General features: G+C 39.3%; 1 protein-coding gene across 1 annotated transcript; it reads left to right on the top strand.

Annotated features, from left to right (window-relative positions):
- The first annotated feature begins 1,954 nt into the window (after window positions 1-1,954).
- Window positions 1,955-56,309, top strand: LOC139478692 (uncharacterized). Its single transcript, XM_071261272.1, has 26 exons — window positions 1,955-2,283; window positions 39,044-39,181; window positions 39,619-39,822; window positions 42,165-42,368; window positions 43,465-43,596; window positions 43,930-44,076; window positions 44,310-44,453; window positions 44,746-44,883; window positions 46,318-46,444; window positions 46,601-46,674; window positions 47,040-47,428; window positions 48,104-48,191; window positions 48,322-48,398; window positions 48,883-48,919; window positions 49,514-49,614; window positions 50,160-50,285; window positions 50,447-50,592; window positions 50,890-51,025; window positions 51,110-51,256; window positions 51,442-51,463; window positions 51,613-51,647; window positions 51,932-52,051; window positions 52,264-52,380; window positions 53,594-53,730; window positions 54,319-54,451; window positions 54,828-56,309. The coding sequence occupies exons 1-26, from the start codon at window positions 2,223-2,225 to the stop codon at window positions 54,897-54,899; spliced, it is 3,252 nt and encodes a 1,083-aa protein (XP_071117373.1). The 5' UTR covers window positions 1,955-2,222; the 3' UTR covers window positions 54,900-56,309.
- The last annotated feature ends 10,646 nt before the right edge of the window (window positions 56,310-66,955 follow it).

Genomic DNA, 66,955 nt, shown 5'->3' on the forward strand with positions numbered 1-66,955 from the left:
CATATTTATCAGCGTCAAGTGCGTTTATTGCCACTGAATCTTTGTAAATAATTGTTTGACATTATTGTGTTCTTTCAAGTCACTGTTAGGTATGCCACATGTATATTCAGATTAACAAAATGTATAATGTTTGATTTGTTTTCTATTTATTTAGGAGTATATCGTTTTCGAAATTTTATTCACACATATCGTGCAGGTATCAAAATAATCAATCGCCTTTTTCAGTCTTGAATTGGCGGATCCGACACTTTAAACATTCAAAAGTAGGCCAGCCTTAGGATAGGAAAGCTAAACCAAAGAGGCAAACATACACCCCTCATGAAGGGTGACTAAACATTTTTAGATAACAATGGTATTTCAGAAGAGACACTTTATTTTGTATGTATTGTGACCGTGACCCAAACGTAAGTTTTACATCAGGATTCAGTGTAATAGCGTTGTATTTTCCTGGATAAAGGCTGATTTTTAAATGTAATTTTCACTACTATTTTACCGTTTACGCCAAAAGGAATGTGTTTCGGTGGATAGTCGAGATTGATATAGTCTCTGGCGTTGGCGTTGCACATACAGATTGTTACCATTGCAGTAAGTATCAGATGCAAGAAGCAAAGGTCGCTTAATACTGTCAGTGACAAAAATTCTAGCTGAACGTTCTGCACGGGACCCCCTAGCAACACCAGCAGGATCTGAACAGGATATATTCATTAGCACTCCCAACATAGGATTTACGATGCATTTTTCCGAGTATGCAAATTCTAAACATCTTAAAAGCTGGAGCTAACCTCAGTGTTTGCTTGGATTTATATCCTGCGTTTGCACTTTTAAACATGTCAAATAGGATACTGAAGTAGATTCACCAGCGAAAACGCTGACACTTCTTTCAACAATGCAGATGGTAATGTGTATCTGTTATGAATCATTAAGACATTATTGCACATATCATTTAGCAGCTGAACACACACACACACAAAAGCAGACATGTATACTGAACAAAACCACTCACACTTTTTAGAGCTATCTCAAACATTGAAATATATTGAAAAAGTTTTAAAAGGAAGTATCATGCGTTGTTCAAGGGCTTGTTTCGTGGTCACAGGAAACATTTTCAAGTACAGTAAATAGACATATAGAAACCCATTCATGCCGTAAAAGGCGACTATGCTTGTCGATAGAGGCTAGAGGTTGATTGTGTGTATCGATGCTTATGATATAACTGGATCGTTTGGTTCAGACTCAGTCTGGTTTATTTACAGGCCGCCGTGAAATAACTGGAATATATTGCTGATCGCGGCGTTAAACAACAAATGTTGCTTGAATACTGCTAAAAGCGGCGTAAAACCATGCTCACTCACTATTGCCTCTGATGTTCTATCTTTGAAAGTGTCGCTTAAATAAGGCACGTACTGTTCTCACGACACTGCAGACAACAAGACATTATAACATAAAAAGTGCTGCCCTTGTGCAGGGAGAATTGTGTGAAAGGTTCGCAAAAATGGGGCTACTTACTACTGAAATGTAACGTAGTAATGAATATTTTAATCTGTAATAATTACGTGGGTGCTATTTTTTATGAAGGTATAAATGCATAGTTTTGTCTCTCGTGGTATATAAGACAAGTACAATTAAAAGGCAAAATAGATGTAATATTCCAAATAGATATGTGGTATTCCCAACAGATATGTAGTATTCCGCTACGAGATATTCTGGATGCCTCACTGATACATCGTCAGGGCTGACCGCACATGACATAGATAGAAGCTATCCTGTTACCTCTGTTGTGAAGTCAACCTCAAAGTGGGTCCATGAGTCACATGTATGCGTAGGAGGATCAGGTAGGGAGTGCGAGCTGTTGACACTACCCAACTGTCCCACAATGTACCCTCAGATTGATCAAAACTGCAGCTGTGTGTCTACCCACGTCCATCCCTGCATAGAACACACGTCTGATGAAGTCTCGCCGCCTAGCCGTCGGACAAGGATGTATATGCATTTGAGGCAATGAGACAGGGATTACGAACCTGAAAGCTGAACACTTTGTTTGTTGTAAGTTAGGATGTACATGCATGTGTCCTGTAAACCTTGGAATCGCCCCCTTATGAATCCAAATATAAATACAAATTGAGCTATATTACTGCGAGTGTATATACACCATACAGTAGATGTGCAGTGAGCGTAACGTTTAACACAGTTTGTCAGGGTATTTCACTTCCTCGTTGCTCAACATGGCGGGTGTCAGGATACTCGCTGTGGTGGTGCTTATGGGATGGATACAACTGACATGGGGTAAGTAGATCAGATTGGTTTAATACGATGTATGTATTTCTCTAGTTTGTGTACATCACCCCCTTGGGACTATAAAAGGTTAGCTATTGTCTATTTGTCTAAACTGTGATTTCGAAAACAGTCTAAGGAAACATGTTTTGGAAGTGATTCATATTGGTGACCCGGTCTACCCTTGAATATGCTGTGTTGATACTATGCAAAGAATCATATAGCACCCCGTGAGGAAGATTGACATTGTTATGTAGTCCCATAATGTACCTCTTCCCTTGTCAGCTGAATATGCTTATATGCCATGTGTTACTGTATAAATATGCACTTTTTTTTTATCTATTCAAATTTAAATCTTTATTAGCAACTAAATGTTTATAATAATGATAATAATAAACATATTGCATTGCTGTTTCCAATATGTGCTACGTTGACCTTCAAAATAATGTAAACAGATCACAACATGTTTCACGTGTCGGTGCACGTGAAACATCTATGCCTGGGTCCCCACAGAATGTGTTTCCAGATCTGGTTGAATGGGACAGAATCAAATAACAGTCCTGTTATCTGTACCCTTAGTCCTGTCTTCCATGACCCGAGGTTCAGTCATCCGTATCATTCATACCCAAGTGTCCCATTATCCCTACCCCAGAACACTATCATCCCCACAACACGGTCCTATCATCCCTACCCTAGGGCCCTATCATCCCGACCCCACGGGCTTATCATCCATACCCCACGTGCTTATTGTCCCTACCCCCGGGTCTTGTCATCAGTACCCCAGGGTCCGTTCATCCCTACACAAGGTTCCTATCATCCCTGTCCCAGGGATTTTTTATCTGTAGCAGTGGGTCATGTTATCATCACCTTGTGGTCATATCATCTCTTCCCAAGGGTCTTACCATCCCTACCACAAGGTACTTTTATCCTTACCCCAGCGTCATGTCATCCCTACCACAGGGACCAATTATCGCTACCCTATAATCTTAACCCCCGGGTCTTTTCATCCCTACGCCATGGTCCTGTCATCTCTATCCCAGGTTTATATCACCCCTACCTCAGGCGGCCTTCTCCCGGAACTGTCTTTGCGCTAAGACTGGCGTAAAGGGTTCGTAGCGAAAGAAATCTTAGCTAAGTCTATTTTCAATGCCGTCTTAGCGCTAAGTTCTCTTAAGTTTTCGAAAAAAGAATTAAGACATGGTCGGGCCTGGTACAGTGGCGGCCAAAAGACGGCATGTTGAAGAAAACGATTCGACAGTATTTGTCAACTGCATCATTTCTGACCACAAATTAAATTCGAGTGTTTTCTACTTGCACTTTAAAAGCACGAACAGCAGATGGCATATGCCACTTACAATGCATTACAGATGATAGCTTAACAATCATTCCATACAAAATGTTACTTGAAACAACACACCGTTTTCGTTTATTTCGGTTGTGACACTTTGCAAGTTGTCGAGGTAACCGTGATCTGTTCATGTCAAGGGAAGTTAATTTATATGAGGAATGAGAGTGGTTACCCCTTGGCAACGAGTACAAGGTATGATATACATACACACACACACAAATGTACATGTAGCATTTAATTGAATGTGCACCTTGTCTGTTTACAACGAAATCTATGAACACACAATGTCATTTAGAAAGCGGTCAAATGTAACAAATGTTATATTTGGGATAACACCTTCTTAGTAGGAGAAGCTGTACTTTACTAAGTGTTATCCCGAATATGACATTTGTTACATTTGACCACTTTCTAAATGGCATTATGTGTTCATAGATTTCGGCTATTGGAGCAATACCAATTACACTTGTCAGAGGGGTACACAAAGTATGTGATCTAGACTACCAGTTGTCGGACTTTCATTTTGTGGAAGCCTCATTGGCAGAATGGGTCAGATCGCCGATATTTTGTGTTTAAGATTAGATGCCTCACGAAGTGAGAAAGTGTTATCCCACTTTTATTACAATTGACCACTTTCTAAATGGCATTGTGTGTTCCTATTTTCTATTAAGCAGGCAACCACGCCACAGAAGTTGGTTATCATCGAATAATAATCATTGCCCTAACGATAAATAATTTGGTAATATTTCGTGTGCGAATAAAACAGGTTTCGTTGTTTTCATGTAATTTTGTGACATGAACATGTAGTAGGGAGTAAGGGCAGTCGATTTAACGTCTCACAACAAAGACATAATGTGTGTCAGTCATACTTGCTGCACTTATCTATGCATGTGTTTCATAGCAGTTCTGTCGAATGGGAGCATATATATATGGCCAAGTATGACTGAACTCTTGGGACATGTATCATTAAGTTGCATATAGTATTAATGTGAATCAAAATGGAGATTCGTCCTTAGCATATCTACTACAAGGCAATTCTTAACTGTTAAGTCAGACCTCGCCTACGTTTCAAAGCTCTACAGGCAGTTTGGGGACTGTAGATCCTCCTGTCACTGTTGAATCTCACCTCTCCGTATCTCTTCCTAGGTTCCTGTCCACAAGGAATCTTTCGAGACTCCTGTAGCTACTCCTGTCACAGAAAATCTCACACCTCTATGTATCTCCATAGGTTCCTGCCCACCAGGTCATTTTGGAGACTCCTGAAGCTACTCATGCCACAGAAGATCTCTCACCTCTATATCTCTCGCTAGGTTCATGTCCACAAAGACTGTTTTGAGACTCCTGAAGCTGTCACAGAAGATCTCTCACCTCTATGTCTCTCCCTAGGTTCCTGCCCACCAGGTCAGTTTGGAGACTCCTGTAGCTACTCCTGTCACTGTGGGACATTCTGTGACGTGACAACAGGTGTCTGTTCTGGAGCGTGTGATAAAGGTTGGACGAAGGAAGGAGGGCTTTGTCAGAAACGTCAGTACCAAATACATTTTACATGTTTTATGTTGATGCTTTTAATACTTTGCTCTGTGGGTGCAACATGCCTCAGCATGTAACTCATATATAGCCAACATATATATTTATATTTATAAGTAGGATTAGTTGAAAACATGAATGTGCAATGTTATTCAATGTTGATTTTCATTACCAATACCACTAGTGCTTTCGCCCGCCACCTTACATGTAAACGTGTACATGGACAATCACTTAATCATCACCCCATATCGTGTATTTCACGCAGGATATACAAGTAATGAAAGTAGTTTTTAGTAATATGTTAAATGTGTACTTTTTCATGAATGCTTTATTCCATAATGATTCCTACCAAGCAAGGATCATCTTCAGCATAGTATATTCAGCGACCATTGTGAAGTTTATGACATGATTCTTGCTCTTCAATGTACGTAGAAAACATTGCACTGAACAAGACGGCATCCACAACATCTGGAGGTTTTGGCATCTGGTTCCCGTCAAATGCTGTGGACGGAGACAGTAACATAGGTGGTGGTGAATTAACATGTTTCCACGCTGGTGGATCTCCGTCAGACTGGACAGTGGATCTGGGCCGGGATTACCAGCTGTATGACATCAGGATCTTCAGCAGACGTGATTGTAGGTATCCATGTACCCTGATCTATAGTTGATGACATCATCAGATTAAGAAAATACTTACTTCTTAGTTGACATGTACCAAAGAATGTTAACCTAAAACTTCTTGCCTGAATTATTGTTAGCATTTTATCACATTCCATTCAAACTCACTATTTACGTACATAATTAACATCAATAACTTAGTTGTAGTATGGACATAATTTACTGATAATAAAACACTCCACGTCAATGAATAACCTCAGATATAAGTCCCTCTCAAAGTTTGATAGTGTCAACAAATGACGAACAGACACTCAGCCAAATGCATGCATCAAAAGGTAGCAATACCCTGTTTTAGAAAACAAACATATTGTAGCCATATGTCTGCGATTACCTGAATATAACAATTTATGTTTTACCCAGGATTTATACTATCGAACGTTTGTGTTTCATAGGCTATATTTAGCTTTATAGGCTATATTAGGATTTGTATCACTGAATTACCTTTGGGTGATGAATATATTCTGAGATAACAGTACGGGTCGAAGATAGTTGGTTTACCGACTGTCATGGTACAGTAAACTACGTTTATAACGAACACGCTTACAACGAACTGACGGATATAACGAACTATTTCTTGGTCCCGTCCATTTGTTGTATGTATGCTGTACATATGTTTATGACGAACTACGGTTATAACGAATCAACATAAGTGGTCCCTTTGAGGGACCATAGTTAACTGTAGTTGGAGCTTGTCAACATCTCATGTAAACCTTCTTCCTGCCTTTCAAATTGCTGAAGAACCAAACATGCCATGTTCCGGATATGTAGGCTTCTGGGACTGATGGAAGCCATTTTTATTGAATACAGTGAAATCGTTTCACATGCAGTTATATATTTAGAATGGTACATCTTCAGACATGACAAACTTAGGGAAAAGCTCAACTCTTTGATCAATGGAGCATTTGTTACAAAACGTTGTGACCATAGTTATATCTCTATCATCAAAGGTTCAGAAGGAACTGTTCCAAATTATAGCAACTGTCATCTGAAGTTGACTGAGAAAACAATTTGTGAAATGCGGGACTTTCCTTATTGATAACATCTAAGGGATATTTAAGTATAAAGCTTGTAGGCAAGAACTAGGCATCCCCTTGGGCACTAATTATGCTCCCCTTCTGGCTGAACTGTTTCTTTATGCATATGAATAGGAATAAAAAAAACAAGGGAATTTGGCCAAGAAGTTATACTTAAGCTTCCAGTATATCGTTGATCTGATATCGTTCAATAATGGTCAAATGGGAAAGTGTATTCAACTGTTTCACATTTAGATCTATGCGTAATAATTCAGTGACAAAAAGAAAGCTATCCACATGACAGTATGACAAATGGCTTTATCTTTCCAACAGTCAACTCTCCCTTTATGTCGAGTAATATTCCATCAGCCTCAGCCTTTAGTTGTCAATATTACACAATGTTTGAGGTAGGCGAGCTCCTGGTATCATCACTATTTGATAGTGATTCATAAACACAAGCTTATAATATAGTCGGAATCGAATTATCGACTCTGCTTGTAGACCATATTTTATGATTACGAAGATGTTTTGTCGCTTTTATTCAACAAGCGTGTGAACACGTTATTTCTTCATGCAACAAGAGGGATTTTGCAGCTATTCACTGCAAACACAAGTTAGATAAAATACAATGAATGACAAAAATGTCTTAAACAAGAACAGTTTTCATCAATGTGCCAACTGTTGAATCTGTTCAAATCAGTGTAACATTCTTATACAAATTACCTCGACAGTATTATTCCAGCAACCTTAACAGACATTTGTTCCCGCAGCCAACTACAAAAAACTTGTACAGATTTGTTAAGTATCTCAGAATATATTCATCACACAAAGCTTATTCAGTGGTACAAATCCTAAAATAGCCTTATAAATCTAAAATTGACACATAAGTACGCTATTATGAATTAATAATGTCGTTTTCACGCTGAAAGGTACCAAGTTGTCAACTCGTCGGTATCACGCCAGATGACATCAAAAGTAAAGACAAAAATATCGAACTTTTTATTGAGTGTTGTTTATAAACACAATAAAGATTATGACCCGGTGCATGATGTAAGTTCGATTTAGTTAACAAATTAAATTAAAACGGCCAAAAATCTGTCTAAATCATGCTTCCTGAGCTCGTGTGCTCTGTCAAGTGAGAAAATGGTAGTTGCTACCTACCGGTTTGACATGGACAGCGCTTACCGCGTGTTTGAGTTACATATGGAAAGACAGTGGGCATTCGGCACAATTGAGATAATTCCGTTACTTTTACTTTACTCACTGACGGTAATAGCCGTTTTGTTTTTTAAGATGTGAGTGAGTGAGTTGGATTTAACGCCGCTTTTTACAGTATTCCAGTTATATCGCGGTGTGTCAGCTTAATGTGGGAGGAAAGCCCGAAGTGATGCAGGTCTCAGACGTTTACCACTTCGGTGAAACCCACGAGCACGGGTATGGTGCTGAGAAACCTAGAAACATAATCGGGATTCGAACCCTCGATCCTAGGTTTGTGGCGTGCCCAAGGGACGCAACTCTGCACAGCCAATCGCGGCGCCTTAGACGACTGGGCCACCCGTGCCCCTTTTAAGATGTGACAAGCTGTAATGAGATTTATACTATATACATAACTCCGAAATGTAATTTTGACACAAACAAAAGACAAAGGAACCAAAATACATGCCGAAAATCTTTAAGTAGTACTTTCTACAACTAGCTACTATATGGCCTTGTCCTCGATAACTAATAAAACATCATAGTTGCAGTTGCTGTGAACGTTATTCTAGTTCACTGCTGACATTATTGAGACGGAAGGTCGTGAAAGTTGATATGGCTTCAAAAATAGTAGCATTGTCGAGGACATGTAACGTACATGTATGAAAATGTGTAAATTGCCAGAAACACTGATTCAGACTGTAGTGGTGACAAGGAAGATTGGACCAAAGGCAGATCGACGGCCGCTGTTGACTAACACTTCGTATGTCACTTGAGGTATTTGAAGGTCACTTGCCTTGTAGAATGTTACTTGACAAACATTCCATTTGTATCAGTACGGACCCCTCATCAGATCTCAGGATATCATGGACACAGTGCTCTGTGTATCGTTGAGATAACTGCCTGCTGAGTGTTCTCTTTTATTGTATTTTTGTGTTTGCCGACGGGGGTGGTTCATTCGACAAGGTACAGCACTATTTGTGGTCGAATACATGAATGGCTTTAATCTCGCCTCCAAACATGACAGTATGTAAGATTGCTATACCATAAATATATATCTCTTATCTTATCTTATCATCTTAGATAATTCTGCATATTTTTAGGGCATTGAGTTATGGTATATTCTTGGTTTTCACTTCTCAATGCGGTTGTTTTTTTACCGTATTTTATATGTTTAGCAAACACACTGACATTAATTTTACTGATGAATAGGCCTTAAACAATCCATGTTTGCCGTAAAAGGCGACTATGCTTGTCGTAAGAGGCGACTAACGGGATCGGATGGTCAGGCTCCCTGACTTGGTTGATACATGTCATCGTATCATAATTGTATGGGCCGATGCTCACTGGATTGTCTGGTCCAGACTCGATTATTACAGACCACCGTCATATAGCTGGAATATTGACAAACAAACAAAAGATAGCCAAACATGATAAAAACGAATTACTGTATATATATATATATATATATATATATATATATATATATATATATATATATATATATATATATATATATATATCTATATATCTATATATATATATATATATATATATATATATATATATATATATCGTGTGAAATATACGCGGGATATCGTGCTTTTCACCAATAATATTATGATGTATTAGCTTTATGTGATGTTGTAATTATTGCTAGCGTGTGTAAGGCCATATGTTTATGTGAACATATAGCTGAGATATATCAGCTATTAGCTACATTTTCAAACAATATCATAGTCCAGTGTAGTTTGAGACTCTGCTTTTTGTGTTATTACGTCAGTCTACTGGAGAAACGCGAACTCTGATATCTACCTGAACAATGACACTTCAAACATCTGCTCCACACTACCGAGTTCGACTTCTATGCCCAACCCTACTGACGTGACGTGTAACGGTACCGGCAGACAGGTGACTATCATGAAGCAGGGGACGGGAGGAACCTTAGGCTACGATAGCGCACTGAACATCTGTGAGGTGGAGATATATGGTAAATCTTTGATTGCATTTATGCATTCTTGTGCCACTGATACCCATGTTTCACTGCCCTTTTATAGCAAATGTCCTTTAAATTTGTAAGTTTGGTTTTAGAGTTTAATCGTAGAATATTAGAAGCTGTATGAAACATATCTGAGGCAGTGTGACACTGTTTTAACAAATACAGTTCAGCTTTATTAACCAGTTTAGTGATGTTCAACCTCAAGGCGCTGAGAGCTATAAATATAGCCGATCAAGTCAGCTAGATACAACAAAGCTGTTCTTATTTCCAGGAGTTCAGCTGTTGCGATCCTCTGATAATTCTCCTTTCTATGTATGCATACCTTATGGGTTTCTATATCCTTAATATAAATATTTATTTTATTCAAAGGACTACACTACCGTAGTATGCACTAATCACCTAAACTAAATCTCACCTTTCCTTTGCTCTTCCTGTCTGTGACACTTCGGTGGTGCTATTCCCTGGCAGCGTCACATCGAAAGACGTTAAATGACGGTTGCTTCCCTGAATGATATTAAGGAGATAAAACAAGGACTGACCGGCTTGGAGTTATTCTAATATGTTAGAGAGGGGTATGCGGGGGAGTGGGGGTAGACTAGTGGTTAAAGCGTTCGCTTGTCACGCCGAAGACCCGGGTTCGATTCCACACATGGGTACAATTTGATGAGCCCATTTCTGGTGTCCCCCGCCGTGATATTGCTGGAATATTGCTAAAAGCGGCGTAACACCAAACTCACTCACTCCCTGAGTGGGGTATGCAAGTTAAACTGTAGTATTGTGTCTCAGTTGGTTAATACTATAAAACCGACATTATAAGTGCAGACTTGTACAAGCAGCGACACACAACCATATTTTTATGTCCATCGCCATGCGAGTAGAATAATATTGTATTCGTATATTGTATATTGTTGTACACAAATTCACTTCCACTCCCCGCTCTCTCCCAATCTCTCAATACACTCAAATGCAGTAATCCTGTCTTCCCAATACAACAGCCTGCAGTCCAGGAATCTACGGGGTGAACTGTGATACGTTCTGTCACTGCCTGAATTCAACCTGTGATCGCTTGACTGGATTCTGTCCTGGAGACTGTAGACCAGGGTGGCAGGGACAGAGATGTGACACAGGTGAGGAGATATTACTGTAAGGTCTGGTGTGACCGAGTGAGCTGTCCTCAACACTGTAGTTAGCGACCCTTTTGTACAGAGCGACATGAGTGCCGCTATAGGAAGTCAAGATTGAAGAATTGAAATCACTACATGCGTATGTTGTGGAGGTCTTACTGTCACGTGGTGTTAGTGATACTAGGGCCCTTTTAAGTGGTGCATTTATATTATATATTGACTTGTTTTATACATTTCTTGAACCGACTATCCAGCACCATTTACAGCCCAAATGCTTCACAACACTCATTTATACGCAATGTAAATACTCTACTTGTTGTTATTATTTCATAGCTTGCAACAACACTAACTATGGTACCAGCTGCAACAAAACATGTGCTTGGCGGAATTGTTTAGCTACCAACTCGTCATGTGACCGTCGCACTGGAGCATGTGACACAGGATGTCTTCCTGGGTGGATAGATGAGGACTGCACACAAGGTAAAGAATGTTTAACATTTATTGGTAAAAAGACACATTAATTACAAAAGTCACTTGGGAGGTCGAGCAAGAAGATCATGATAAGTTATTGATATGACGACTGGGCTACTGTGGTCCCTAAGATTGGAAAACGCCTGTCAAACCACAAGGTTACCACAAAGGCAATCAGTTTACATCTACCCTGCTATTAAATGCTTGTCAGTGATGACCTCTTCCTTTCTTGTTACAGAATGTGCCATTGGAAAATATGGTGCAAATTGCAGTAGACTGTGCTCTGACAGACACTGTGCAGGAAAATCATCCTGTGTTCACGTGACAGGAAAATGCGATTTTGGGTGTGAAGCTGGCTGGATGGGTGCTGACTGTAAATATGGTGAGTCATGGAAATGAATCGTAACTATAGTGAATAAGAAATCAATGTGGTTCAAAAATAATTTTCACTTTCCCATATTGAAGTGAATCGTAACTATACGAGTAAGTGAATAATAAATCAATGTGGATCAAATATAATTTTCACTTACACATATTGAAATGAATAGAAAGTGTAAGAGTAAGTGAATAAGAAATCAATGTGGTTCAAATATAATTTTCACTTTCACTACAATATGTGCATTACTCCTTATAGGAAGCATAAGAAGGTTGGTATCTCTGCCATCTAATTCCAGATTGTGATTCTAAACATTATGGACCAAACTGTCTCAGCGCCTGCTCCTCCAGACACTGTTTGGGGAATTCTTCCTGTAACGCAACAGGGGCCTGTGACAGTGAATGTGAGACAGGATGGACTCAAGCTGACTGTACAGGTAATGACATTATGTCACACTCATGAGGGTAAAGGAAGGTTGTAATAGCAAGGTCGTAGCCGGTGTGAAGGGACATTGGCTGATTACACATATTAATATTATGTCATTGGGTGGGATGACAGTAAGAAAGGACATCTTCCCGAGGCAAGTGAGTTAACTGACTATAAAAGTCCAGTTTCTATGTAAGACCCGTTTTATCACAACGTAGATCTTGATTATCGTTCAGATCGTCTTGACTGGGCCCCGCCATTTTGTTTGTAGCAAATGCAAGGGATACTAGAGGTGGAATCTGATTGGTCCATAGGAGATTCAAGGAAGGGACATAGCCCGTAGTAGCCACAGGTGGCGCAACGATCGAGCCCAGGAATTCCAGCCTAGTTTGGCAAGGGTGGAAACTTGACTTTTAAAGTCAGTTAACTCTCTTGCCTCGGGAAGTTGAAGAAAGGGGGTGGGGGGTGGTGTTGGGGTGGGGGTTGGGGTTGGGGTGGGGGTGGGGGGGGGGGGGGAGATGTTATGTAAAAGGGTGGAAACAAATCGTAACGATGAAAAACATAAGTTGGGTAATCTGTACAGACATTATGCCATATGCACGTAACAGAGGTATCTCTAAGGAAGAAGTTGGTATTTCACGGGGGTGAACCATACGTCAGTTTAAGCTTATATTTTGAAACATTTACAAATAAGACTTTTCCAATAACATCTATCTATCTATTCAAAAGAGACATTATCAATATGCTGGTTTATATGGTCTAAAGCATGTGAAACCCTTGCCTTACAAGCACGGAAGGCAATAAGGCCAGTTTTTATTTGCTTAGTAATAACAGATTTATAGATTTTACGACTGCTTGTAAAGTATTTTACAGTAAAATCGCTCCAGTATGGATGTATGGTTCGGAAATATGGGGTATTAAATATTATGATACAATTGAAAAGATACAAACATGCTATTTAAAACGTTTTCTTGGTATGGGTAAATTTGCATCAAACAAAGCTATTCTGGGTGAAACTGGATGTCATTGTATGTTTATAAATACGCAAATAAGGGTAATTAAGACCTGGATTAATCTTTTGCGAATGAATGCAATGTTCCAATGTTATGTTATGCTCAAAGTATTAGATGAGAATGGAAAAGTCAATTGGGCATCGTATTTGAGGGAAATGTTATGTAATAGCGGTTTTGCTTACGTGTGGTTATTACAAGATGTTAGTGATAAGAACATGTTTTTATCTGCATTTAGAAGACGCTAAAAAGATATATATTTCCAATCATGGTACCACAGTTTAGAGTCTTCTACTTTTTTAGTGCATTATGATAATGTAAAATCTCTTCTGCAACCCGAATCATACATAACAATACTCAGAGACAAACGATTAGTAAGAGCAATGTGTAAATTTCGAATATCACTTCACAACTTATTATCTCAACATTATTCGTGAAAGGTCATTGTTAAATATACCTCATTCAGAATCTATATGTAAAGAATGTGACTTACATTTAGTAGAGGATGAAAACCATGTCTTTTTTTATGTAAGAAATATATTCACTTGAGAAAAACTTTTTTTTACCTCATTACAGAAATATTATATAGGTAATATTACGTTTACATATTCATTTAAATCAGGTGATATTACTGTACAATGCTTGATAGCTTTATATTTATGTAAATAATTGAAAATGAGATCGACAGAGATGTAACACTCTGGACATGTGACCTAATATGTGATTATCTTACAACTGTACTATGGGCCATGTGGTCTGAATTACGATATAAACTTGATTGATTGATTGATTATTGTGGCAGTAAAAAGCTTCTGTTTGTCAAGTGTTTTCCGTGAGGCAGAAGAAAAACAACTATAATGATGTTTAAATATTGCTGTACCAAACTAGCGCTAACAATATTACCGCGGTCAATGGATCAGCGTCCACACGATGTTATCCTCAGCTGCCCGTGGTGTATTCGGACCAAGCTGCCTGACAGGAGCTAGAAGGCTAACAGTTATAATACAAATAACTGCCATCTCATCCTGCCAGGTAACGCTGGGTGAACAGAGGTATATTTGGAACAAAAGACGATGTAAACACAAAATGTGCTACATGTGCTTCTGTGTGGAGCAGGATCGAAGCCATTGAACTCTCCAGAGTCAAGGTGCCGAGCGTGGTCACCCCTCCAACTATTCTCCGAGACAGACGCTGCTTATCTGCACCTGATTTGTGACCTGACTATAATTCCTTCTTTGCTACACATACTATGGTGTACACCAATAAAAGCGGCAAAATCCTTTCTACAAATCTGTGCTGAAGGCAGAGTCGATGTTAATAAATCACCATCATATAATACTGTCATCAATGTTGGAAAGGTGATTAAAATGAAATCAGCTATTCCAAAATCGTTCAGATAGCAATGGTGCAGTTGGGAAATTAATAGAAATCACTGGACATTCAGCAAGCTGTTCTGGGATCGTCAGCCCTGTTCTTTAGACTAAAACTCACGTGAAGTTATCATGCGTATCAAGTCCGGTCTTTGTATAGTCTGCATGTACATGTATGTACAAACACTGCAGGGTAGAGGAGCACTTTTCTTTTATTTAATGAGAGAAGGGCTCAGATATATGTATTTCTGTATATCGACTGTAATCTACTCGCACTCTTTATACAGGGAAAGTTCTTATACAAGGCCCCAGTGAGTCTGTCGGCACCTCTGATCCCATCCCCGCTGTAGTAGGAGCTGTTGTTGGCCTGGTGGTGGTGGTTCTGGTGGTGGTCCTTGCAGTCATCCTGATCAGGTCAGTTTTGTCCAGAACGGGTCAGCCCTTGACAACTCGTGAGATACAAATATTAAAACCCAGTAATATCTTGAAATACTATACCTGCGTATATATTAATTACAAAAGACATTGTTCTATAAATGATTATATTCCCCTTTGTGTCTTTAAATTTAGACGAAGACGTGGGAAAAATCATGGAAGACCCACACTCCAGCCAGTCATTGCTGGTAACTTAGCACCCAAACAAGGTAGTTGCATATCTTTAATTTGCTCCCTTTATCAAACATACATGTTTCTGATACCATGCATAGAGGCAGAACAGAAACATGCAAGTTAAATAGACCAAGTGATATATTTATATGATGCGTGAAGAACATAGGCATTGAAATATATTTGCTTCTTGTGATGTCCAACAAATTCAACCCTGACTGCCTATGTCTAAACTGTACACACCATGCCTTCTCCCATACATGATAAGGACTAATGTTACATTCGATCGTCGGACTCTTAAAAAAACATGTCGTGAAATAACTGGAATACTGTTCGAAGCAGTGTTAAACCCAAATAACATTCTCACTCTTATATAACAATGGTTTTGGTGTGTTTCCGCCAGTTGAAAACAACGGTATGTACATGAATGTCGGATTCGAAAAAGAAGAGAAACCAGTGCTGTCTTCAAAGAAGACATCAGGTAAAAAGACCAATGTTCATTGCCAGTCTAAATCACACGGCGATGTAGCTGGGGACGCTGTATATACGAATGATAGCAAGGATACAGATAAAGATGGAACAGGCGACCTTGACACCAAGAGAGCAGAGGAGGAGGAGGAAGAAGACTACGACGTCTCTGCCAATCCTGTACAGGTTGAGGACACACCAGATGTCCCTGACAGAAACTACTACAACCTGGACGATGCTGGACATGGTCACGTGATTCCCGTGTCCAGGCTTCAGACACGAGTGGACGAAATGACAATAGCAAGTGCAGAAGAGGAATTTAAGGTAATTTCTAAAGGTCATGCACTAGCCCGAGAGCACATGAAAATACAATGAAAGCATTAAGTTAATTTATTTACACAATTTACCCTAAACATGTCCTTTAATTTACAATAAAATCAACATCTTTAACAAAAACAACAATAAATAAGACTAACACAGTTCAATTTCATACCCACATTCCCCGAAAAACAACTGTTACACTGGTTTACACAAAGTCTAACTAGATTCTATAACCATTTACTATGAAAAACTATCCTTTAAAATTGCTATAAAAAGCATAATAATAAACCTAAAATTCTACTCACTTTCAAACGACCAATATTGTAGCAAACCAGCTCGTACTTGTTTCTGAAGGTGAATTGTGTCTGCAAAAAGATAGACTTTAGTTAGAATGCTGCTCAGCACATGCACAACCTGCAATCCCTCATTTCCCCATGATCGACTGTAACCAGAGAGAAATTCACAACTCGACCGAAACACATCCAGTTACACACCAGGCAATTACATTTAGTATAAATGGATCTGGCATCCAAATCAGAGTTTGCATGACAGAATACATAACTTGCCGGTAACAATAATGAAGAATAAGTGATTACTTTGTAGTTATCCTTTTGTGTATAGTACACATTTTCCTTGTTTGCTTTGTCAGCGACTTCCTGATGGTTTCATCCACTCCTATGATGAATCTCAACAACCCAGAAACAAGGGAAGGAACAGGTTCAGAGGCTATTACCCATGTGAGTACGCCATGTAGATGAGAGTGATCATCTTAACTCTTATGAAACATTTTTAGTCAGGTACGCTTTATCATCTGATGTCAAGTCTAAATCGACGATGTATTCCTACCAAATTCGTATTTGTTGCCAGATAACTACAACCGCGTGGTGCTGCGCGACGTGAGTGACGACAGAGGCGAAGACTACATCAACGCTAGCTACCTCGATGTGAGTTGAGAGACAACTTTAAATGAAACACGGAAAACAAATTGAGAATTATTGCATTATCTCTTGCTGCGACAGATTACACGTACTTGTAAAACGTTCAGTTGTAAAGTTGGAAGCATATGCGTCATTTTTGACGCAATCTGAGTTTATGGGGACAGCCTAGTTGTTGCCTTGCATCCTGTCACACTGATTCACTGTATGGAAGCCCACAGGTTTTCCGCGTAAGAACATACGAGCGCCCCATTGAGACATGTGCATGTCGGAATAGGCGACTAAATGGATAGAGTGGTCAGGCTTGGTGACTTAATTGATTGCATCTCATCGTATCCCAAGTTCATCGACTGATGTTCAGGATATCAGTCACTAGATTATCTGCTTTCTATTATCCATAGCAGTTGTACAGATAGAATAGTGCTAGGAAAACATTTAATAAACAACCAATCACCGTATGTATTTTGCTTATAATATTTGGAACTTCTCTTCAGGGATATAAAGGAGAAAAGCGTTACATAGCAGCACAAGGTAAGGCTTCATAGTGCACATCGTATTTGATTGTTTACCAAAGGTAAGCAAGATACATATGTCATTCATTCGATACACAAATTTTCAATTCATTTAATGGGGATGTAGTAATGTGCAGTCACATGTATATTTCCACTGCAGGATTTTAAACGTTGCACGAGTGATTCCCATGCATTCAAACCTACTTTGGATATGTGCATTTTTCCTGTTATTTTGTGAACTTGTGAAGAGTGGCTATACAGTTTGCTTCCCGATACTCAAGATACATCATCTATCTGATCATGCTAGTATGACCGAAACAGGAACAGACATTAGACGCGGACTTACGCCAACCGACACGGCTAGATTTGATCCTTACAGAAAGCAACTGCTTGACTTAACTGGACTGCTGAATAAGAAATACTTGTAATTTGGTATAATTTCTTTTGATCATGAGTGTGTACAACTTTGAACTAAAACAATCAAGCACAAAGGGTTATTTGTTGTAACAGAACCATACTTTGTTGGGGATTTTAACTTTATATCTATTTTTCTGGATACTTCTGGATTAACATATTTGTTACATTTATATCGTGATATATTCATATTCTTAAGGTCCCTACAGACCGGAAGTAGTGGTTGATTTATGGAGAATGATCTATCAGGAGGAAGTTACAACAGTTGTCATGGTGACGGGACTTGTAGAGGCAGGGAAGGTAATATTAATAATTGCACCTTTAAAGAGCATCTTCCACACGTTTCCCTTCCCAAGTAGGTGGGGAATGTTCAGCTATGACTGGATAATAACTATGAAAGAAAACAACGACGAAATGGTTCCATGTTCAGATGGAGTACAAGAGATACGCAAATCAATAATAATTCTGTCATTGATGCCAAATACAGTAAGTGTGTGACTTGAGTTTAACGCTGCTTTTAACAGTATTACAGTTATATCGCGGCTTGTCAGCTTGATGTGGTAGGAAAGCCCGAAGTGATGCAGATCTCAGACGTTTACCACTTCGGTGAAACCCACGATCATGGTGCTGACAAACCTAGAAACATAATTGGGGGCGAACTGGGATTCGAACACACAATCATAAGTTTCTGGCGTGCCAAATTAAAGGGACACAAATTTGTACAGCGATGCTTGGGATGCGCTATAATTTGTAGATGCAGTATTTCATGTTGATTAATTTATAATTCTGTTCCACTTGAATTTAGGATGTTAATCCCACTTGTCATGTTTGATTATATGTAACATTTACAGATGAAGTGTCTTCAGTACTGGCCAGAGCAAGGAACTCTCACTTACGGTGCCATTACAGTTACCAAGGAGACAGAAACACGACTAGCAAACTACACAGTCACAAAATTGTCTGTTTACGCTAAAGAGGTATTATTTTCCCAAATAATTATAAGTGTTCTCGAAAAACGTCCTCTTCGAGGATATACATCCATGTACATGTACTTGTTTGTGATAAAAGGTTTTTGGAATCTCACTGATAATGTACACCGATCCATTCAACAATTCTATAAATTGTATTTAATGTTTCATGTCAGGAAGGCAAGATACACCATGTTGACCACTTTCACTACACAAGTTGGCCGGACCATGGTGTACCCGACACTTCCGCATTGCTGGAGTTTATGTGGAGGGTCAAGGTCACTGCAAGACAGCAAACACAACCTGTCATAGTTCACTGCAGGTTAGAGTTTAATCGCGTTGGATATCAACATAAAGGTCTGAACCGACGGAAACGATTCTGTACTGATGTTTATAAAATGTCACTGAGCATTTGTTTCTTTGTTCATTCACTGTATGTGTAACCTTACCCTATACTATACCGTGCAATTTATTTTTGATATAGAGAAACAGCATATTACATATATTGTTTATGCAAACATTTCACGTTGTCACCATTGTTACATTTATAATCTGCTTTATTAATTAAGATAAATGTGGAATTGCGTGTGATTTACACCAGTTGCTCATCTTATTCTAGTGCTGGTGTAGGCCGCACAGGTACGTACATCGCTATAGAGAGTCTCGTGGATCAGGCAGCGGCAGAAGGCACTGTAGACGTCGTCAGCTTCGTCTCCAACATGAGAGGCCAGAGGAAGAACATGATTCAGACTAAAGTGAGTACACCACCAACGCGTTGTGTAGTTCATATGATGTATATTCTGGTTTCCTTGCAATATTTTCTCATTGTCTGACACCAGGAGCAGTATCTGTTCCTGTACGAGGCCCTGGCTATGGCGGTGTCAGAGGGGGACACGTCACTGGACGCTGACGTCGTCAGACATATAGATCTCAATCACGTATCTGCAGTTACCATGGGTAACAAATCTGTACAGGAGCACATTGGGGTAGGTACACCATACAGTGTGTAACACCATCAATTCTCTTTAGATACATGGAAGATAAAAAATCGGAATTGTTTGTACCAAAGCTATCAGCGTGATTGCTGTATACGTGATAAAAAATCGTTCAGAATATGTTTTGATAAACATATATATATATATATTATACAAATGTCACATGTTTTACTTTTAGGCTTTGGAAAATGAATCTGGAGGTAAGTGAACTGCTCCTTTTCGTCCCCAAAACGGTTGTGTCTTTTTTCACATTTCCCAACCTGAAACTACGCTCACACTTTAGAAATACGAGGACATCTTTACCCGATCGTTGCAGTTACGCTGTAGTGAACTGACCATATATTTTCAGGAAGTCTTCCAGAAGGTGCTATTACCACAGTAGAGGTAAGTGTGATACTCTTGAAATGATTCCCTCGCAATGAGGGTGAAATATGGTTAGCTTTAACTCACTGATATGATTCCCAGCTCAGATGTCTTAACATTACATATGTTCACACTTAACTCACAATGAAACAATTCACCATATTTTCTTTAATGGATGTAACGTACTATGTTTAGCTAACCACGTTGCACTGTTGATGAGATGTTTTGTCGCATTGTTTATGTGGGTTTAATGGATGTAATTAACATAAATACACGTGTAATATATGACATCTTAATGCAGTCATACACATCAAGGAAGGGATTCTTCCTGATAACGTCACACCCAGACAAAGAGGAAGTGTGGAATCAAGTGTATAACAGCGACTCGCGTTCCTTGATCACGTGGGCTTCAGATCAACTGGTAGATATATTACTTAAACATTTTGGAAAATATCATGATCTGTTGTTGAAGATAATTGCGGTTCCCAATTCCAGATTAACTTGCTTCTAATGACTTTTCTTCCTTCGAGACGAACGTCAGTAGCTATCAATTTTATGTATCTGTAGATCCACAATATAGATCCTGAAAGGGCAACAGTCACTAATCTTAACACTGTTTGCCTTGCAGATCTACCTCCCGTCGACCGACAGACCTGTCTCGACATCGAGGCTGACAGCAAGCACGCAGACAACTAAAATTATATCAAATAATGTTATCGTCAACACTATTGATCTCACAGTAAATGTAAGGCCGGCTCTTTTGCTAAGTTAAATGAGGAAAGCATCACAATCAATCTGTTTACAACAAATATAATATTATTATGAGAAGAGACAACATGTTAAGTCGCCAAATTGTTGCCAAATGTCTGTTTCATGAAGAGCAGAAAACATGCTAAAAGTAGTTAACTATGACAGTCAATCCTTCCATCATATCTCGGTCACCTACGAGTCATGTACATATTGTCATCTATAAAAGGGTCCATTCCGTTCATTAAGTTTACATAAGGTACTATATGTGTTTTTTTTCTAGTGTGATAACTTCACTGTTGGACACAGGGTCTTGTGATGGCAAATGATGACAGTTTATACACTTCAGCAATAATGAAACACCACAAAGTTAAACATATCTACAATATGTCAGGAAAATGCTGATATACTTTCTGTTGGAGGTTAATCTATGTCTAAGCACATAGTATACATGTCTTAATGATACGTTATGGGGCACGGGTGGCCCAGTGCCCCCTAAGACGCCGCGATTCGCTGCGCAGAGTTGCGTCCCTTGGGCACGCCAGAAACCTATGATTATGGGTTCGAATCCCGGTTCCCCCCAATTATGTTTCTAGATTTGTCAGCACCACACCCGTACTCGTGGGTTTCACCGAAGTGGTAACCGTCTGAGACCTGCATCACTTCGGACTTTCCTCCCACATCAAGCTGACACGCCGCGATATAACTGGAATACTGTTAAAAGCGGCGTTAAACCAAACTCACTCACCCACTAATGATACGTAATGTCAGCTATTCACTAAACTCAGGTTCGTTGTTGTGACAATTGGCACTTAATGTGTGATTGACAGCAAGGCAGAACTTTATAACAGCAGCGTGTCATTAAGGCACCTTGGAAATGAGATTCTAAAACGTTTTGGTACAGAAGTGCTTCAAAGCAACAATGACCGACACAGCATAATAATTTTGCATGACACTCCACATTAACCTTTCTGCCTGTGCCCTTTCGAATGTAACTTAATTAGTGGTAAAATCGTTCACTTATCACGTCGAAGGCCAGGGTTCTATGCTCCACATTGGTGCAATGTTTGAAGCTTATTTCTGAGTCCCCCAACGTGATATCACTGAGATATTGTGGTATATACTCACTCACTCACTTTGACACTTGAAATGTACTTTCTATTTAACTGTTGTTTTGCTATAAAAATATATTAATGAGAACTGTGTTTCAGGATGATGATATCATCACACCCATCCAGCACTATCATTTGACCGGAAGTACACGTGACCCAAGTGTGACTCTGTTGATTGATAGCTTACTGACATGGACGAGTGATCCACAACGAGGCTCCTGCACAATGGTTTCAGAGTATGAATATTGTGTTCTCATCTATCCATTTCAGCACCTAAAAACAACAGCTACCAAAAGTATAAAATTCTTTAATAATCTTTAGCTCTATCTGATCATCGTGTAACAATAAACCTATCTCTGAAGCGCCACACGTAATTATTATCTGTTATCTTAAATGTTTCTGAAAGTAGATCTGAGGTTTCAGATAACCGTTATATTGTATGAACAGCCAAGCTGATTGCACAGTCGCTTAAGAGCGGAATAGCATATTTCTAGCCCTGATATTGCCTTGTGTATATGTAAGTAAGTACTGACACTTTACTGCAGCTCTGTGAGTGAGTCTCTACCCCTGGCATTGTCTTTTGTATATGTAAATAAGTACTGGCACTTTACTGCAGCTCTGTGAGTGAGTCTCTACCCCTGACATTGTCTTGTGTACGTGTAAGTAAGTACTGACACTTTACTGCAGATTTGTGAGTGAGTTTCTACCCCTGACATTGTCCTTTGTACATGTAAGTAATTACTGACACTTTACTGCAGCTCTGTGAATCTCTACCCCTGACATTGTCTTGTGTACATGTAAGTAAGTACTGACACTTTACTGCAGCTCTGTGGGTGAGGCTAGGTTCCTGATCCTCCTGGTAAACATTGCCAGCAGAATGCAGGACGATGGCAGGGTGGACGTCATCAACAACATGCGACGTCTACAATCAAGTCTCGCTGGGACTCCATTCTCCCAGGTAGGACATAGTCACAACCTCATAATTTTATGTCTTTGATGATGTCTGGAACGCAGGTGCGGGTGACTTTAGACACATGAATGATGGAAAGGTACTAGCTATGCAACATTTCCATGAGTAAACAAACACCAGCTTGAGGATAGAATTCGTGTGTGGCTGAAAATGTAACCAATGTTTTTGGTTAAAGTTGAGAAAGGTGTCTCAGTGCTGATGTGTGAAACACCATGATAAGGACTATGTATCTAGAGTCTATAGTTCTGCATCACTTCGCGCTTTCCTCCCACATCAAGCTGACACGCCGTAATATAACTGGAAAACTGTTCCAAGCGCCGTTAAATCAAACTCACTCACTCTAACGTGTTGGTTTCCCTTCCAGGACGATGTCCGCCTGTGTCTGGAGTTTGCTCAACGACGACTGGAATCTCTTGGACTTTATGCCAACATGTAAATCATCTGCTGTTCATTTCAACAGCGTATCTGATTTTCTTGCAGATTGTTTTTTCATACAAACACAACTAAAGCAAGTGGACATGGCCTTTGTCAACAGGCTAAATCATATTTCCGAAAACATTATTTTTACGACGTTAACAATGTTAAGAAGCATTCGTGATAAAACTTTATACAGCTTTTCAAAGATCAACTCGTCGTATTCTAATTGCATGCTATACCAGCAGGGACATTTTCTAAAATGTATAAATATTTAATCTATTAACAAAGTTTTCGCACACGCATACTTCGAATTGAACTTTAAACACCTACGATCTTGTGTAACATTTGTTTCCATTTCTTTCATTCCAGCTAAATTACTAGACTGGATGTTATGTGATGAGGTTAACAACATTACATAGTGTTTGTGCAGGCCTATACTGTTTTAACTCACCAAGGTATAATATTATGTGAACATGCATACACACGTAGGGTATATAAAACCTTACTCATATCACGACTAGCATCAACTGTCTTTACATGTCCGATGCATTTGTGACTTGTACGGTATGTTTTTTTCAGGTGAACTATTGTCTTGCCTTTGCATGTGTGTGTGGCTGGAGCCAATGGTTGGAAAGGATTTTACATGCGCACCAGCACTATTAAATTGTGATTCATACACATACACTGTAAATGATACACTCGGAAACGTAATTCGATTTAGCTTTTAACTTTTTACATTTTCTCGTGACTGAAATTTCAAACATGTTATATATATATAGCTCGAAAAAAAGTGACATGTTAAATTATGATGTCTCTGAAGGGATTTAAGTTCATGATATCTAAAACAAGTCATATGTATTCAATGAAATCAACCTATGCCAATATTAAAACAAACAATTTATGCCTGTAAAACACACAGACACACAGACACACACACAGACACACACACAGACACACACACACACACACACACACACACACACACACACACACACACACACACACACACACACACACACACACACACACACATGTGCAATAATCTTGGACGCGACGTTAAACCCTATTTCACCTCACTTCACCTGTTGCATCTGGTAGTAATGATCCTTTTTGTACCTGGTATAAGAAGACAAACATATATCATTACATGTTAAGATGATGTCATGAGAATTCGCGTCATTCCAACATGTGCGATTTGCGTCATTAAGATAAGGATTATGTAAGCCACATACATGTCACACGTAGTAGTGACCCATACATGTTACATATATTCCCATGCCTTTGCACATGCAATTATCGTCATCTGCTAGACATAATAAAGTAATACATTCCAACAAGACTCATTGCTCAAGATACACTATATTAGTGTAAATCACTGGTGCCGAGTCAATATATGTCTTATCAAATATTGAAACAATGTATCTTCGTGATGATATTTGAATTGGTCATGTTGTTTATATGCCTTTCTGTAAATGATGCAATTCAGTTTCTCATATTCTTGACAAATCTCATAGGAATGAACTGAAACTGTGTTAAAGTGAATAATAAATACATAGTTTTAACACTTATGTTTGTTATTACCTACAAAGCTAGACTATTTTTTATTGTTTCTTTTTTAGTTTCTTAGCCTAGTTCTTCTTGGGAATACTGCACAGTAACGTTGCCAAAGTGTAAACAAAGAAAAAGTCAGTTGGCTGTTGTTTAACATGACATCACATAGCATTGCCGGTCAAAGGGTTATTTATTTCATTTCTCTACTAAAGAGAGTGACGTCCCCGGAAACCTCTGTGATATATTATCATATGTGAAGGGTGCAAAAAGAATGTTTAGGGCATTGAGAGTCCACAACCAACAATAAAGGCTACCCAAACAAAATGCATTCCGTCAAGTATCTACTTAATAATGACGCTGCATAGAAAAGATCTATTACCCTTCAATCAAATGTCACCAGGCCGTTTCAATTATAAGGCATTCATGTATACATTCAAGTTGTTAGTAGTATGCTGCATAGATTAACACGAATATATCTGTAGAATTGTGCTACTTGCACAGTTGTGACTTACATATACCCCTAATGACTGACATATATCCCTCATGACTGACATATATCCCTCATGACTTATATATACCCCTAATGACTGACACATATCCCTCATGACTGACATATATCCCTCATGACTTACATATATCCCTCATGACTTACATATACCCCTAATGACTGACACATATCCCTCATGACTGACATATATCCCTAATGACTGACATATATCCCTCATGACTGACGGGGGCACGGGTGGCCCAGTCGTCTAAGGCGCCGCGATTCGCTGTGCAGAGTTGCGTCCCTTGGGCACGCCAGAAACCTATGATTGTGGGTTCGAATCCCGGTTCGCCCCAATTATGTTTCTAGGTTTGTCAGCACCATACCCGTGCTCGTGGGTTTCACCGAAGTGGTAAACGTCTAAGACCTGCATCACTTCGGGCTTTCCTCCCACATTAAGCTGACACGCCGCGATATAACTGGAATACTGTTAAAAGCGGCGTTAAACCCAACTCACACACACACACACACACTCATGACTGACATATATCCCTCATGACTTACATATATCCCTCATGACATACATATACCCCTAATGACTGACATATATCCCTAATGACTGACATATATCCCTAATGACTGACATATAATCCCTCCTGACTGACATACATGTATATCCCTATGTTTACTTATTCTACGCACCAGTATTTTCCTCAGCTTTTTAATGGTAGAGGGCCTGCATAACAATATATCAATATATATGCGGACATTGCAATCGACCCGATACTTTGGTGTGATGAGCGAACGCTTTCACAGCTAGGCTACCCCACCGCTCCCCTAACAAGATGAGCCATGGGGCCATCTGATCTTCATACCACAAAAAAATGAAACGCCCTAAAATTAACACATCATTACCTTGAGTCAATTTCGGATATTCATGTGTAATAGTAACATTTTCAAGATTGCATATTTTCCATAACTAGTAACAAATTCTTTACCACATGTGCAATTCATTCACAACTTGTGTGACGAAAGTACAAGCTGAACTATTTTACTTGTAGATCATTTGACTCAAATTGGAACAGAAAAGGTTGAGGATTCCAATGTTAAATGTTCATTGTTTCTTATCTCCAATCGAGAACACTGTGTGATTATCACATTTATACAATGCCAACACCCTATTGCATGCAAGATGATGAGTTAGATGGCATGAGTTTTTAGTTAATGTTTTGAGGTTGAATTAAGGAAAATAAATAATTGCCTTTCGTGTGTTATAAACCCAAACATCAAAATACCCTACATGCATATACAGGAGGCATTACAGTGTGTATAACAGACACATTTAGAATGCAAACATTATGCAGACACCAATTATTGCAGAAAATAAAGCCTATTGTCAAGGCTTTGGTTGAAGACATGATTTTGAGTAGCGTCAAGTCACAAATGACCCCATTCATTGTAAGCTTCATTCTTGAACTACAATATCTGTGTACTTGACTCGGAAAAGAGTCACCTAACCTAAACACTATACAGCTAGGCTTATACAGGTGAATAGAACTTTTGTCATAATCAGAAATCCTACTTTTTCAAGCAAATATATCCAATATATTGTTGCAACTGTTATTTTTGTCATACAGATGGACACAATGTAATCTCACATGGTTAAACACAAGACAACCAGCATGAGAAAACCTTTACATTTATTTCAACGGTTTTACATCTTACCGCTGTGTGTGTTAGCTGTGTTGCGAATGACATTGCTGATATACCAAGATGGCATATTCTAACAAAACATGACTACATATGCATTTGAACGAGGATAAGAATATGCACATTTGTAAATGATCCAGTTGTTGAAAGGAAGAAATAAATAGGCGAATTCATGCGTTATTTAGAATACACTGCATGGTTTAACAGGAGTCCAAGAATGATAATGCTTTTAATCTGTGATTTTGTTAAAATGTATTATCGAATATGTATACAGCGTTTAATATAACCGTCCATAAACAAATTTTCATGACGGAGATGAAATTATGCTACATGATCATGACGTGTATTTATATTTGCTACAGTTATGCGAAAACATTTTTTCATGAAACAACACAGAATGTTCGGAGTGCACATACTGAAATAATTTTTATATAGAGGACCTCCGTGTGCTATTAGAGCTACCTATTTCTCATGCATGGATGTGTCGTGGTATGTGATATTAATGCGACCGACAGTATTCAGGGGTACACTACGAATACACTTCATATTTGTAAACCATACACGCCCGGTCACGCGTTTATGTTACACATGTATGCTACAGTATTTCCGGGAATGCTTATTCTCTGGAGTTGATGTTTAATATGTAAATAAAACGCAAACTAATTACTACTGCAGCATTATGTGTAATGGAATAGATAACCAGATTTTAACGTCGCTTTCAAGGTTATTTCACTAACATGACGACACGTGTGTGTGTGTATGTGTGTGTGTGTGTGTGTGTGTGTGCGTGCGTGCGTGCGTGCGTGCGTGCGTGCGTGCGTGCGTGCGTGCATGTGTGTGTGTGCGTGTGCCAGTTTTATAGTGCTAGCCCACCGAGAAACCATGCCACAGTTTTAACATGCATAACCCACTCAGACGCATTATACTAACTACGAACCTGTTCTATCCCCTTTTTTATGCACCATGAAGACTAGCAAATAATACCATCCTTTATCGTATCTTGCACTGTGTTTTATCATTTGAATGCCAATGCGGTTCTAAAAATACCGATACCCCATTTTCATTATGTCCCAGAATCAAATCAAGGTATGCTGGTCATGCTTTATGCCCATTGATAATACTGGCATGGTGATGTGTCTTTAATAATAGCAGGCAATGAAAAACTGGACGCCCCCCATCCTTCACCCTCCAAACCACTCTGTACAGGACTAAAACTCCGCATGTCTGTGCGAAAACGATTATCCCGCGGCGATTGTCGATGATGGATTGATGGCTCTGTTTGTAAAAGGTACTGCTTAAATACATTAATCGTCGGTTCGGATCTCCTATTGTAGATGCTTGATACCATTTGTTCCCCAGCATCACAGCGATTTCGTTAAAATAAAGACTGTCCATTTTTATGTAAAAGAGTGCTAGATAAAATAACCCTTTGACCTTATTGTAAGAACACTAAAATAAGATCAGTTTGTGCTTAAAAGGACAAATGTACAACCTTTGGCGGCCCTATTTGCACAAATAGTGTTTTAATTAAAGACAGGGAAATGTAAATATTGTTCCTGGGATATCGTGTTAGGGGCATATTTAGCTCGTTTCCATAGGTCGAGATTTTGAGAATGCGAGATCGCGAGAATGTCCCTTACAGTATTCCACAGGTGAGCAACATAAATGTCACATGTTTTAGGTGAATGAATGAACATAACGCTCCCGTGTTGTGACATATCTATGTTACACTAACCATTTGTTCATGTGCATGCAAATATATTCATCTTTTGGAGACAATAATGTAATAACTAACAATATACTCAGTTTACAGTATACAAGTGTACATTACAGTCACCATTACTGTGTCAATATATGTATGATTGATTGTGCGATATTTGCCTCCTGTTGTCTTATCCCATTTTTAAATGATATATTTTCATGTATATATCTTATTTGTCATGTAAAGTATATGTTATTTTGTAAATATGGCGATTTAATTTCTCATAGTTTTGACAAATCTTATAGTAATGCACTGAAAATGGTATGAGTGTTTGCTATTAGCTATGGTCCTATGGTCTTTGTTAGCATAGTTGTGACTGGGAATACTGCACTGTACTGCAGCCAAGTGTAAATATAAAAAAAACACTGAAATGTTGTTTATTATGGTGTCTAATAGGCTTGCCAGTCAATTAGTTATTTATTCCATTTCTTCATTAAGGCAAGAACAATCACAAGAAAACTATAGTCCAAAAGTAATGCAGAAAACAATATCCATGTGCATATGCGATCAAGTTGAATTTCGAAATACACGTAGTGGAGTGAATATAGATGAAATGTGTAGAAAATTGCAGGTGTACAGTATCAGATATGTTAGAAAAAAACCTAAAAATAAATAATGATATATGTGATACATGTGTGAACGTTGCAAAAACAATATATTGGGAATTGAGCGTTCACAAACTACAATTAATGAATTCCCAAACCAGATGCAATTCTATTAAGTGCCTACGTGGATACGTGCGCGACAAGAAAAGAAATAAATCTAAAATATGCCCTTTTTATCAAATCTTTAAAAACACAATTTTATAGTAAAAACCTCAGCGCAATGGATCAAATTTATGGCAGCAGCAATCAGTAACATGCCCTAGAAACAACGTCAGTGCACATTGTTGAATGGTTTGACAATGTTGCATTTGACATGGCAGAACTTGATATTGCAGAAGTTCAATCATTTGCTGCCATTAACAATTATTACAAGTATACGTGTATTTACAAGTGTTTCTACCATCACTAAAAATACTTACGAAAGCACTGTGTTATTATAGTTGTGTTTTGGACGTTGCGATTTCAGTGTTTCGGCGACTGTTTCCAGCCAAATACTTTCAGATCCAATTTTCAAGCCTATGCTTTCTTTTTCCCGGCAAGGATATAATCTATCTGAGGATATGTGACAAGGACATGTGACAGCAGAATATTGAAAGATAAACATTGCATGTTGAAAGGAAGTATGTGTCGTTCTATAATCACGTTGTTTGATTCGGAAATGTCGACAGGTCGATAAAAAAATCAGTCGACCCCTCATTTATTCAGAAGGTGATTACACACGGAGCTTCATAACAACGAGTGCATGGTCACCTCTCAATAGATGTGGAGTGAACGTAATCTTTAACACAGATAACTGGGTACTTCACTTCCTCTTGCTCAACATGGCGGGAGTCAGGATACTCGCTGTGGTGGCGTTAGCAGGATGGATACAGCTGACATGGGGTGAGGAGATCAGATTGGTATACTACAATGTATAAATGTATTCGTCGAGTATGTGTACCTCACTGAAAGTTACCGATTGTCAAGTTGACGTTACTGAGGCCCGTTAGTTAGCAAAACCAGTGGTACAGCGCTACCGTATACACGTCTAATAAAACAAAGACTCGCGTCATATTATACCCCATCTTAAAGATGGGATTGTCTTACAGTCGGGCCACGGAACGGAGCCTGAATCAAAATATATATTCAACACTATAACAAAGAAATAACTATCACAACATAGCGAGAGTCCTCGTAGATGAACCAGCTCCATGATTGTTTTCTTTGACATGTGTATGTGAGACGGTTTCTCACTGACCATAGCATATTATAATTATTAGTTATGGTGTCTGTAGTTGCCGTATACGGTGTCATATTAGGTTGTCAGAAAAATATATAACGATTTTTTACACTCTCTGGTATCCTCATCGCACGTGTCATGTCAAAATGAAAACTTGACACTTACAACCGTACGTTGACGTTTAGAGTCAAAGGGAGACTACTCTTCAAACCTTAGAGGCCAAACCTGGTTGACAATTGTAACTATAATCTTTATCAATATACTTTCGAAAGTGATCTAAAGAAACAGATTGATGTCCTTGCACATCACAATTAATGATAGTAAAACACAAAACCGTGTCAGAAAACGAATTTCGGTACCAGAATTTTCATGTGAAATATGTGAGATGGGTGATTGAAAATCCAAGATGGCTGTTACTGACGGTATATGATGTCAGTTGAATTTTTACAGACGGTATATTGGCTCATTAGTCAGTATTACTGCTCTCTGATTTGTCAATCTCACTTTGAGGTATAATATGAGAGAGAGAGAGAGAGAGAGAGAGAGAGAGAGAGAGAGAGAGAGAGAGAGAGAGAGAGAGAGAGAGAGAGGTGCTTCATAGCTGCTAATTGTGGGTTCAAATTAAATCAGATAAGAAATCCTTAGTTGTTTAGTGCCATATTAATGTTATTACCACACGCCAAACCAAGGCTACGTAAGAAGACGCATATTTATCATTTTTCAGTTTTGCTTTAGAATTGCCTTTGCTTTGGACAAACATGATGATCACTCAGTCTCACCCACTCAACCCATCACCTTATGACATCGTAGAATGTTAATCAAGAAATAGATGTCGTATAGAGAGATGCTATGATTATTTGTTTAAAGGTCGGTCGTTAACAATTCAATCAAAGGCATCCACCTGTCTTTTCTAATCACATTTATCAGCGTCAAGTGCGTTTGTTGCCACTGAATCTTTGAAAATAATTGTTTGACATTATTGTGTTCTTTCAAGTCACAGTGAGGGATGCCACATGTATATTCAGATCAACAAAATGTATAATGTTTGATTTGTGTTCTATTCATTTAGGAGTATATCTTTTTCGAAATTTTATTCACACATATCGTTCAGGTATCAAAATAATCAATTGCGTGTTTTCAGTCTTGGGTTGGCAGATCCGACACTTTAAACATTGAAGAAGGTGCAGCCTTAGGATAGGAAAGGTAAACCTAAGAGACAAACATACACCCCTCATGAAGGGTGACTAAACATTGTTAGATAACAATGGTATTCCAGAGTGAGTGAGTGAGTGAGTGAGTTGGATTTAACGCCGCTTTTAACAGTATTCCAGTTATATCATGGCGTGTCAGCTTAATGTGGGAGGAAAGCCCGAAGTGATGCAGGTCTCAGACGTTTACCACTTCGATGAAACCCACGGGTACGGGTGTGGTGCTGACAAATCTAGAAACAAAATTGGGGCGAACCGGGACTCGAACCCATAATCATAGGTTTCTGGCGTGCCCAAGGGACGCAACTCTGCGCAGCAAATCGCGGCGTCTTAGGGGGCACTGGGCCACCCGTGCCCCATAACGTATCATTAAGACATGTATACTATGTGCTTAGACATAGATTAACCTCCAACAGAAAGTATATCAGCATTTTCCTGACATATTGTAGATATGTTTAACTTTGTGGTGTTTCATTATTTCTGAAGCGTATAAACTGTCATCATTTGCCATCACAAGACCCTGTGTCCTACAGTGAAGTTATCACACTAGAAAAAACCCACATATAGTACCTTATGTAAACTTAATGAACGGAATGGACCCTTTTATAGATGACAATATGTACAATAAGTGATGCAGGTCTTAGACGTTTACCACTTCGGTGAAACCCACGAGCACGGGTATGGTGCTGACAAACCTAGAAACATAATTGGGGCGAACCGGGATTCGAACCCACAATCATAGGTTTCTGGCGTGCCCAAGGGACGCAACTCTGCACAGCGAATCGCGGCGCCTTAGACGACTGGACCACCCGTGCCCCACTGGTATTCCAGAAGAGACACTGTATTTTGTATGTATTGTGACCCGTTTTACATCAGGATTCAGTGAAATAGCGTTGTATTTTCCTGAAAAAGGCTGATTTTTAAATGTAATTATTTTACTACTATTTTACCGTTTACGCCCAATGGAATCTGTTTCGGTGGATAATCGAGATTGATATTCTCTGGCGTTGGCGTTGCACATACAGCTTGTTACCACTGCAGTAAGTATCAGATGCAAGAAGCAAAGGTCGCTTAATACTGTCAGTGACAAAAATTCTAGCTGAACGTTCTGCACGGTACCCTCTAGCAACACCAGCAGGATCTGAAAAGGATGAACACGTCTGAGTTTTTTTATATTCATTAACACTCCAAATATAGGATATATGGTGCGTTTTCTCGAGTATGCAAATTCTTAATATCTTAAAAGCTGGAGCTAACTTCAGTGTTTGCTTGGATTCATAACCTGCGTTTGCACTATTAAACATGTCAAATAGGATACTGAAGTAGATTCACTAACGAGCACGCTGACACTTCTTTCAACAATGTAGATGTATATGTAGATGGTTGATGTGTACCTGTCATGAATCATTCAGACATTATTGCATATATCATTTGACAGCTGAAAAATAACACACAAAACCACTCACACTTTTTACAGCTATCTCAAACATTGAAAAATATTGAAAAAGTTTTTCAAACTCTTTGAGAATGTGTAAGGAAGTATCATGTGTTGTTCAAGGGTTGGTTTCGTGGTCACAGGAAACATTTCAAGTACAGTAAATAGACATATAGGAACCCATTCATGCCGTAAAAGCCGACTATGCTTGTCGATAGAGGCTAGAAGTTGATGCATGTCATCGCATGCCAATTGCGTGTATCGATGATCATGATATCACTGGATTGTCTGGTTCAGACTCAGTCTGGTTTATTTACAGGCCGCCGTGAAATAGCTGGAATATAGCTGATTGCGGTGTTAAACAACAAACAAACAAGACATATATTATCCACAGTACATACAGTAAAATATCGCGAGTTGGAGATTTCACCTAGTGGGAGAACAAAGAAATGAAGTTCGATTACATTATTGCAACGGGAGAGAACATGTTGAAAACATTGCTGTTTGTTGTTAACGTCGCAGTCAGAAATATTCCATCTCTACGACAGCTCTCTGAAAACAATCTAGTTCTGACCAGACAATCTAGTGATTGACATCATGAGCATCGATCCACGCAATTGGCGCGAAAATAGCGAATGCTCTACACACACCCAAGCATGCAGCACTTGTTTGAAAAAACATGCTGGCTCTGCTAAATGTAGGACCCGTGAACATCTGGCGTAGAATAGGTCTTCAGCAACCCATGCTTGCCGTACAAGGTGACCATGCTTGTGGTAAGAGGAGACTAACAGGGTGGTCAGGCTCACTGACTTGGTTGATGCATGGTATCGTATCCCAATTGCGTGGCGTCAATCATTTGATTGTCTGGTCCAGACTCGATTATTTACAGACCGCCGTCATATAGCTGGAATATTGCTGAGTGCGGCGTTAAACAACCAACTAACCAACTGCTTGACGGAGATACTAATTTTATAGGATTTTGTGTATTCAAGCATCTTTGTATGTCCACAACACAACCTACATTGATGTAGCCCAATGGTCAGTTAATGTAGCATATCTTTTCACCTGTGTTTGAAAGGCGCAACATACCCTCACCATTTTGCGAACACAAGGTGTCATCACTGTTTGATGTTTATGATATAGCCGGACAACTCTGCTCCTCCTAGCCGATTTTGTTATGATTATGAAAAGAAATTGTAGATTTTATTATTAGTTATATAAATAGTACAGAGTACAATATTATGAAATGTACTTGCACACATGTTCACTATGTTGTGCTGTGATGATGCCTCGATATTGCCTCTGTAGCGGTGGGGTGGCCTGGTGGTTAAAGCGTTCTCTCGTCACGCTGAAGACCCGGATTCGATTCCCGACATGGGTACAATGTGTGAAGCCCATGTCTGGTGTCCCCCGCCGTGATGTTGCTTGAATACTGCTAAAAGCGGCGTAAAACCATACTCACTCACTATTGCCTCTGATGTTCTATCTTTGAAAGTGTCGCTTAAATAAGGGAGAATTGTGTGAAAGGTTCGCAAAAATGGGGCTACTTACTACTGAAATGTAACGTAGTAATGAATATTTTAATCTGTAATAATTACGTGGGTGCTATTTTGTATGAAGGTATTATTGCATAGTTATGTCTCTCGTGGTATATAAGAAACGTACAATTAAAAGGAAACATAGATGTAATATTCCAAATAGATATATGGTATTCCCAACAGATATTCCGCTACGAGATATTCTCGAGGCCTCACTGATACATCGTCAGGGCTGACCGCACATGACATAGATAGAAGCTACACTGTTACCTCTCTTGTGAAGTCAGCCTCACAGCGGGTCCATGAGTCACATGCATGCGTAGAAGGATCAGGTAGGGAGTGCGAGCTGTTGACACTACCCAACTGTCCCACATTGTACCCCCATCGATCAAAACTGTAGCTGTGTGTCTACCCACGTCCATCCCTGCATAGAACACACGTCTGATGAAGTCTCGCCGCCTAGCCGTCGGACAAGGATGTACATGTATATGCATTTGAGGCAATGTGACAGGGATTACGAACCTGAAAGCTGAACACTTTGTTTGTTGTAAGTTAGGATGTATATGTATGTATGTGTCCTATACACTTTGGAATCGCCCCCTTATGAATTCAAATGTAAATACATATTGAGCTATATTACTGCGAGTGTATATACACCATACAGTAGATGTGCAGTGAGCGGAACGTTTAACACAGTTTGACAGGGTATTTCACTTCCTCGCTGCTCAACATGGCGGGTGTCAGGATACTCGCTGTGGTGGTGCTTGTGGGATTGATACAACTGTCAGGTGAGTAGATCAGATTGGTTTAATACGATGTATGTATTTCTCAAGTATGTGTACATCACCCCCTTGGGGTGATAAAAGGTTAGCTGTTGTCTATTTGTCTAAACTGTGATTTCGAAAACTGTCTAAGGAAACATGTTTTGGAAGTGATTCATATTGGTGACCCGGTCTACCCTTGACTATGCTGTGTTGATACTCTGGCAAGAATCATATAGCACCCCGTGAGGAAGATTGACATTGTTATGTAGTCCCAATAATGTACCTCTTCCCTATGTTGTATTAATCAGCTGAATATGCTTATATGCCATGTGTTACTGTATAAATATGAAGTATTTTATATCTATTCAAATTCAAATCACTATTAGCAACTAACTTTTAACGATAAAGATAATAACAAACATATTGTATTGGTTTGCATTGTTTCGAATATGTGCTACGTTGACCTTCAAAATAATGTAAACAGATCACAACCTGTAAACGTGCACCGACACATGATCCATCTATGTCTGGGTCCCCACAGAATGAGTTTCCAGATCTGGTTGAATGGGCAAAATCAAATAACAGTCCTGTCTCCCATGACCCGAGGTTCAGTCATCCGTATCATTCATACCCAAGGGTCCCAACATCCCTACCCCAGGGTGCTATCATCCCCACCCCACGGTCCTATCATCCCTACCCTAGGGTGCTATCATCCCCACCCTACGGTCGTATCATCCCTACCCCAGGGTGCTATCATCCCCATCCCACGGCCCTATCATCCCTACTCTAGGGTGCTATCATCACCACCCCACGGTCCTATCATCCCTACCCTAGGGTGCTATCATCCCCACCCCACGGTCCTATCATCCCTTTCCCAGGGTGCTATCATCCCTACCCTAGGGTCCTATCGTCCCCACCCTACGGTCCTGTCATCCCTACCCTAGGGTGCTATCATCACCACCCCACGGTCCTATCATCCCTACCGTAGGGTGCTATCATCCCTACCCTAGGGTGCTATCATCCCTACCCTACGGGGCTATCGTCCGTACCCTAGGGTGCTATCATCCCTACCCTGGGGTGCTATCATCCCTACCCTAGGGTGCTATCTTCCCTACCCTACGGCCCTATCATCCCCACCCTACGGTCCTGTCATCCCTACCCCAGGGTGCTATCATCCCCACCCCACGGTCCTATCATCCCCACCCCACGGCCCTATCATCCCCACCTTACGGTCCTGTCATCCCTACCCTAGGGTGCTATCATCCCCACCCCACGGTCCTATCATCCCCACCCTACGGTCCTGTCATCCCTACCCTAGGTTGCTATCATCCCCACCCCACGGTGCTTTCATCCCTACCCTAGGGTGCTATCATCCCTACCCTAGGGTGCTATCATTCCTACCCTAGGGTGCTATCATCCCTACCCTACGGTACTATCGTCAGTACCCTAGGGTGCTATCATCCCTACCCTAGGGTGCTATCATCCCTACCCTACGGCCCTATCATCCCTACCCTAGGGTGCTATCATCCCTTTCCCAGGGTGCTATCATCCCTACCCTACGGTCCTATCATCCCTCCCCTACGGCCCTATCATCCCTACCCTACGGTCCTATCATCCCTACCCTACGGCCCTATCATCCCTACCCTAGGGTGCTATCATCCCTACCCTAGGGTGCTATCATCCCTACCCCAGGGCGCTATCATCCCTACCCTACGGTCCTATCATCCCTACCCTAGCGTGCTATCATCCCTTTCCCAGGGCCCTATCATACCGACCCCACGGGATTATCATCCATACCCCACGGGCTTATCATCCATACTCCACGGGCTTATCGTCCCTACCCCTCGGTCTTGTCATCAGTACCCCAGGGTCCGATCATCCCTACACAAGGTTCCTATCATCCCTGTCTTAGCATTTTTTCATCCTTACCCATTGATCATGTTATACCCACCTTGTGGTCGTATCATCTCTACCCAAGGGTCCTACCATCCCTACCACAGGGTTCTTTTATCCTTACCCCAGCGTCATGTCATCCCTACCACAGGGACCAATTATCGCTACCCTAAGGTCCTATAATCTCAAGCCCCGGGCCTTTTCATCCCTACCCCATGGTCATGTCATCTCTATCCCAGGTTTATATCACCCCTACCTCAGGCGGCCTTCTCACGGAATTGTCTTTGCGCTAGGATTGGCGTAAAGGTTTCATGGCGAAAAATCTTAGCTAAGTCTATTTTCAATGCCGTCTTATAGCTAAGTTCTCTTAAGTTTTCGAAAAAAGAATTACGACATGGTCGGACCGGTCTAGGATCTTACGACTGGTATAAGGTAAAGTACAGATTCTCCTACTAAGAAGGTGTTATCCCAAATATAACATTTGTTACATTTGACCTCTTTCTAAATGGCATTGTGTGTTCCTATTTCTATTAAACATGCAACCACGCCACAGAAGTTGGTTATCATCGAATAATAATCATTACCCTAACGATAAATAGTTTGGTAATATTTCGTTTGCGAATAAAACAAGTTTCGTTGTTTTAATGTAATTTTGTGACTTGAACATGTAGTAGGGAGTAAGGACAGTCGATATAACGTCTCACAACAAAGACATAATGTGTGTCAGTCATACTTGCTGCACTTATCTATGCAGGTGTTTCATAGCAGTTCTGTCGAATGTGAGCATATATATAGGGCCAACTCTTGGGACATGTATCATTAAGTTGCATACAGTATTAATGTGAATCTAAATGGGGATTCGTCCTTAGCATATCTACTACAGGGCAATTCTTAACTGTTAAGTAACACCTCGCGCACGTGTCAAAACTCACCAGGCAGTTTGGGGACTGTAGATCATCCTGTCACTGTTGAATCTCACCTATCTGTATCTCTTCCTAGGTTCCTGGCCACAAGGAATGTTTGGAGACTCCTGTAGCTACTCATGTAACAGAAGATCTCACACCTCTATGTCTCTTCCTAGGTTCCTGCCCACCAGGCCATTTTGGAGACTCCTGAAGCTACTCATGTCACAGAAGATCTCTCACCTCTTTATCTCTCCCTAGGTTCCTGTCCACAAGGGATGTTTTGAAATTCCTGAAGCTGTCACAGAAGATCACACACCTCTATGTCTCTCCATAGGTTCCTGCCCATCAGGTCAGTTTGGAGACTCCTGTAGCTACTCCTGTCACTGTGGGACATCCTGTGACGAGACAACAGGTGCCTGTTTTGGAGAGTGTGATAAAGGATGGACGAAGGGAGGAGGGCTTTGCCAGAAACGTCAGTACCACATACATTTTACGTGTTTTATGTTGATGCGTTAAATATTTTGCTCTGTGATATGAGTGCAAAGTGTTCGACATGTAACTCATATATTGCCAACATATATATTTCTATATATAAGTAGGATCAGCTGAAAAAAGAATGTGCAATGTTTTTCAATGTCGATTTTCATTACAGTGCTAGTGCTTTCGACCGCCACCTTACATGTAAACGTGTACATGGATAAGCATTTAAACGTCACCCCATATCGTGTATTTCACACAGGATATACAAGTAATGAAAGTAGATTTTGGCAATATGTTAAATGTATATTTTTTCATGAATGCTGTATTCCATAATGATTTTACTCACCAAGCAAGGATCATCTTCAGCATAGTATATACAGCGACCATTGTAAAGTTTATGACGTGATTCTTGCTCTTCAATGTAAGTAGAAAACATTGCACTGAACAAGACGGCATCCACAACATCTGGAGTGTTTGGCACCTGGTTCCCTTCAAATGCTGTGAACGGAGACAGTGACATAGCTGGTAGTTCTAGAACCTGTTTCCACGCTAATAAATCTCCGTCAGATTGGACAGTGGATCTGGGCCGGGACTACCAGCTGTATGACATCAAGATCTACAGCAGACGTTATTGTAGGTATCCAGGCATCCTTATTTACAGCGGATGATATCATCAGTCTAAGAAAATACTTACTTCTGACATGTACCAAAGAATGTTAACCTAAAACTTCTTGCCTGAATTGTTAGCATTTTATCACATTCCATCCAAATTCACTATTTACGTAAATAACAAACATCAATAACTTAGTTGTAGTATGGACATAATTTACTGATAATAAAACACTCCACGTCAGTGAATAACCTCAGATACAAGTCCCTCTCAAGGTTTGATAGTGTCAACAATCGACGAACAGACCCTCAGCCAAATGCGTGCATCAAAAGGTAGTAATACCCTGTTTTAGAAAACAAACATGTCTAGCCATATGTCTGCGATTACCTGACTATAACAATTGATGTTTTACACAGGGTTTATACTATCGAACGTTTGTGTTTCAGAGGCTATATTTAGCTTTATAGGCTATATTAGGATTTGTATCACTGAATTACCTTTGGGTGATGAATATATTCTGAGATAACAGTACGGGTCGATGATAGATGATAGTTGGTTTAACACTGTCTGGCTTGTTGACTTTATGTATTTACCGACCGTCATGGTAGTTGGAGCTTGTCAACATCTCATGTATACCTTGTTCCGGCCTTTCAAATTGCTGAAGAACCAAACATGCCATGTTGCGGATATGTAGCCTTCTAGGAATGATGGAAGCCATTTGTCATTGAATACAGTAACATCGTTCCACATGCAGTTATATATTTAGAATGGTACATCTTCAGTCATGATTCACATGACAAACTTAGGGAAAAACTCAACTCTTTGATCAATGGAGCATTTGTTACAAAACGTGGTGACCATAGTTATATCTCTATCATCAAAGGTTCAGAAGGAACTGTTCCAAATTATAGCAATTGTCATCTGAAGTTGACTGAGAAAACAATTTGTGAAATGCGGGACTTCTTCATTGATAACATCTAAGCGATATTTAAGTATAAAGCTTGTAGGCAAGAACTAGGCACCCCCTTGGGCACCAATTATGCTCCCCTTCTGGCCGAACTGTTTCTTTATGCATATGAATCGGAATTCCAAAATAGGGGAATTTGGCCAAGAAGTTATACTTAAACTTCCAGATATCGTTGATCTGATATCGTTCAATAATGGTCAAATGGGAAACCGTATTCACCTGTTTCACATTTAGATCTATGCGTAATAATTCAGTGACAAAAAGAAAGCTAACCACATGACAGTATTACAAATGGCTTTATCTTTCCAACAGTCAACTCTCCCTTTATGTCGAGTAATATTCCATCCGCCCCAGCCTTTAGTGTCAACATTACATAATGTTTGAGGTAGGTGGACAGGATACGCTCACCTTTTCGCGAGCACCTGGTATCATCACTATTTGATAGTGATTCATAAAGACAAGCTTAAGATATAGTCGGAATCGAACTATCGACTCTGCTTGTAGACCATATTTTATGATTACGAAGATGTTTTGTTGCTTTTATTCAACAAGCGTGTGAACACGTTATTTCTTGATGCAACAAGAGTAATTTTGCAGATATTCACTACAAACACAAAGTAGATGAAATACAAAATGGACTACCAAAATGTTTTTAACAAGAACAGTTTTCATCAATGTGCCAGCTGTTGAATCTGTTCAAATCAATGTAACATTCTTATACTAACTACCTCGACAGTATTATTCCAGCAACCTTAACAGTACATTTGTTCAAGCAGCCAACTACAAACAACTCGTACAGATTTGTTAAATATCTCAGAATATATTCATCACACAAAGCTTATTCGGTGGAACAGATCCTTTAATAGCCTTATAAAATTGACACATAAGTACGCTATTATAAATATATAATGTCGTTTTCACGCTGAAAGATAGCCGAACATGATAAAAACGAATTACTGTATATATATATATATATATATACAGTATGTGTTGATTATTGACGCGTTAGCAACTCCTAAGGCAGCTTGGAGGGTTAGGTTAATTAGGAGTAGAATAAAGTTGGACACACCCGTTGTCAATGTAGTAATTCCAAAATCGTGTGAAATATACGCGGGATATCGTGCTTTTCACCAATAATATTATGTTGTATTAGCTTAATGTGATGTTATTATTGCTAGCGGCCAGACGTTTATGTGAATTGTATAAATACCATACGCTTTAAATCATCCATTGAGAATTGGGTGTACGTGTGTAACTGTTTCTTTATTATGCCAATGTGTAAGGCCATATGTCTATGTTAACATATAGCTGTGATATACTAGTATGCTATTAGCGAAATTGTAAAACAATATCATAGTCCAATGTAGTTTGAGACACTGCTTGTTTGTGTTACGCCAGTCTACTGGAGAAACGCGAACTCTGATATCTACCTGAACAATGACACTTCAAACATCTGCTTCACACTACCGAGTTCGTCTACGCCCAACCCTACTGACGTGAAGTGTAATGGTACCGGCAGACAGGTGACTATCATGAATCAGGGGCCGGGAGGACCCCAAGGCCACGATAGCGCACTGAACATCTGTGAGGTGGAGATATATGGTAAATCTTTGGTTGCATTCATGCATTTTTGTGCCACTGATACCCGTGTTTCACTGCCCTTTTACAGCAAATGTACTTTGTAAGTTTAATCGTAGAAAATTAGAGTGAGTGAGTTGTGTTTAACGCCGCTTTTAACAGTATTCCAGTTATATCGCGGCGTGTCAGCATAATGGGAGGAAAGCCCGAAGTGACGCAGGTTTAGACGTTTACCACTTCGGTGAAACCCACGAGCACGGGTATGGTGCTGACAAACCTAGAAACATAATCGGGGCGAACCGGGATTCGAACCCACAATCATAGGTTTCTGGCGTGTCCAGGGGACGCAACTCTGCACAGTGAATTGCGGCGCCTTAGGCGCAGAGAGCTATGAATATAGACGATCAAGGCAGCTAGATACAACAAAGACGTTCTTATTTCCAGGAGTTCAGCTATTGCGATCCTCTCCTTTTTATTTATCTATACCTTATGGGTTTATATATCTTTCATATAAATATTTGTTTTATTCAAAGGACTACACTACCGTAGTATGCACTAATCATCTAAACTAAATCTCACAATTCCCTTGCTCTTCCTGTCTGTGACCCTTCGGTGGTGCTATTCCCTGGTATCGTCGAAAGACGTTAAAAGACGGTTGTTTCCCTGAATGACATTAAGGAGATAAACAAGGACTGACCATTCTAATCTTGGGGTAGCCTAGTGGTTAAAGCGTTCCCTCGTCCCGCCGAAGACCCGGGTTCGATTCCACACATGGATACAATTAAATAAGCCCATTCCTGGGGTCCCCCCGCCGTGATATTGCTGGAATATTGCTAAAAGCGGCGTAAAACCAAACTCACTCACTCCATAAGTGGGCTATGCAAGTTAAAGTGTAGTATTGTGTCTCAGTTGGTTAATACTATAAATCCGACATTATGAGTGCAGACTGATACAAGCAGCGACACACAACCATATTTGCATGTCCATCGCCATGCGAGTAAAATAGTATTGTATTCGTTTATTGTATATTGTTGTACACAAATTCACTTCCACACTCCCCGCCCTCTCCCAATCACTCAATACACTCAAATGCACAAATCTTGTCATCACAATACAACAGCCTGCAGTCCAGGAATCTACGGGGTGAACTGTGATACGTTCTGTCACTGCCTGAATTCAAGCTGTGATCGATGGACTGGATTCTGCCCTGGAGACTGTAGGCCGGGATGGCAGGGACAGAGGTGTGACACAGGTGAGGAGGTATTATTGTTAGGTCTGGTGTGACCGAGTGAGCTGTCCTCAACACTGTAGTTAGCAACCCTTTTGTACAGAGCGACATGAGTGCCACAACTAAAGTAAGTCATGATTGAAGTATGGGAATCACTACATGCGTATGTTGTGGAGGTCTTACTGTCACGTGGTGTTAGTGATACTGGGGCCCTTTTAAGTGGTACATTAATATTACATATTGACTTGTTTTAAACATTTCTTGAACCGACTATCCAGCACCATTTACAGCCCAAATGCTTCACAACACTCATTTATACGCAATGTAAATACTCTAACTGTTGTTATTATTTCATAGCTTGCAACAACACTAACTATGGTACCAGCTGCAACAAAACATGTGCTTGGCGGAAGTGTTTAGCTACCAACTCGTCATGTGACCCTCGCACTGGTGCATGTGACACAGGATGCCGTCCTGGGTGGATAGATGAGGACTGCACACAAGGTAAAGAATGTTTAACATTTATTGGTAAAAAGACACATTAATTACAAAAGTCACTTGGGAGGTCGAGCAAGAAGACATATCATGATAAGTTATTGATAGGACGACTGGGCTACTGTGGTCTCTAAGATTGGAAAACGCCTGTCATACCTCAAGGTTACCATAAAGGGAATCAGTTTACATCTACCCTGCTATTAAATGCTTGTCAGTGATGACCTCTTCCTTTCTTGTTACAGAATGTGCCATTGGAAAATATGGTGCAAATTGCAGTGGACTGTGCTCTGACAGACACTGTGCAGGAAAATCATCCTGTGATCACGTGATCGGAACATGTGATTTTGGGTGTGAAGCTGGCTGGATGGGTGCTGACTGTAAATATGGTGAGTCATGGAAATGAATCGTAACTATAGTGAATAAGAAATCAATGTGGTTCAAAAATAATTTTCACTTTCACATATTGAAGTGAATCGTAACTATACGAGTAAGTGAATAAGAAATTAATGTGGATCAAAAATAATTTTCACTTACACATATTGAAATGAATAGAAAGTGTAAGAGTAAGTGAATAAGAAATCAATGTGGTTCAAATATAATTTTCACTTTCACTACAATATGTGCATTACTCCTTATAGGAAGCATAAGAAGGTTGGTATCTCTGCCATCTAATTCCAGATTGTGATTCTAAACATTATGGACCAAACTGTCTCAGCGCCTGCTCCTCCAGACACTGTTTGGGGAATTCTTCCTGTAACGCAACAGGGGCCTGTGACAGTGAATGTGAGACAGGATGGACTCAAGCTGACTGTACAGGTAATGACATTATGTCACACTCATGAGGGTAAAGGATGAGTTGTAATAGCAAGGTCGTAGCCGGTGTGAAGGGACATTGGCTGATTACACATATTAATATTATGTCATTGGGTGGGATGACAGTAAGAAAGGACATCTTCCCGAGGCAAGTGAGTTAACTGACTAAATTTCGAATATCACTTCACAACTTATTATCTCAACATTATTCGTGAAAGGTCATTGTTAAATATACCTCATTCAGAATCTATATGTAAAGAATGTGACTTACATTTAGTAGAGGATGAAAACCATGTCTTTTTTTTATGTAAGAAATATATTCACTTGAGAAATACTTTTTTTTACCTCATTACAGAAATATTATATAGGTAATATTACGTTTACATATTCATTTAAATCAGGTGATATTACTGTACAATGCTTGATAGCTTTATATTTATGTAAATAATTGAAAATGAGATCGACAGAGATGTAACACTCTGGACATGTGACCTAATATGTTATTATCTTACAACTGTACTATGGGCCATGTGGCCTGAATTACGATATAAACTTGATTGATTGATTGATTATTGTGGCAGTAAAAAGCTTCTGTTTGTCAAGTGTTTTCCGTGAGGCAGAAGAAAAACAACTATAATGATGTTTAAATATTGCTGTACCAAACTAGCGGTAACAATATTACCGCGGTCAATGGATCAGCGTCCACGCGATGTTATCCTCAGCTGCCCGGGGTGTATTCGGACCAAGATGCCTGACAGGAGCTAGAAGGCTAACAGTTATAATACAAATAACTGCCATCTCATCCTGCCAGGTAACGCTGGGTGAACAGAGGTATATTTGGAACAAAAGACGATGTAAACACAAAATGTGCTACATGTGCTTCAGTGTGGAGCAGGATCGAAGCCATTGAAACTCTCCAGAGTCAAGGTGCCGAGCGTGGTCACCCCTCCAACTATTCTCCGAGACAGACGCTGCTTATCTGCACCTGATTTGTGACCTGACTATAATTCCTTCTTTGCTACACATACTATGGTGTACACCAATAAAAGCGGCAAAATCCTTTCTACAAATCTGTGCTGAAGGCAGAGTCGATGTTAATAAATCACCATCATATAATACTGTCATCAATGTTGGAAAGGTGATTAAAATGAAATCAGCTATTCCAAAATCGTTCAGATAGCAATGGTGCAGTTAGGAAATTAATAGAAATCACTGGACATTCAGCAAGCTGTTCTGGGATCGTCAGCCATGTTCTTTAGACCAAAACTCACGTGAAGTTATCATGCGTATCAAGTCCGGTCTTTGTATAGTCTGCATGTACATGTATGTACAAACACTGCAGGGTAGAGGAGCACTTTTCTTTTATTTAATGAGAGAAGGGCTCAGATATATGTGTTTATGTATATCGACTGTAATCTACTCGCACTCTTTATACAGGTAAAGTTCTTATACAAGGCCCCAGTGAGTCTGTCGGCACCACTGATCCCATCCCCGCTGTAGTAGGAGCTGTTGTTGGCCTGGTGGTGGTGGTTCTGGTGGTGGTCCTTGCAGTCATCCTGATCAGGTCAGTTTTGTCCAGAACGGGTCAGCCCTTGACAACTCGTGAGATACAAATATCAAAACCCAGTAATATCTTGAAATACTATACCTGCGTATATATTTATTACAAAAGACATTGTTCTATAAATGATTATATTCCACTTTATGTCTTTAAATTTAGACGAAGACGTGGGAAAAATCATGGAAGCCCCACACTCCAGCCAGTCATTGCTGGTAACTTAGCACCCAAACAAGGTAGTTGCATATCTTTAATCTGCTCCCTTTATCAAACATACATGTTTCTGATACCATGCATAGAGGCAGAACAGAAACATGCAAGTTAAATAGACCAAGTGATATATTTATATGATGCGTGAAGAACATAGGCATTGAAATATATTTGCTTCTTGTGATGTCCAACAAATTCAACCCTGACTGCCTATGTCTAAACTGTACACACCATGCCTTCTCCCATACATGATAAGGACTAATGTTACATTCGATCGTCGGACTCTTAAAAAACCATGTCGTGAAATAACTGGAATACTGTTCGAAGCAGTGTTAAACCAAAATAACATTCTCACTCTTATATAACAATGGTTTTGTTGTGTTTCCGCCAGTTGAAAACAATGGTATGTACATGAATGTCGGATTCGAAAAAGAAGAGAAACCAGTGCTGTCTTCAAAGAAGACATCAGGTAAAAAGACCAATGTTCATGGCCAGTCTAAATCACACGTCGATGTAGCTGGGGACGCTGTATATACGAATGATAGCAAGGATACAGATAAAGATGGAACTGGCAACCTTGACAACAAGAAAGCAGAGGAGGAGGAGGAGGAAGACTACGACGTCTCTGCCAATCCTGTACAGGTTGAGGACACACCAGATGTCCCTGACAGAAACTACTACAACCTGGACGATGCTGGACGTGATCACGTGATTCCCGTGTCCAGGCTTCAGACACGAGTGGACGAAATGACAATAGCAAGTGCAGAAGAGGAATTCAAGGTAATTTCTAAAGGTCGTGCACTAGCCCGAGAGCAAATGAAAATACATTGAAAGCATTAAGTTAATTTATTTACACAATTGATTGTCATAGAAACAAATAAGATGTACTGTAAACATGTCCTTTAATTTACAATGAAATTAACATCTTAAACAAAAACAACAATAAATAAGACTAACACAGTTCAATTTCATACTCACATTCCCTGAATGTGTTGCACTGTTGCACTGGTTTACACAAAGTCTAACTAGATTCTATAACCATTTACTATGAAAAACTATCCTTTAAAATTGCTTTAAAAAGCATAATAATAAACCTAAAATTCTACTCACTTTCAAACGACTAATATTGTAGCAAACCAGCTCGTACTTGTTTCTGAAGGTGAATTGTGTCTGCCAACAAGATAGACTTTAGTTAGAATGCTGCTCAGCAGATGCACAACCTGCAATCCCTCATTTCCTCATGATTGACTGTAACCAGAGAGAAATGCACAACTCGACCGAAACACCTCCAGTTACACACCAGGCAATTACAGTTAGTGGAAATGGATCTGGCATCCAAATCAGAGTTTGCATGACAGAATACATAACTTGCCGGTAACAATAATCAAGAATAAGTGATTACTTTGTAGTTATACTTTTGTGTATAGTACACATTTTCCTTGTTTGCTTTGTCAGCGACTTCCTGATGGTTTCATCCACTCCTATGATGAATCTCAACAACCCAGAAACAAGGGAAGGAACAGGTTCAGAGGCTATTACCCATGTGAGTACGCCACGTAGATGAGAGTGATCATCTAAACTCTTATGAAACATTTTTAGTCAGGTACGCTTTATCATCTGATGTCAAGTCTTAATCGACCATGTATTCCTACCAAATTCGTATTTGTTGCCAGATAACTACAACCGCGTGGTGCTGCGCGACGTGAGTGACGACAGAGGCGAAGACTACATCAACGCTAGCTACCTCGATGTGAGTTGAGAGACAACTTTAAATGAATACGGAAAACAAATTGAGAATTACTGCATTATCTCTTGCTGCGACAGATTACACGTACTTGTAAAACGTTCAGTTGTAAAGTTGGAAGCATATGCGTCATTTTTGACGCAAACTGAGTTTATGGGGACAGCCTAGTTGTTGCCTTGCATCCTGTCACACTGATTCACTGTATGGAAGCCCACAGGTATTCCGCGTAAGAACATACGAGCGCCCCATTGAGACATGTGCATGTCGGAATAGGCGACTAAATGGATAGAGTGGTCAGGCTTGGTGACTTAATTGATTGCATCTCATCGTATCCCAAGTTCATCGACTGATGTTCAGGATATCAGTCACTAGATTATCTGCTTTCTATTATCCATAGCAGTTGTACAGATAGAATACTGCTAGGAAAACATTTAATAAACAACCAATCACCGTATGTATTTTGCTTATAATATTTGGAACTTCTCTTCAGGGATATAAAGGAGAAAAGCGTTACATAGCAGCACAAGGTAAGGCTTCATAGTGCACATCGTATTTGATTGTTTACCAAAGGTAAGCAAGATACATATGTCATTCATTCGAAACACAAATTTTCAATTCATTTAACGGGGATGTAGTAATGTGCAGTCACATGTATATTTCCACTGCAGGATTTTAAACGTTGCACGAGTGATTCCCATGCATTCAAACCTACTTTGGATATGTGCATTTTTCCTGTTATTTTGTGAACTTGTGAAGAGTGGCTATACAGTTTGCTTCCCGATACTCAAGATACATCATCTATCTGATCATGCTAGCATGACCGAAACAGGAACAGACATTAGACGCGGACTTACGCCAACCGACACGGCTAGATTTGATCCTTACAGAAAGCAACTGCTTGACTTAACTGGACTGCTGAATAAGAAATACTTGTAATTTGGTATAATTTCTTTTGATCATGAGTGTGTACAACTTTGAACTAAAACAATCAAGCACAAAGGGTTATTTGTTGTAAAAGAACCATACTTTGTTGGGGATTTTAACTTTATATCTATTTTTCTGGATACTTCTGGATTAACATATTTGTTACATTTATATCGTGTTATATTCATATTCTTAAGGTCCCTACAGACCGGAAGTAGTGGTTGATTTATGGAGAATGATCTATCAGGAGGAAGTTACAACAGTTGTCATGGTGACGGGACTTGTAGAGGCAGGGAAGGTAATATTAATAATTGCACCTATAAAGAGCATCTTCCACACGTTTCCCTTCCCAAGTAGGTGGGGAATGTTCAGCTATGACTGGATAATAATTATGAAAGAAAACAACGACGAAATGGTTCCATGTTCAGATGGAGTACAAGAGATACGCAAATCAATAATAATTCTGTCATTGATGCCAAATACAGTAAGTGTGTGACTTGAGTTAAACGCTGCTTTTAACAGTATTCCAGTTATATAGCGGCGTGTCAGCTTTATGTTGGAGGGAAGCCCGAAGTGATGCAGATCTCAGACGTTTACCACATCGGTGAAACCCACGAGCATGGTGCTGACAAACCTAGAAACATAATCGGGGCGAACTGGGATTCGCACCCACAATCATAAGTTTCTGGCGTGCCCAAGGGACGCAACTCTGTACAGCGATGCTTGGGATGCGCTATAATTTGTAGATGCAGTTGTTCATGTTGATTTATTTATAATCCTGTTCCACTTGAATTTAAGATGTTAATCCCACTTGTCATGTTTGATTTTATTTAACATTTACAGATGAAGTGTCTTCAGTACTGGCCAGAGCAAGGAACTCTCACTTACGGTGACATTACAGTTACCAAGGAGACGGAAACACGACTAGCAAACTACACAGTCACAAAGTTGTCTGTTTACGCAAAAAAGGTATTATTTTCCCAAATAATTATAAGTGTTCTCGAAAAACGTCCTCTTCGAGGATATACATCCATGTACTTGTTTGTGATAAAAGGTTTTTGGAATCTCATTGATAATGTACACCAGTCCATTCAACAATTCTATAAATTGTATTTAATGTTTCATGTCAGGAAGGCAAGATACACCATGTTGACCACTTTCACTACACAAGTTGGCCGGACCATGGTGTACCCGACACTTCCGCATTGCTGGAGTTTATGTGGAGGGTCAAGGTCACTGCAAGACAGCAAACACAACCTGTCATAGTTCACTGCAGGTTAGAGTTTAATCGCGTTGGATATCAACATAAAGGTCTGAACTGACGGAAACGATTCTGTACTGATGTTTATAAAATGTCACTGAGCATTTGTTTCTTTGTTCATTCACTGTATGTGTAACCTTACCCTATACTATACCGTGCAATTTATTTTTGATATAGAGAAACAGCATATTACATATATTGTTTATGCAAACATTTGACGTGGACACCATTGTTACATTTATAATCTGCTTTATTAATTAAGATAAATGTGGAATTGCGTGTGATTTACACCAGTTGCTCATCTTATTCTAGTGCTGGTGTAGGCCGCACAGGTACGTACATCGCTATAGAGAGTCTCGTGGATCAGGCAGCCGCAGAAGGCAATTTAGACATCGTCAGCTTCGTCTCCAACATGAGAGGCCAGAGGAAGAACATGATTCAGACTAAAGTGAGTACACCACCAACGCGTTGTGTAGTTCCTATGATGTATATTCTGGTTTCCTTGCATCATTTTCTCATTGTCTGACACCAGGAGCAGTATCTGTTCCTGTACCAGGCCCTGGCTATGGCGGTGTCAGAGGGGGACACGTCACTGGACGCTGACGTCGTCAGACATATAGATCTCAATCACGTATCTGCAGTTACCATGGGTAACAAATCTGTACAGGAGCACATTGGGGTAGGTACACCATACAGTGTGTAACACCATCAATTCTCTTTAGATACATGGAAGATAAAAAATCGGAATTGTTTGTACCAAAGCTATCAGCGTGATTCCTGTATACGTGATAAAAAATCGTTCAGAATATGTTTTGATAAACATATATATATATATTATACAAATGTCACATGTTTTACTTTTAGGCTTTGGAAAATGAATCTGGAGGTAAGTGAACTGCTCCTTTTCGTCCCCAAAACGGTTGTGTCTTTTTTCACATTTCCCAACCTGAAACTACGCTCACACTTTAGAAATACGAGGACATCTTTACCCGATCGTTGCAGTTACGCTGTAGTGAACTTACTATATATTTTCAGGAAGTCTTCCAGAAGGTGCTATTACCACAGTAGAGGTAAGTGTGATTCTCTTGAAATGATTCCCTCGCAATTAGGGTGAAAAATGGTTAGCTTTAACTCACTGATATGATTCCCAGCTCAGATGTCTTAACATTACATATGTTCACACTTAACTCACAATGAAACAATTCACCATATTTTCTTCCATGGAGTGAAGTAACGTACTGTGTTTAGCTACCCACGTTGCACTGTTGATGAGATGTTTTGTCGCATTGTTTATGTGGGTTTAATGGATGTAATTAACATAAATACACGTGTAATATATGACATCTTAATGCAGTCATACACATCAAGGAAGGGATTCTTCCTGATAACGTCAAACCCAGACAAAGAGGAAGTGTGGAATCAAGTGTATAACAGCGACTCGCGTTCCTTGATCACGTGGGCTTCAGATCAACTGGTAGATATATTACTTAAACATTTTGGAAAATATCATGATCTGTTGTTAAAGATAATTGTGGTTCCCAATTTCAGATTAACTTGCTTCTAATGACTTTTCTTCCTTCGAGACGAACGTCAGTAGCTATCAATTTTATGTATCTGTAGATATAGATCACAATATAGATCCTGAAAGGGCAACAGTCACTAACCTTAACACTGTTTGCCTTGCAGATCTACCTCCCGTCGACCGACACTCCTGTCTCGACATCGAGGCTGACAGCAAGCACGCAGACAACTAAAGTTATATCAAATAATGTTATCGTCAACACTATTGATCTCACAGTAAATGTAAGGCTGGCTCTTTTGCTAAGTTAAATGAGGAAAGCATCACAATCAATCTGTTTACAACAAATATAATATTATTATGAGAAAAGAAAACATATTAAGTCGCCAAACTGTTGCCAAATGTATGTTTCATGAAGAGCAGAAAACATGCTAAAAGTAGGTAACTATGACAGTCAATCCTTCCATCATATCTCGGTCACCTACGAGTCATGTACATATTGTCATCTATAAAAGGGTCCATTCCGTTCATTAAGTTTACATAAGGTACTATATGTGTTTTTTTTCTAGTGTGATAACTTCACTGTTGGACACAGGGTCTTGCGATGGCAAATGATGACAGTTTATACACTTCAGCCATAATGAAACACCACAAAGTTAAACATATCTACAATATGTCAGGAAAATGCTGATATACTTTCTGTTGGAGGTTAATCTATGGCTAAGCACATTGTATACATGTCTTAATGATACGTTATGGGGCACGGGTGGCCCAGTGCCCCCTAAGACGCCGCGATTCGCTGGGCAGAGTTGCGTCCCTTGGGCACGCCAGAAACCTTTGATTATGGGTTCGAATCCCGGTTCTCCCCAATTATGTTGCTAGATTTGTCAGCACCACACCCGTACTCGTGGGTTTCACCGAAGTGGTAAACGTCTGAGACCTGCATCACTTCGGGCTTTCCTCCCACATCAAGCTGACACGCCGCGATATAACTGGAATACTGTTAAAAGCGGCGTTAAACCAAACTCACTCACCCACTAATGATACGTAATGTGAGCTATTCACTAAACTCAGGTTCGTTGTTGTGACAATTGGCACTTAATGTGTGATTGACAGCAAGGCAGAACTTCATAACAGCAGCATGTCATTAAGGCACCTTGGAAATGAGATTCTAAAACGTTTTGGTACAGCAGCGCTTCAAAGCAACAATGACCGACACAACATAACAATTTTGCATGACACTCCACATTAACCTTTCTGCCTGTGGCCTTTCGAATGTAACTTAATTAGTGGTAAATTCGTTCACTTATCACGTCGAAGGCCAGGGTTCTATGCTCCACATTGGTGCAATGTTTGAAGCTTATTTCTGAGTCCCCCACCGTGATATCACTGAAATATTGTGGTATATACTCACTCACTTACTTTGACACTTGAAATGTACTTTCTATTTAACTGTTGTTTTGCTATAAAAATATATTAATGAGAACTGTGTTTCAGGATGATGATATCATCACACCCATCCAGCACTATCATTTGACCGGAAGTACACGTGACCCAAGTGTGACTCTGTTGATTGATAGCTTACTGACATGGACGAGTGATCCACAACGAGGCTCCTGCACAATGGTTTCAGAGTATGAATATTGTGTTCTCATCTATCCATTTCAGCACCTAAAACAACAGCTACCAAAAGTATAAAATTCTTTAATAATCGTTAGCTCTATCTGATCATCGTGTAACAATAAACCTATCTCTGAAGCGCCACACGTAATTATTATCTGTTATCTTAAATGTTTCTGAAAGTAGATCTGAGGTTTCAGATAACCGTTATATTGTATGAACAGCCAAGCTGATTGTACAGTCGCTTAAGAGCGGAATAGCATATTTCTAGCCCTGATATTGCCTTGTGTACATGTAAGTAAGTACTGACACTTTACTGCAGCTCTGTGAGTGAGTCTCTACCCCTGGCATTGTCTTGTGTATATGTAAATAAGTACTGGCACGTTACTGCAGCTCTGTGAGTGAGTCTCTACCCCTGACATTGTCTTGTGTACGTGTAAGTAAGTACTGACACTTTACTGCAGCTTTGTGAGTGAGTTTCTACCCCTGACATTGTCTTGTGTACATGTAAGTAATTACTGACACTTTACTGCAGCTCTGTGAATCTCTACCCCTGACATTGTCTTGTGTACATGTAAGTAATTACTGACACTTTACTGCAGCTCTGTGGGTGAGGCTAGGTTCCTGATCCTCCTGGTAAACATTGCCAGCAGAATGCAGGACGATGGCAGGGTGGACGTCATCAACAACATGCGACGTCTACAATCAAGTCTCGCTGGGCCTCCATTCTCCCAGGTAGGACATAGTCACAACCTCATAATTTTATGTCTTTGATGATGTCTGGAACGCAGGTGCGGGTGACTTTAGACACATGAATGATGGAAAGGTACTGGCTATGCAACATTTCCATGAGTAAACAAACACCAGCTTGAGGATAGAATTCGTGTGTGGCTGAAAATGTAACCAATGTTTTTGGTTAAAGTTGAGAAAGGTGTCTCAGTGCTGATGTGTGAAACACCATGATAAGGACTATGTATCTAGAGTCTATTGTTCTGCATCACTTCGCGCTTTCCTCCCACATCAAGCTGACACGCCGTAATATAACTGGAAAACTGTTCCAAGCGCCGTTAAATCAAACTCACTCACTCTAACGTGTTGGTTTCCCTTCCAGGACGATGTCCGCCTGTGTCTGGAGTTTGCTCAACGACGACTGGAATCTCTTGGACTTTATGCCAACATGTAAACCATCTGCTGTTCATTTCAACAGCGTATCTGATTTTCTTGCAGATTGTTTTTTCATACAAACACAACTAAAGCAAGTGGACATGGCCTTTGTCAACAGGCTAAATCATATTTCGAAAACATTATTTTTACGACGTTAACAATGTTAAGAAGCATTCGTGATAAAACTTTATACAGCTTTTCAAAGATCATCTCGTCGTATTCTAATTGCATGCTATACCTGCAGGGACATTTTCTAAAATGTATAAATGTTTAATCTATTAACAAAATTTTCGCACACGCATACTTCGAATTGAACTTTAAACACCTACGATCTGGTGTAACATTTGTTTCCATTTCTTTCATTCCAGCTAAATTACTAGACTGGATGTTATGTGATGAGGTTAACAACATTACATAGTGTTTGTGCAGGCCTGTACTGTTTTAACTCACCAAGGTATAATATTATGTGAACATGCATACACACGTAGGGTATATAAAACCTTACTCATATCACGACTAGCATCAACTGTCTTTACATGTCCGATGCAATTGTGACTTGTACGGTATGTTTTTTTCAGGTGAACTATTGTCTTGCCTTTGCATGTGTGTGTGGCTGGAGCCAATGGTTGGAAAGGATTTTACATGCGCACCAGCACTATTAAATTGTGATTCATACACATACACTGTAAATGATACACTCGGAAACGTAATTCGATTTAGCTTTTAACTTTTTACATTTTCTCGTGACTGAAATTTCAAACATGTTATATATATAGCTCGAAAAAAAGTGACATGTTAAATTATGATGTCTCTGAAGGGATTTAAGTTCATGATATCTAAAACAAGTCATATGTATTCAATGAAATCAACCTATGCCAATATTAAAACAAACTATTTATGCCTGTAAAACACACACACACACACACACACACACACACACACACACACACACACACACACACACACACACACACACACACACACACACACACACACACACACACACACACACACACACATACATGTGCAATAATCTTGGACGCGACGTTAAACCCTATTTCACCTCGCTTCACCTGTTACATCTGGTAGTAATGATCCTTTTTGTATCTGGTATAAGAAGATAAACATATATCATTACATGTTAAGATGATGTCATGAGAATTCGCGTCATTCCAACATGTGCGATTTGCGTCATTAAGATAAGGATTATGTAAGCCACATACATGTCACACGTAGTAGTGACCCATACATGTTACATATATTTCCATGCCTTTGCACATGCAATTATCGTCATCTGCTAGACATAATAAAATAATACATTCCAACAAGACTCATTGCTCAAGATACACTATATTAGTGTAAATCACTAGTGTCGAGTCAATATATGTCTTATCAAATATTGAAAAAATGTACCTTCGTGATGATATTTGAATTGGATATGTTGTTTATATGCCTTTCTGTAATTGATGCAATTCAGTTTCTCATATTCTTGACAAATCTGATAGGAATGAACTGAAACAGTGTTAAAGTGAAGAATAAATACATAGTTATTAACACTTATGTTTGTTATTACCTACAAAGCTAGACTATTATTTATTGTTTCTTTTTTAGTTTCTTAGCCTAGTTCTCCTTGGGAATACTGCACAGTAACGTTGCCAAAGTGTAAACAAAGAAAAAGTCAGTTAGCTGTTGTTTAACATGACATCAAATAGCATTGCCGGTCAAAGGGTTATTTATTTCATTTCTCTACTAAAGAGAGTGACGTCCCCGGAAACCTATGTGATATATTATCATATGTGAAGGGTTCAAAAAGAATGTTTAGGGCATTGAAAGTCCACAACCAACAATTAAAGGTTACCCAAACAAGATGCATTCCGTCAAGCATCTACTTGAACACTTGCGCTGCATAGAAAAGATCTATTACCCTTCAATCAAATGTCACCAGGTAATGAAATATACCATGTAGAACTAATGCATATTCTAGTATATGGATATAGTGACAAGCTGCGTACACATGGTGAACAAATATATAACCACAGATAACCCAGGGGGATACAAAGGACCTATTCTAACGTGGATGCACATGAAGAATATATAGAAATATAAAACGTCAACGCCGGGGAATAATTAACCTGGATAATCCACCTAAACAGAATCCATGCCGACTTACAGAGAGACTCGATTAATAAGCCTCAAAAAACAAACTGATATGATGCCCCGGAAGTGATGAGCTGTTAGCAATAATGTGTAGGAGGTGTCTGTATGGTGTACCAAGTGAAGTGAGATGTAGCCCTTACCAATATTAAACTGTTACTTATTATTACATTGGGTACTTAGGGGAAACCCTGTATTTGTTACACGAATTTAACTTTTACCCGCCTTTAGACCCGAGGCTTAATGAGACCAATACATAACAAACCAAATCCAATATGGTCGCCACCAAAAGACATACGAGTATCTTAAAAAATAGTTTGGAAGTAGAATGTATGTAGACAATTTATGGAAAGTTTGGAAGTATACTGCAACTTGTAGATTTAGATAAGAGGCTTGCTGTGGACAAGTACCTTAAGAAATGACAATGATGAAAACAGAAATATTTCAACATACTATTATACTGAATTAAGTAACTAAGACATATATTTACCATACTTGCCATACATTACAATCATAATGAAAAAATGCGCAAACGATTTTTCAAGAAAAGTACTCCATACTGAAGCTAAAATTTATTATGAAAACCCTTGGGATATGACATAATGAAAGGAACAGTCGAAAATGATGGGCATCTAATGCCGGTGCCAAGTTTGAAAGTTATTGGTTCGTCTGATTACTAAATTTTATATTATCTTCCCTTCGTCCATCGATCTATGAGTCTGGATTTTTTCATATAAACTGGTCGATACTGAAATGAATCCAAACTACAACAGTGAAACGAATATGTTTACTGTCTTGAGTTACAGATCCAAAATCCGTCGGAATATATAATAATGGCGGCAATTACAAAAGGGCTCTAAGCAATTATGTCTTTGAACCCGAATGATCATGACCAAGTGATAAAGTGATGCTAATTGCATGTCCCAGGTGAGATTTAACTGGCATTTAACCATCGTTTATGAATGAGGTGCTTCTTATGTTGCTAATGCTCAGTATTAGACTGGGCGCCATTCATACATACCAAAGACTCAAGACTACCATAAAACTGACTCCTATGATTTGTACCCTGGGGTCCGTTCATTCAAGCTTAAATGATGCTTGTCCCTTCCTCTCATGTTCAATTAATGTTTTATTCTTTTGAAACTTTGTTATTCACATGAGTGTACAAGAGTGGATCAGCATACCATAGATAAACGTAGACAGCTCAAATGGCCGTTTCAATTAAAAGGCATTTATGTCTACATTCAAGTTGTTAGTAATATGCTGCATAGATTAACACGAATATATCTGTAGAAGTGTGTTACTTGCACATTTGTGACTAACATATACCCCTAATGACTGACATATATCCCTCATGACTGACATATATCCCAAATGACTTACATATACCCCTAATGACTGACATATATCCTTCATGACTGACATATATCCCAAATGACTTACATATACCCCTAATGACTGACATATATCCCTCATGACTGACATATATCCCAAATGACTTACATATACCCCTAATGACTGACATATATCCCTCATGACTGACATATATCCCAAATGACTTACGTTTACCCCTAATGTTATATCCTATGCAATGTTTACTTATTCTCCGCACCAGTATTTTGCTTAGCTTTTTAATGGCAAAGGGCCTACATAACAATATATCAATATATATGCGGACATTGCAATCGACCCGGTACTTTGGTGTGACGAGCGAACGCTTTCACAGCTAGGCTACCCCACCGCTCCCCTAACAAGATGAGCCATGGGGCCATCTGATCTTCATACCACAAAAAAAGAAACGCCCTAAAATTAACACATCATTACCTTGAGTCAATTTCGGATATTCATGTGTAATAGTAACATTTTCAAGATTGCATATTTTCCATAACTAGTAACAAATTCTTTACCACATGTTCAATTCATTCACAACTTGTGTGACGAAAGTACAAACTGAGCTATTTTACTTGTAGATCATTTGACTCAAATTGGAACAGAAAACAGGTTGAGGATTCCAATGTTAAATGTTAATTGTTTCTTATCTCCAATTGAGAACACTGTGTGATTATCGCATTTATACAATGCCAACACACTATTAATCGCCTTTCGTGTGTTATAAACGCAAACATCAAAATACACTACATGCATATACAGGAGACATTACAGTGTGTATAACAGACACATTTAGGATGCAATTATTATGCAGACATCAATTATTGCAGAAAATAAAGCCTATTGGCAAGGCTTTGGTTGAAGACATGATTTTCCTATTGTGTTGAGTAGCGTCAAGTCACAAATGACTCCATTCATTGTAAGCTTCATTCTTGAACTACAATATCTGTGTACTTGACTCGGAAAAGAGTCATCTAACCTAAACACTATACAGCTAGGCTTATACAGGTGAATAGAACTTTTGTCATAATCAGAAATCCTACTTTTTCAAGCAAATATATCCAATATATTGTTGCAACTGTTATTTTTGTCATACAGATGGACACAATGTAATCTTACATGGTTAAACACAAGAAAATCAGCATGAGAAAACCTTTACAATTATTTCAATGGTTTTACATCTTACCGCTGTGTGTGTTAGCTGTGTTGCGAAAAACATTGCTGACATACCAAGATGGCATTTTCCAACAAAACATGACTACATATGCATTTGAACGAGGATAAGAATATGCACAATCGTAAATGATCCAGTTGTTGAAAGGAAGAAATAAATAGGCGAATTCATGCGATATTTAGAATACACTGCAAGGTTTAACAGGGGTCCAAGTATGATTATACTTTTAATCTGTGATTTTGCTAAAATGTATTATCGAATATGTATACAACGTTTGATATAACCGTCCATAAACAAATTTTCATAACGGAGATGAAATTATGCTACATGATCATGACGTGTATTTATATTTGCCACAGTTATGCGAAAACATTTTTTCATGAAACAACACAGAATGTTCGGAGTACAGGTACTGACATAATTTTTATATAGAGGACCTCCGTGTGCTATTAGAGCTACCTATTTCACATGCATGGATGTGTCGTGGTATGTGATATTAATGCGACCGAGAGTATTCAGGGGTACACTACGAATACACTTCATATTTGTAAACCATACACGCCCGGTCACGCGTTTATGTTACACATGTATGCTACTGTATTTCCGGGAATACTTATTCTCTGTAAATATGTAATATGTAAATAAAACGCAAACTAATTACTACTGCAGCATTATGTGTAATGGAATAGATACCCAGATTTTAACGTCGCTCTCAAGGTTATTTCACTAACATGACGACACGTGTGTGTGTGTATGTGTGTGTGTGTGTGTGTGTGTGTGTGTGTGTGTGTGTGTGTGTGTGTGTGTGTGTGTGTGTGTGTGTGTGTGTGTGTGTGTGGATGCGCTTGTACTAGTCTGGACGTGTGCCAGTTTTATAGTGCTAGCCCACCGAGAAACCATGCCACAGTTTTAACATGCATAACCCACTCAGACGCATTATACTAACTACGAACCTGTTCTATCCCCTTTTTTATGCACCAGGAAGACTAGCAAATAATACCATCCTTTATCGTATCTTGCACTGTGTTTTATCATTTGAATGCCAATGCGGTTCTAAAAATACCGATACCCCATTTTCATTATGTCCCAGAATCAAATCAAGGTATGCTGGTCATGCTTTATGCCCATTGATAATACTGGCATGGTGATGTGTCTTTAATAATAGCAGGCAATGAAAAACTGGACGCCCCCGATCCTTCACCCTCCAAACCACTCTGTACAGGACTAAAACTCCGCATGTCTGTGCGGATACGATTATCCCGATTGTCGATGATGGATTGATGGCTCTGTTTGTAAAAGGTACTGCCTAAATTCATTAATCGTGGGTTCGGATCTCCTATTGTAGATGCTTGATACCATTTGTTCCCCAGCATCACAGCGATTTCGTTAAAATAAAGACTGTCCATTTTTATGTAAAAGAGTGCTAGTTAAAATAACCCTTTGACCTTATTGTAAGAACACTAAAATAAGATCAGCTCTGTGCTTAAAAGGACAAATGTACAACCTTTTGCGGCCCTATTTGCACAAATAGTGTTTTAATTAAAGACAGGGAAATGTAAATATTGTTCCTGGGATATCGTGTTAGGGGCATATTTAGCTCGTTTCCATAGGTCGAGATTTTGAGAATGCGAGATCGCGAGAATGTCCCTTACAGTATTCCACAGGTGAGCAACATAAATGTCACATGTTTTAGGTGAATGAATGAACATAACGCTCCCGTGTTGTGACATATCTATGTTACACTAACCATTTGTTCATGTGCATGCAAATATATTCATCTTTTGGAGACAATAATGTAATAAATAACAATATACTCAGTTTACAGTATACAAGTGTACATTACAGTCACCATTACTGTGTCAATATATGTATGATTGATTGTGCGATATTTGCCTCTTGTTGTCTTATCCCATTTTTAAATGATATATTTTCATGTATATATTTTATTTGTCATGTAAAGTATATGTTATTTTGTAAATATGGCGATTTAATTTCTCATAGTTTTGACAAATCTTATAGTAATGCACTGAAAATGGTATGAGTGTTTGCTATTAGCTATGGTCCTATGGTCTTTGTTAGCATAGTTGTGACTGGGAATACTGCACTGTTCTGCAGCCAAGTGTAAATATAAAAAAACACTGAAATGTTGTTTATTATGGTGTCTAATAGGCTTGCCAGTCAATTAGTTATTTATTCCATTTCTTCATTAAGGCAAGAACAATCACAAGAAAACTATAGTCCAAAAGTAATGCAGAAAACAATATCAATGTGCATATGCGATCAAGTTGAATTTCGAAATACACGTAGTGGAGTGAATATAGATGAAATGTGTAGAAAATTGCAGGTGTACAGTATCAGATATGTTAGAAAAAAAACCTAAAAATAAATAATGATATATGTGATACATGTGTGAACGTTGCAAAAACAATATATTGGGAATTGAGCGTTCACAAACTACAATTAATGAATTCCCAAACCAGATACAATTCTATTAAGTGCCTACGTGGATACGTGTGCGACAAGAAAAGAAATAAATCTAAAATATGCCCTTTTTATCAAATCTTTAAAAACACAATTTCATAGTAAAAAACTCAGCGCAATGGATCAAATTTATGGCAGCAGCAATCAGTAACATGCCCTAGAAACAACGTCAGTGCACATTGTTGAATGGTTTGACAATGTTGCATTTGACATGGCAGAACTTGATATTGCAGAAGTTCAATCATTTGCTGCCATTAACAATTATTACAAGTATACGTGTATTTACAAGTGTTTCTACCATCACTAAAAATACTTACGAAAGCACTGTGTTATTATAGTTGTGTTTTGGACGTTGCGATTTCAGTGTTTCGGCGACTGTTTCCAGCCAAATACTTTCAGATCCAATTTTCAAGCCTATGCTTTCTTTTTCCCGGCAAGGATATAATCTATCTGAGGATATGTGACAAGGAAATGTGACAGCAGAATATTGAAAGATAAACATTGCATGTTGAAAGGAAGTATGTGTCGTTCTATAATCACGTTGTTTGATTCGGAAATGTCGACAGGTCGATAAAAAAATCATCTGTGTAAAGCCAGCGTTTTTGTGAAGTCGACCCCTCATTTATTCAGAAGGTGATTACACACGGAGCTTCATAACAACGAGTGCATGGTCACCTCTCAATAGATGTGGAGTGAACGTAATCTTTAACACAGATAACTGGGTACTACACTTCCTCTTGCTTAACATGGCGGGAGTCAGGATACTCGCTGTGGTGGCGTTAGCAGGATGGATACAGCTGACATGGGGTGAGGAGATCAGATTGGTATACTACAATGTATAAATGTATTCGTCAAGTATGTGTACCTCACTGAAAGTTACCGATTGTCAAGTTGACGTTACTGAGGCCCGTTAGTTAGCAAAACCAGTGGTACAGCGCTACCGTATACACGTCTAATAAAACAAATCCACCATTAGAATAAGCACGAAACTAGAGTTGAAACTCAATATCAACTCGCGTCATATTATACCCCATCTTAAAGATGGGATTGTCTTACAGTCGGGCCACGGAACGGAGCCTGAATCAAAATATATATTCAACACTATAACAAAGAAATAACTATCACAACATAGCGAGAGTCCTCGTAGATGAACCAGCTCCATGATTGTTTTCTTTGACATGTGTATGTGAGACGGTTTCTCACTGACCATAGCATATTATAATTATTAGTTATGGTGTCTGTAGTTGCCGTATACGGTGTCATATTAGGTTGTCAGAAAAATATATAACGATTTTTTACACTCTCTGGTATCCACATCGCACGTGTCATGTCAAAATGAAAACTTGACACTTACAACCGTACGTTGACGTTTAGAGTCAAAGGGAGACTACTCTTCAAACCTTAGAGGCCAAACCTGGTTGACAATTGTAACTATAATCTTTATCAATATACTTTCGAAAGTGATCTAAAGAAACAGATTGATGTCCTTGCACATCACAATTAATGATAGTAAAACACAAAACCGTGTCAGAAAACGAATTTCGGTACCAGAATTTTCATGTGAAATATGTGAGATGGGTGATTGAAAATCCAAGATGGCTGTTACTGACGGTATATGATGTCAGTTGAATTTTTACAGACGGTATATTGGCTCATTAGTCAGTAGAGAGAGAGAGAGAGGGGTGCTTCATAGCTGCTAATTGTGGGTTCAAATTAAATCAGTTGTTTAGTGCCATATTAATGTTATTACCACACGCCAAACCAAGGCTACGTAAGAAGACGCATATTTATCATTTTTCAGTTTTGCTTTAGAAATGCCTTTGCTGATCACTCAGTCTCACCCACTCAACCCATCACCTTATGACATCGTAGAATGTTAATTAAGAAATAGATGTCGTATAGAGAGATGCTATGATTATTTGTTTAAAGGTCGGTCGTTAACAATTCAATCAAAGGCATCCACCTGTCTTTTCTAATCACATTTATCAGCGTCAAGTGCGTTTGTTGCCACTGAATCTTTGAAAATAATTGTTTGACATTATTGTGTTCCTTCAAGTCACAGTGGGGGATGCCACATGTATATTCAGATAAAAAAAAATGTATAATGTTTGATTTGTGTTCTATTCATTTAGGAGTATATCTTTTTCGAAATTTTATTCACACATATCGTTCAGGTATCAAAATAATCAATTGCGTGTTTTCAGTCTTGGGTTGGCAGATCCGACACTTTAAACATTGAAGAAGGTGCAGCCTTAGGATAGGAAAGGTAAACCTAAGAGACAAACATACACCCCTCATGAAGGGTGACTAAACATTGTTAGATAACAATGGTATTCCAGAGTGAGTGAGTGAGTGAGTTGGATTTAACGCCGCTTTTAACAGTATTCCAGTTATATCATGGCGTGTCAGCTTAATGTGGGAGGAAAGCCCGAAGTGGTGCAGGTCTCAGACGTTTACCACTTCGGTGAAACCCACGGGTACGGGTGTGGTGCTGACAAATCTAGAAACAAAATTGGGGCGAACCGGGACTCGAACCCATAATCATAGGTTTCTGGCGTGCCCAAGGGACGCAACTCTGCCCAGCGAATCGCGGCGTCTTAGGGGGCACTGGGCCACCCGTGCCCCATAACGTATCATTAAGACATGTATACTATGTGCTTAGACATAGATTAACCTCCAACAGAAAGTATATCAGCATTTTCCTGACATATTGTAGATATGTTTAACTTTGTGGTGTTTCATTATTGCTGAAGTGTATAAACTGTCATCATTTGCCATCACAAGACCCTGTGTCCAACAGTGAAGTTATCACACTAGAAAAAAACCACATATAGTACCTTATGTAAACTTAATGAACGGAATGGACCCTTTTATAGATGACAATATGTACAATAAGTGATGCAGGTCTTAGACGTTTACCACTTCGGTGAAACCCACGAGCACGGGTATGGTGCTGACAAACCTAGAAACATAATCGGGGCGAACCAGGATTCGAACCTACAATCATAGGTTTCTGGCGTGCCCAAGGGACGCAACTCTGCACAGCGAATCGCGGCGCCTTAGACGACTGGACCACCCGTGCCCCCCTGGTATTCCAGAAGAGACACTGTATTTTGTATGTATTGTGACCCGTTTTACATCAGGATTCAGTGAAATAGCGTTGTATTTTCCTGAAAAAGGCTGATTTTTAAATGTAATTATTTTACTACTATTTTACCGTTTACGCCCAATGGAATCTGTTTCGGTGGATAATCGAGATTGATATTCTTTGGCGTTGGCGTTGCACATACAGCTTGTTACCACTGCAGTAAGTATCAGATGCAAGAAGCAAAGGTCGCTTAATACTGTCAGTGACAAAAATTCTAGCTGAACGTTCTGCACGGTACCCTCTAGCAACACCAGCAGGATCTGAAAAGGATGAACACGTCTGAGTTTTTTTATATTCATTAACACTCCAAACATAGGATATATGGTGCGTTTTCTCGAGTATGCAAATTCTAAATATCTTAAAAGCTGGAGCTAACTTCAATGTTTGCTTGGATTCATAACCTGCGTTTGCACTATTAAACATGTCAAATAGGATACTGAAGTAGATTCACTAACGAGCACGCTGACACTTCTTTCAACAATGTAGATGTATATGTAGATGGTTGATGTGTACCTGTCATGAATCATTCAGACATTATTGCATATATCATTTGACAGCTGAAAAATAACACACAAAACCACTCACACTTTTTACAGCTATCTCAAACATTGAAAAATATTGAACAAGTTTTTCAAACTCTTTGAGAATGTGTAAGGAAGTATCATGCGTTGTTCAAGGGTTGGTTTCGTGGTCACAGGAAACATTTCTAGTACAGTAAATAGACATATAAAAACCCATTCTTGCCGTAAAAGGCGACTATGCTTGTCGATAGAGGCTAGAAGTTGATGCATGTCATCGCATGCCAATTGCGTGTATCGATGATCATGATAGCACTGGATTGTCTGGTTCAGACTCAGTCTGGTTTATTTACAGGCCGCCGTGAAATAGCTGGAATATAGCTGATTGCGGTGTTAAACAACAAACAAACAAGACATATATTATCCACAGTACATACAGTAAAATATCGCGAGTTGGAGATTTCACCTAGTGGGAGAACAAAGAAATGAAGTTCGATTACATTATTGCAACGGGAGAGAACATGTTGAAAACATTGCTGTTTGTTGTTAACGTCGCAGTCAGAAATATTCCATCTCTACGACAGCTCTCTGAAAACAATCTAGTTCTGACCAGACAATCTAGTGATTGACATCATGAGCATCGATCCACGCAATTGGCGCGAAAATAGCGAATGCTCTACACACACCCAAGCATGCAGCACTTGTTTGAAAAAACATGCTGGCTCTGCTAAATGTAGGACCCGTGAACATCTGGCGTAGAATAGGTCTTCAGCAACCCATGCTTGCCGTACAAGGTGACCATGCTTGTGGTAAGAGGAGACTAACAGGGTGGTCAGGCTCACTGACTTGGTTGATGCATGGTATCGTATCCCAATTGCGTGGCGTCAATCATTTGATTGTCTGGTCCAGACTCGATTATTTACAGACCGCCGTCATATAGCTGGAATATTGCTGAGTGCGGCGTTAAACAACCAACTAACCAACTGCTTGACGGAGATACTAATTTTATAGGATTTTGTGTATTCAAGCATCTTTGTATGTCCACAACACAACCTACATTGATGTAGCCCAATGGTCAGTTAATGTAGCATATCTTTTCACCTGTGTTTGAAAGGCGCAACATACCCTCACCATTTTGCGAACACAAGGTGTCATCACTGTTTGATGTTTATGATATAGCCGGACAACTCTGCTCCTCCTAGCCGATTTTG

Source organism: Haliotis cracherodii, unplaced genomic scaffold, assembly GCF_022045235.1.
Source record: "Haliotis cracherodii isolate W230 unplaced genomic scaffold, xgHalCrac1.p SCAF_4, whole genome shotgun sequence".
Lineage (NCBI taxonomy): Eukaryota > Metazoa > Mollusca > Gastropoda > Lepetellida > Haliotidae > Haliotis > Haliotis cracherodii.

Coding starts and splice junctions, on each gene's coding strand:
- LOC139478692 (XM_071261272.1), top strand. CDS start 2,223: ATGGCGGGTGTCAGGATACTCGCTGTGGTGGTGCTTATGGGATGGATA. Junction 46,675..47,039: donor TAACTTAGCACCCAAACAAG/GTAGTTGCATAT, acceptor TGTTTCCGCCAG/TTGAAAACAATGGTATGTAC. Junction 47,429..48,103: donor GTGCAGAAGAGGAATTCAAG/GTAATTTCTAAA, acceptor TTGCTTTGTCAG/CGACTTCCTGATGGTTTCAT.